This window comes from Pomacea canaliculata, linkage group LG8 (genome assembly GCF_003073045.1).
Source record: "Pomacea canaliculata isolate SZHN2017 linkage group LG8, ASM307304v1, whole genome shotgun sequence".
NCBI classification, from domain to species: domain Eukaryota; kingdom Metazoa; phylum Mollusca; class Gastropoda; order Architaenioglossa; family Ampullariidae; genus Pomacea; species Pomacea canaliculata.
Window position 1 is genome coordinate 13,856,910 of NC_037597.1, and position 72,089 is coordinate 13,928,998.

The 72,089-nt window shown below is 41.4% G+C and overlaps 1 protein-coding gene across 1 annotated transcript; it reads right to left on the reverse strand.

Moving 5' to 3' along the window:
- Positions 1 to 48,708: 48,708 nt before the first annotated feature.
- On the reverse strand, positions 48,709 to 59,141 carry LOC112570374. The gene is made up of 5 exons (XM_025248789.1): positions 58,998 to 59,141; positions 57,646 to 58,358; positions 51,364 to 51,375; positions 51,190 to 51,215; positions 48,709 to 50,322 (listed from the first exon to the last, which is right to left on the reverse strand). Exons 2-5 carry the CDS (start codon positions 58,344 to 58,346, stop codon positions 49,547 to 49,549), a joined length of 1,515 nt encoding a protein of 504 aa, XP_025104574.1. The 5' UTR covers positions 58,347 to 58,358; positions 58,998 to 59,141; the 3' UTR covers positions 48,709 to 49,546.
- Between the last annotated feature and the right edge of the window lie 12,948 nt (positions 59,142 to 72,089).

A 72,089-nucleotide genomic window follows, 5' to 3' on the forward strand; every position in this document is an offset into this window, starting at 1 on the left:
CAACACGGGGAAGGTCTTGGCGGTTCTATAACGATTTTGTCCCGAGCTCTCGGTCGTCCACACTGCACTTCACTTTAACTGTGCAAGTGTCTGATCCTGTCCTTATTAGGACTGGACACTTGGTGTCAGAATGACAGCACATTATCTCCTGTTGTTCAAAATATTGTTCCCTTTTCACTTCAAGAACAGGTGGAAAGAATAGTGTAAACAAAAAGAAATAATTATCTAATTTAATCTCACTGAACTATCATACTGTTATAAGAGACAACTTAAATTTTTAGTAATATCCTGTATTTAGCTTGCAGACTGAGTCACATCTTTAGAGTAAACATCACACGCCTTTCTTCCCTCCACCCGGCAAAGTTATAATGAGCTCCATGATACAAATCTTCATTGAAAATTTTTTGAGTTTTTTGTTTCAGGGAAGAATGCGTCTGTCTCTTCGTTTAACAGGTTTGAGGGGACCATTCTCCGCATTTTCGTCTTCTTCTTGGAGTTGTTGTTTTTGTTGTACCTGTTGTACCGATCTGCACTTTTTTATGACATCTTTGGTATTGTGTTTACTTACAAACCTGTGGCTTTTATTTATTACTCTAATATCATCTGTCCTCTCCGGCTAATGCAATCATAGTTTCTTCTTTTTTACAGGTTGTCCATGGGATAAACTTTACATCAGTGCCAAACATTCATGCGTTTGATATTAATGTTTTAATTATTTTTAAACATCTTCCGGTTGTGTTAACTGACCTTTTGTATGAGATTTAACAAATCATTTCAAAGAAAAGATTGTGAAGGGAAAAAACAATCACTTTAAGTATTTCGTCGAAGAAATGACAATACAGAAGAAACGCATAATAAATAAATAAATAAATAAATAAATAAAGGTTAATATTAAGCAAAGAAAACTGTGTTTTTCACATCGGGAACAAAGTGGTGAGGAAAATAAGCCAATCAAAACGCGCTTAATAAAGTCACGCTTGTAGGTAACATTTGAACTCGATCTTCTATTTCTTTTGGTAGGTTTAGGTTTATTTATTTACATTTACGAGCGGTTTATTTCTATGCTTTATATTGTTACTGGAGCCTGTGATGCTTTGTATGATGATTACAGTGTTCCCTATGTCATAGAAACGGGCGGCACCCACTAAAGAAAGTTCCAAATCAGATTTTTTAAAAAAAAACTTGTCAAGGAGGTATGAAACGGTAAACTGGGGTCTGAAAACAGAGTTTGGGATATATTTTTTATAATTTTAATTTTTACCACCTTCCCAGTATTTTATGAATGGTGAACACTGATCTCAGTGTATTCTCAGCTATTCAGACAACAGTGCAGAGCACCTACCCCTCTCACTGTTCTGCACCTACCCCTAGCTGAAGATGCTGTGAACCGATCAAAACGCGGTACACATTTCTTGACAAAGTCACGTGACTGCAAAGCTTGATAACTATGCATTATTGTATGGTGGAAATAATACTTAGTGCACATAAAAAGGTAGAGACTGCAGGTAGATTCTGTGTACAGCCACCAAGAACATGCAAAGGACACAGAAGTGCCAAGGGCACGTGCTGGTAACCTCATGGTCTTCATTTGTTGCTCCACTTGTCTTGCGAGGCGATGCTCGAGATGATTTGCACGCTCTGCTTGGCCTGGAAATTTTCAAGGGCACCAGCCGACATTCACAATCTCTTCAGACGGTGGAGGTGTTGCTGGTGTGCTTATCTGCAAAGGTCTTCGTCGACCAGGTTGGCGCAAAGTGGGCGGCAACACAGAACTGTGTAGTCTTGAGCCCATCAGGGAAACAATTAGAATTGAATTGGTTGAACGAAACCCGTCGATTTGTCTCGTGTTTTGCTGTCAGTTCGGGGTGGGCTATCGGGGGGAAAATCGTTGGCTTCGTTTTCTTCTTCTTCTTCGTGGTTTTTTTTATATCTCTTTTTAAAAAAAAAAAATGTTTCTTGTCTGGTAGAATCGAACAAGGTATTAACTCCATTCTGGAAGATGATGCTGTAATTTGTTGATTTAATTTAGATAAGTTCTCTCTGACAAGATTATTTCGGATGTCTTTGCGGTAAACAAGTGTAAATGCTCAGATCTTGCGGTTTATAGAGAGTGGCATGGACTAATATGACAGACAGATAGACAATACCCAGGGATCATGTCTACATGTCTGTCCCACTCCACCCTCTGGCTGCACGACACAACGTACAACGATTAGTAATATCCGCCAGTAGGCGGGTAGATGTAAAGATGGAGAAAGGTCTTCCTGAAATATTAAACAGACCTGCTTCCTTCTCCTGACTTTAAAAAAAGCTGCACTCGTCTGCCTCTGTTTCTTACTGGGTGGCAGATGTTGAAGTCTCGATCTGATTTAAAAGGTCGACGTCACTCGATAGAATGTTCTTTTTTAATTTTTTTTAAAGCGACTACCTGGGTTGAGGTAACACAGACCGATTGTTGTGGACTCGTAATATAGGAAAGTGAGGCAAGTAGGGAAAGTGGGACTAGTTTTTGTTTGCGGTTTCACACTAGCACCCGGTTTACAATATCACTGATGGCATCCAGAACTCAAACCAACAAAGAGTGTCAGCACTAAGCTCTACATTACATCGTAATTTACTAAAACAAAGTTGGTTACACCAGTCAGAATCATACTCCAAAGTCTTTGAGAAACTGGATCACAAGATTGTATCATCTTAACAGACGTTTAAAGATGTTTACATGGAATGGTGCTCTGTCTCTCTGTCTCTCAGTCTTGCTGTCTCTCTGTCTGTCTCTGTCCCTCTCTCTCTCTCACTGAATGCCTGATTTCGACATTTAAGGACGAGGAGTCTGGCGATATTCTACATATTGTACAGACAAGCTAGTTTGTCAATACTGAGCTGATACTGAGTCTTCGGAGTCTCAAGCTCTCGGCTTACCCAATCAATATGAACGTCCGGCTTAAACTAAAGAAATAAATTAAAAAGACAAACTTATACAGAATTTCTACAGTGTATCAGATGTCCTGAAGACACAATGTGGTAAGAATTCACCTGTCTGTCTCTCCTTCTGTCTGTCCTTCTGTCTGTCCTTCTGTCTGTCTGCCTGCCTGCCTGTCTGTCTGTCCGTCTCACACACTCACACTCACACTCACACATGTTTTAGAATAAGTAAGAGCGTTGGAGGGTTGGGGTACGGACAAGAGACAAGAGAGGGCGGAGCACAGAAAGACAGATCGAGCAACAAAACGAATAATTTCACCGCACAACCCACACCCACCACCATCGAGATCAACCAATTACATTAGCAATAAAATATCTGCACTCTGCAAACCCTATTTCCACGACAGCAGTGACGACCCTGAACTGGTCACCATGCTCTTACACATCGCGTGCCACGTCGGCGGTGTATCAGCCGCAGATCACTTCTGCGCATGCGTGCAGCCGGGCCCCTAGCTTTGCCAGCGCTCAGAGCTTTTTATTTATTCAGCACATCTCTCTAGGGACAGGCGTGTCCACCCAAGGATACAATGAAGTGTAGCAACAAGCTGGCGAGCTTAAGAACGAGACCAGCCTCCTATTATTGTTTGTTGATTTCCCCAGATAAGCGCGGAAAATACTTTCAAAAATCTTGTTTTCAAAAAAGATGTTTTAAAATTATATCCCACGACTAACCCACATATGGGGGACTGTCCTATCTTTGTCGTTCGTAAACCGAAAATTTTCAGAAGGGAGATGCATAGTCACAAGTCTTTTGACAGTAAAGAAGCAAACCCCGAGGGATTGTACGAGAATTTCAAGAAAGAGGTTTTTGTTTGGTTTCTTCGCTCGGCTGAAGAACTATTCTCTTTTTGGAGATTGTAAGCTCGGTTCCTTCGTGTTACCAGCGATGAAACAATGATATTCCTTCTGGAATATTCCTTGCATCCAGCCAACACTACCAACCGAGAAGCAGGCATGAAACTTTAATCTCCACAATCAATTCTTTGCCCAAGAATCCTGCTTGTGTTTTGGTCGGGGAGTTTCATTCACCAGCTCGGAAAGAAACGCTTTTAAGGTGACTTGTTCGCATAGAAACATGAATATTTGAGCACACGAACCTTTCGGCCTTTCTCGAGTGTCTACTGGTTCCGAGGACAGACAACTTAACACTAGAAGGTGCAAATTGGGGTTCTGGAGAAAACTGTGCCTGATATTTGTTGTGGAGTTTAAGGAAAGTTTCTTTTTAAAAATTCCTCATGATGATTTTATCTGTTCGGGGATCGGTTGATATGAAGAACCTTGGTTATGAGCACCTTACTTGTTTCTTTTGTCCTGCCTTTCGTGGCTTTATCTTGAAGATCTGCCAACCTCCAAGGGAGCTTTCCCTTCAAAATATTGCTATCTCCAAGTAACTATTCGGCCCACAGTTTGAATTTCATGCAGAAAGGCAAAGATATAGTCTCAGTGTGTCTAGGGTACAGCTTTTAAAAAGTGAATCCCAACCTTTCATTCCTGCATTCTTTAACCTTTATTGCACGCATCGCTTGACGATTTACCCTGGGTAGACAGAGTGAGTGGGAAATATCTATTCGCTGGCCTGAAAGAGTTTCGAACCTTCTTGTCTCAAAACGGCTTACTCAGCACTAGAACCAACCGATCGAACCTCCCCTTCTTTGTGAAAGTGTGCAGGGTACACAAGTCTTTTCATTGTCAACATCTCCTCCCTGGCAGTAGATGTTGAGGTCCTGTGATGTCTTCTTACTGTCGGGAAGATGTAGTTGACATTGCCTTTTTTGTATTATGGTCGTCTTTGTCATTTATTATACTTCAATTTATAATCTGATACGTTTTAAATCCACATCTCTATATACATACTCTTAGTATTTATATCCTTTTGGCGAAGAGTACTGTGCACCTGTAATAAATAATGGCAATAAATACCAAACATAGGGTTAGCTCGTGCAACCTGTACAGGTAACTTTTCATTGGCTATGGTGAATGTTTACAAGACTGCACCAGCTCAACCTCACAAACTCTTACTTGCTGACTCCGCAAATAAAAAAAAGTCAACAAACCTATACAACCTTGATTTTAATGTGCCTAAAGAAAGCGTTTTTTCATGGACTTCAAAGCATTTGTTTTCAAAGATTGCGCCAATAAAAGCATTTGTTTTCATAGATTGTGCAAATATAGTGCTAGAGCTAGTGTGTTTATTTATTGTCTGCAGATTGAGGATGAATAATAGATGTTAAAATGCCGCAGGAATGCATTAGTATACAACACACATGCACTACAAGAAACCAGTATCAGTACCTCGCACGAGCGAAAACATAAACAATATTTAGAAGCTCCCTTTCATTATTCCTGCATTAACGAAGGATTGTAGGTTTTTCAAGTGCAGAAAAAATATAAAATGAAAAAAGATAACCAGGCGTGTCTTCTTGGTGTTGTTATTTTACAGTCTGTATCGTCTGAAGCTTGCGCTAAGCTTTGTCATTTGTCTTTATAGGAATATCAACAATTTGAAAATGGTGGAAAAGTCTTTTATTGACAAAGCACTGATGAAAGCTTTGGACGATTAAGAATATCAGTGCTTAATCCAGTTTTTTTCTGAAAAAGAGCGACTGGTGTTTGAAAAAAAAACCAACACACGTCAGTATTAAAAGTTTAAACAAAATAAAGTAAGAGAAAGGTTCCTAAAAGATAACGAACTTCTGAAAGTAATTATGAGAAAGCAAACGAATTAGAGTCTTTTATATCCATAATATACAAGAGATAACGGTTAAAAGAGAGAATAATGCCAGCGATTTGTTCCACTACAATTTCAGCTTTTCTGTGTGTTTTTCAGGACAAACAAACTCCAGACTTCACCAAGCCCCTAGATACAGTTGCTAGTGCTTATAGTGCAAGAAAAGTTATCTTTACCAGTTGTCTCCCCGGCCATCATATCAAGTTCTCATGCCAGCGTTTTCCTCTAGCCAATCGTTAGTTCTACCTCCATGGCAACTATGTTTGTTCAGGGAAGTAAGTAATGCCAAGGGAACATTTACCGCTGCTTGAAACGAGATCCGAATAACACGCAAGTGTTTAAACCCTCGAAACAGAAAAACACAGAAAAACAGAAAGCAGCTATCAAGGGAAAAATGCTGCAGTCGATTAGTGAGGTTTATTTGTCTTTAGTATTTCCAATACTTCGTGCAGAGAGAGAGAGAAGGAGGCTAAATCAATAAAGAAGTTTTCCTGAAGAACAATATTTATATAATTTCTTTCCCTTCCTCCTTTAGTGGTTTCTTTTTCTTTCACGCTCTCCGTTGGTCTCGCCCTAATCTCACTTTCCTCTGAAAGCAGCTTTCGATGAATTATCATCGTTGACTCAAACATCATGCACATCCTCGTCATCATTTGGACTTGTGTGTCTGGAATGTGGTGCCTCATCCGTGTCGATAGTTTCGCTTCTTTTTTTTTTTGACGGGAAGAATTCACGGTCGTCACGGTTCTGTGGGCTTTACTTCCGCTTGACCTTTGCTGATCAGTGGATTTTTGTGAACTGGGGCTCATTTCTGATTCCAATGCTACTGGTCCCGTCTGTGGGATGTGTCACATGAATCTGTGTTTTCTATGGATGCGACTTCCTGCCTGTTGGCCTGGGGGTGAGGATTGTGGTTTGTGTGTATGTGGTCGTGCACCTTTGGCGAGGGTGCACAGTTTACAACCCAAGTCATTCTGTTATGTCGTCACCGTTTCATACTTCGATATTCAGTGTTCGATCTTTTTATAACTTTTAAATAATGAAGAATTTAGCTTGCGACATAGAAAATGAAGATGTCATGGAAAAGACCACAAAAAGATGTGCTCAGACAGTAGTTGTATATATGTATATTGTGTGTGTGTGAACTAATTTAGTTTTTGCACTGTTTATATTATTATTTAATGCTTATATAATATGTGCTAAGCGGGTAGTGTATTTAAATGCTAACCATTAGCTGTACGGTTATGCACAACAGAAACTCTGTCATATCAGTAGGTTCAGCGACGACGTCCACACATAAGAAACCATTCAGCAGTCCAAGATGAGAGGCCAACGAGAACATCTGATGCACTTCATTAATCCATCCCTTGACTGGAACCATGTGACAAACGGCTACGCTGATCCACCGGTACTAGTCGTCAAGGGGAACAACTGGACAGGCTAGTGGCTGACAAGGCTCGCCACTCAGGTTTATCTTGAGAGACAGCGATAAATGACCTTTGTATTTGCAAGCCGAGTCGTCTTTTCTCCACCTCAGTGTGGACCCCGACTTCAAGGTATTCTGAAACACTGAAACACTGTGTCAGGCCTTGTCACATGACCGAACCAGATCAGCTTGAGCCGCTTCGTTGTTGAAGATGTTCCTGGTGGCTCACTAGAATGGCGAACTGGTAGGTCTGCAGGCTCCTGGTTTTAGTCTGGTTGCCTTGGAGACTGCTCGCGTTTGTCATCCGCTGGTCATTGCAATTATTTAGTCCTTTGGTTTAGTCTAGAAGTTCTCTTTGTGAAAAAAAAACTGACCCTGTCGTCTCGTGTTTTCCTTTCTTGGTGAGTGTTTACAACAGCTGGTCGGTTTAGCTTTTGTTGTTGTCGCTCCTTCACACTCTATGGTTGTTGTTGTTGATCCGGGCCTCGACGGACCCGGCATAAAGTTCCTTCTGCGTTAGTCTATCAGTATTCCTTTCTTTGGTCTTATATACTTGGTGACGTCATCTCTTCCCCAAGCGGATGCGGAGATGGAATTTTTCCTCGCGAGAGTTACGGTTCCTTGAATGGCGGGTCAAGCTTTCCCGACCGCCACGCTCTACGCGTATGCACGGTCTTACGCTGTATCTCGTATCCACACGTGTGTGGCGAGCAAATGTAATTTGCTGCCAACGCGGCTGCTTCAACACTGCAACTCTCTAATTGCACGTGACGGTCGGTGACGTCACGCAATGAATATGATTACTGCGGCTTTTCCAGAGCGCGCGCGGGCATCAGCTTTCTCGACTTCCCTCGCCAGCGTCTCCGGCATCACCTCCCCTTCCATCCCCCATCCCTTTTCGCTTGTTCGTCTTTCTTTGGGTACTGGACTTAATCCGGCCCTTGGCAGACTGGAAAACGAGGGGAAGGTGGGGCGGGCGATGAAGACCACAGTGCTAAGGCGGCGAAAATCTGCCGCACGCTGTACCTATTAGGTGTTGAGAACTGCCACAAATGGTTTTCACGTTTTGCAACTGATTTGCCGCATCTTGGTTTCGTTACCTTTCGTCTGCAATGGGGTGTCGAAGTTTTCGAATTCCTCGGGGTTTGGAGGGATCGTCGGAGTAGGTGCGTTGGACGTGGGCGTTCAGGTCGCGTGTGTGAACAGACTGGCAGACAAATTAGCATATACTTATGGATATTAAGAGAGAAGATTTTTGTTGATATTTTATGCCGACTCAGCAAGGAGTCTCGGCGAGGTATTCCAGGTCGGGTGTCACAGAAAGGAAGAAAATACGTGTTGCGGGAGGGAGATTGGATCCAACAACTCACCATGCTATCATGGTGACAAGCACTTTACCATTGCGTCATTGGACTTGCGAGAGAGAGAGAAAGGGAAAGGCACGGTGCGAACACTAATTACACTTCTCAAATGCCATCGCTAAATATACTCACACATCAAGCCCGTCAGTTCTCTAACAAAACATGCCATTTACTCCAACTTTAACCCCGTAACCTTTGCCCCCAACAGCTCCCGTCCTTCATTCTGGAAGAGCTTACCCAGTGACCTGCAGTTTGTCCACACAAACTCTCTTTCCTATAACCGGCGAACGAGCCCATCGACCTGAACGAGAGAGAGAGAAACTCCAACTACATTAACGACAGCGACGAACGAATTGCACAGGAGACCGAGGACTCGCTCCGCCCAGTCGGGTAGGTCGGGTAATTCGACACCGCACCAGCCACAGCATCCTGGTGGGACGTGGGGGTCCGTTGCCCCCACTGCACGGCGCAGTGTCCCAACCAGCATGCGGCGCTGCCACAGCTTCTCCCTCCTGCCCCCACCCCACGTGACTCCCTTCTCTCTCCCTCCCGCGCTGAATGGTCCCACTGCTGGAAGGGATGGCGAGGACGGGGGGGCCGGGCTTGCTGATGCATGGGGATCCTGTCCTATTTCTCAGCGGGACAAATTTGGGAGACTGCTTCCACACAAGGAAAATCGTTGTCTGCCTGCCATTCACATCCTCCTCTGAAAACAGAGATAGTAACAACAGTATATTTTTCCCCCACCATCATTGCGATTACTGCTACACCATAAAAGGTCAAAAACATAATTAATGTAAAATTCGTGAACAGGTATTTTACCAAAAAAGGTTTTTTTCACCAGGTGGTTGAATACTTTCTGTCATTACAAATCATACTTTTACAAGAAATAAATAAATACAATGAATGATAAACCCATAACAAAGCTAAGCTTATATCTAAATTATCATTGACATTGCTTTGTTGGATTTGGAGGGGAAAGGTGTTTCTTCATAAAGTTGATTTAAATTAGCAGGACATGAAACTCAAGGGAAAATTGGCTCAATAATGGTACTGTCGCATAGCTACAACTCACTGCTATCCACAGAAAATAAATATAATAAAACAAACAAAACAAAAAATAAATAATAAAAACGACAGAAAATATGAAAAAATATATTAAGCGAAAGTCAACAATATACATAAATAGCGAAAGATGTCATCTTTGTTCTGTAAAAACAACGAACTATTGTAATCTGTCAGAAACGTATGTGCTTCGAAAGAAAAAAAATTCCTAACCTTCGACTGTGATATTTTAACAGAGATTTGTTTTAAAAAAAATCATAGGAAGAATAAAATGGAGAAAGAAATTAGCGATCGCTTTGCACGTTTGAGTAGTTGTATTTCAGGAGTCAAGTGAGCGGGGTAGGGGGTAAGGAAAGAGTGAGAAGGAGAGAGAGAGAAAAGGAGAGTGATGTGTAAAACTCTCACGGTTTCAGAGGGAGGTAATCACATGAGACAAGTGAAATGAGAAATTCTATTACTGCCACAGCCAGCGTACCGTTTGGAAAAGTCCGGTAAAGCGAAGAACTCCAAGTCCATCATCTTCAAGCTGCACTCTCCCCGCTCTGATGAGCACGCTAACTGACGAGGCACTGGAGAGAGCTGGGAGAGAGAGAGAATAGGGAGGTGGAAGAAAATGGTAAAATGGAAAGGGAGGTACCCAAGGTGAACGGTCAAAGAATTGTCAGTGTTAGGTTAATCTTTGCCAGAAACCTTGTTTGCATCCGATGTCATTAGGATCAATTTACGATGTCATTAGGATCAATTTACTCTTGGCAAGATGTGGAAGGCGGTTGTGGACCTAGAGACATAATTGTATGACTGTGAGCTGGGTTCAACTGAACGTTAGGGACAGAGAAACCCAATAAATCATCTACGATCAGTGTCGTCCTTCAGAAAATGGCGACTGCAAATCCTCGAGAAGAAGCAGAAGATCGACAACAAAGATCAAACCATGTTGAATGTGTATACAAAAAAATACCATAAAAATACAGTACCCATTATTCTGTCAAATAAAACAGTAATATCAAGCCGCAAAATTATCATATTAAAGTGTTTGGTATACAAGCACCAGAGCAATACAAAATGCAGTTGAGACAGATAATCGTCAAAGATGAGGTAATTTCCAATGAGAAAGAATTTTTTTGAAATCTTCTTTGTGTGTTGTTTATTATATTTATAGATTTTCAACGTCCACTTTTCTCTCCACTTTCGTTTGCCATCACTGCCAGACTGATGTTACACTCCCATTATTTGCTGTCAACGTGTAATCTCTGATTATTTGCATGTTGCCATATCGTTCCACCCTATCGATTTGTATCGCCATAATGGGAGGTTTTGCAGACAAGGATCCGAGTGATAGGCATTGTTTAGGTGTCATGCGCGACCCAGATACTGCATACAATTTCTCCAGAAACTCTTCTTTCGAGGGACTTACGCGTGATGTGCTGGTCAATATGTTTGCACTGTCTGACCACAGTCATTATTTTTGTAAGAGATGAGGATGGGACAGAAGGTGACAGCTCGCGACAGAGGAACGTGCAGAAAAGAAAACGGAGATGCGTGCACGCGCTCTCTCTCACACACACACTCTCTCTCACTCTCTCTCTCTCACACACGCACAGTTCATAAGAAAATATGATGCTAGAGATCTGGCTTATTTTCCGATCCTCGTCCTGCTATAGAAAACTTGGAGCTTGGGTTCCTAATGCCTAGCGACAACTTAATTCCGACACGAGATGGCACCGAACCCGTCAAGCCCAGCTTGGAAGTGAGTCGTCCCGCTGTCAAATAAGGTGTTTACCTACAATTATATAACCCTCCCGTCGAGATAACCACTGGCGAGGCAGACCCTCCGAACGTGTCGAGCCGGCCACTACAGCTCTATACGTGGCGACCGCTTCCTGGCCGAGACAAACAATAGGTTGGAGTCGAGAGTCGGTGATGGTCCATGGTACGGGGACACCCGGGACACCCGGGACACCCAGATGAGTGTGTCATGCCTGTCCTGACCGCTGAGCGTACGTGTGGGCGGATCTGATCCTGGTAGGGTAGGAGGTGGTGTCAAGTCAGGTTTTTTTTTTCTTTTTCTGGCATCCATGGTGAGCTTGGGAAGGGATCCTGACGCTCCGAGTCAGAGGCGACAATGGGCGCGCTGTTGAGGACCGGTGATAGGCTAAAAAGAGCTCAGCGCTAACCTTTGGCCTTCGTCGATGTATGACACCGAAATTGCTTGACACCGCTGACGGGGCATCTATGGCAGCAGCAGCACGCAGGTAGAGAGGCTCATTCACGCATTGTTGCCTGCTTCAAGTGACACCAAGAAAAGTACCAAGACTTAAATCATTAGCTTTTCGGGCTCGAAGGTTTTACTGCACTTTACAAAGCGAGACTCCCTTTTAAAAGAAGTCATCGCCGTGTGCATCATGTAATTGCTGCTGTACCAGATAACCCGTCTCTTGGGAACCTGATGAACTCGGTGTCAAAGCTCGTCAAAGGGCAGATAATCGCTCCTGGGTGACGAAGCATATGCTAACACCGCAAAGCATCACCTTCAACGCACAAAACCCCTGTAATGACCGTTTTAGCTGATTGATAAACTGGTACTTCTACAGATAAACCTGCGGTCTGGATGTAGGTCGGAGTTCACACAAGCCCACAATTCATCACTGGACACTGGACTTTCACAGAAACAACTTGAAGGTTTTTTTTATCCGAAGCACCATGGCAAATATGTAACCGTTTCGCGTTTATAAATATATATAAATGTCACGTAAATATTTGCTAATCATTGTCTCACATTCGGCACTTGGATGAGTGACATTCAAGGTTTCAAAATATTCAAGCAGTGCTCTGAGACTCGTTGGCCAGCCGTTAATTAATTTGTAATTAATTCATGCTTTTTTTCCCTCCAGATCCACTCTTAACTCTTATCAACGACTTTTTTTTTCAAAACATCCAATCCTAGTCGTGCGTTTTCACCTCAATATGTCATTCAAACCCTGAAGAAGACTACAAGTGTTCATCCCGTTCCTGTCCCAGGTCACCAATTAGCACGTGAAAACAGGATCACAAGAAAGGCTTTTTTTTTAAAATTTTACCCCTAATGGCACTGTCACTTTAGCTAGAACAGACATATTCCCCCCGTTGCCTGAAGAGTAGTAAATTTCCAGCAGCTTCAAGTTTAATTTTTCCTCTCAACCTTATGTGTTGCTGGATGCGACATCGGTTCCAGAGCTCTTTGACACACGGACAAGTGCAGAGTTAAACGACGGAAAATGAACTTCAATTCTTCCAAGGCGGAAGTAGAGCCGAGGCCATGGGATATGTAGGGTGACTGCCCTCCTCAGTAGGAAAACCTTTCTCGTGTACATTTCGACCCAAGAGTGATCTCCCGTGGAGAATGGCGCCACGAGTGCCGTCATCGCAGAAGTTTGCGGCGTTACGCGTTTTCTCGCGCCATTGTCCGCTTTTAGGGCTACAATGGCCAGTGATTCTTGCCATGATCGGGGCGAAGTATTAAGTACTTTTAACAGCCGCCCGTTCCGAGCTTCTGAAGAGCTGGACTGAATTCCTCTCGGCAGAAAATCTCGCGCATCCGCACGTCTCTTTATCGAGCAGAGACAGCGAGACAGGGAGAGAAAGATGGACAGATCACATGGGCAGACACGCAAGCAGAACAACAGACTGAAAGACATGGCACATGACAGATTGAGATGATGGAAGAAATTAATTTGTTTTTAAATTCAGAAAGAGAAAGACAAATAGAATAAAGGAAGGAAGGGTTCAGGGACAGAACATGGAAGGAATAATACATGGAAGAAAGGAATAAAGATGGAAGAAAGTTAGTGAGAAACTGTATATGCAGGTAAGAAAGTGGTTTTATGACACCTGTGGGAGTGATTAAAGTATTTTTCTGCTCTCCCACACGATCTCTCTATTCCACCTCAACCACTTCAAAACAAGACAAACAAGAAATGAAGAAGCTTTGTTAAATTATTTTTTCACAATAGTCATTTTTTCACTCCTTCTACTGGTGATTATGCTTCACAGATTCTGTGATAGAGCATTTGATAGCAAGTGTTTGTTTTGATCATCATGACGATACTACAAACTTTTTTTTGTGGTAGGTAGGTATTTTTGTCTTCGGATAACATCTCGTAAACAAATACTCGATAATATTGAAAAATAATTGTGACTTGCAAAAACTCCCATCATACAGAAAGAAATATATTTCGGTATTTTATACGCATGCTCAAACACATATTTCACCCCAAGGGTGGCTAACAAATTTAAAAGAAAATACGACAGGAAGAGCTTGTAATTCTCAAAAACAAAAACATCCCAAAAATAAAAACTTCAGTAGACCCTGGAACCCACAGCCTGCAGTGTCCCTCCGCACGTTCAAGCGGTGTGATTCTGTATTCATTCGTGTGAAATCATCGTGCGTACACTGGGTGATGGGCTTGGATCTCACAGTTGGGGGGTAGAGGGGTTGGAGGAGAAAAAAACAAAACTTATCATGGGAGGCAGGGAAGTAACTTCGTTAAGCACCCCAGTGCCCCTATCAGTTGACGTTCGCCAATGTAACATGGAAACCTTCGCTGGGGGACGTCACGGGAAAAATGTAGAACTCCCCTGGTTCAGCTTATCTCCGCGAAGGCAATTTGAGACAGACTTTGGAAACATTTCTGGCGATGAGATTTCTTCCTTCCTCTGCCTTTCCTTTCGCCAGGACCTCTGAAATTATGACTGCTTCACGCTGGGTGCGGAGGGCGGAGTAGTCCCTTAAGGAAACCACCGCAGAACATGCGGATTCTGTGAGGTACTGATAACAGAAAGGTCGAGACCCAATAGTTTCAGGCGTTCTCAGGTAATCGGGGTACGGGAACAAACACGGCAAGAAACAGTAGATAATAGGTTTAGAGAGAAGGGCCAGAGGGAATCTAATCATGTCAGAAAATGTATTAGAGGAAAAGCGTATAATCCAGTTGCAGTATTTTTTTCAAAAGAAATAAAAGCTATGTTGCTTTGCCCGCACAATACGAATGAAACACAGAAATACCAAGAGAAATAACATCGAAATTTTGCAGAATGAGGACAAAAGTCTGAAGAGGAAGATTAAGTAAGTATTTCAGAAATTCCCTGTACATCCAGACAGAAAAACATTGTTAATACTTGCAACTTTAACAAAAGGTTTGCTTAATATTTACTAGTTTTTTGACAACTTCAGCTACATCTAAGAAGATAAGCAAAGATAGAAATCGATGGATGCAACGCAAACAAATGGAGATGTTTTTAAAAGTAATTTTTCCTGTCAGGTTTTAAATAGAAGGGAAATATGCGATAATTGGAGTCGTCGAAATGTGAAACTATTTTACCTATGACAAATGCGGTTTTCGCAATGTGAACTTGTTGGACACATTACACATATCGATGCTAATTATGTTGTGAGAGCTTAATTAGGAACAAGGCATCAAGCCATCGCACTCCTTGTCCAGAGCACGGTGTGGTTATTCAACCGGCTAGCGACCGGTACGTAAGCACTACATACACCAGTCCTCCGTCACTTCCTCCCTGTCGCCATCACACTGCTGGCATTACTCTCTGGGCTTGCAAAGCATCATTGATTATGCCTCCACACACACACACGTACGCGCACACACGAATTGTTGATTATGCCTCCTCGTACACGCACGCACACGCACAAACACACATACACGAATTGTTGATTATGCCTCCTCATACACACACACACGTACACACACGTACACACACACACACACGAACTGTCAATAGACATCGACCCGAGCCCACTACACCTTCCTAATGGAGTCGCTATGTAAATCGCACGCGCTCCTCGCCACTTTCATTGGCTGATGGCACTGGATGCAGCGCGTGGAACGGAGGCGTCGGCCAAGTCTGAAAGCATGCGCAGGACGGCCATGGGGGAAAAGACAACTGTACATGGTTTGACATCGATTTGTTGAAATGGAAGATCTCCAAGGTGGGAGTGCAGAGAGTATTTTTGTGTACACTGCGGGTGCCTCTAGTGCGGCTCACACGGGGAGGGACTGTAGTCGACACTGAGAGAATCTCTGGTTGAGGTCGTTACATGTTCCTCTGTCCTCCAAATTTTTTCATACAAGAAATTGCGCAACAACACTGGAAGCACTAACTCTACTACTACTGCTACTTCTCCTACAACAACAACAACAACAACATACTTGCTCTATTTTTTTTTTACTAATGGTTATTTCCAGGAAAAAAAGACCCTCAGTTATTAATTCGTAGGCTTTGACTGATATTTCTTAATTATGATATGATGATTTCCGAGAAGTCTTCAAGAAATTTAATTATTTTATGAAAGACAAAACGATTGTGGACAAACGTATCCAGCCTCGATACCTAATGCATCCACGCTTACACAGACCTTTGACCCTCACCTAGATTGATCATCCTAACATCTGGTTAAACAAAGTATTCAGAATTAGATTCTCTCTAACACTGGGTTAAACGAGTATTGAGAATTAGACACAGATTTTCTTTGTGTCTTCATCACATCCATGTAAAATAATTATATATTTCAATTGCTGCTGTGTTTCAGACTGAATCTTCCGATGTTATCCCCATACAGAGATAAGACAGGTAAGAGACGGTTGCTTAAAAATTGCCAGAGATTCCTAAAAGAAGACCATTTCACCATTTCACTCTAATCTGAAAGTGTTTTATTTCAGAACACTTTTCTTTTATTAAATCAGCACATCATTTACATGCATAAACTTAAAGTAATCTCGAGTAAATCTACAGTTTAAAATATTTCTTAATGTTGTCCAATAAGGACAATGAGGACACGTGATTCAGGTGTGAATAGATACATGTTTTCACAATTACATTGCTATGTATCCTTTTTAGAGTATAGTTCTACATTCATTCAGGCATGTAAGTGTGTTTCGTGTAGGTAGCAGTGTGTCATGTCGGGTGAATCTTTTAAGAATGAAATATAGTACTATTTCTTAATTATATTTAAGCAGTCATATTTAGGCAATCAATATCAACAACAACAGAAAAAAACAAACTAATCCTTTTCTTGGTAATTGATTTCAGCATTTGACAGGACAAGATGACATTGTCTCATGATTTATGTACTAGAAGTCTAGACTAAAGCAGCAGCAGCAGCAACACCACCACCACCACCACCACCACCACCACCACCACCACACCACCACCACCACCACCACCACCACCACCACCACCACCACCACAACAACAACAACAACAACATAATAATAATAATAATAATAATAATAATAATAATAATAATAATAATAATAATAATATAATAATAATAATAATAATAATAATAATAATAATAATAAACATGATACCATCAGCAGCAGCAGCCCTCTTACTCAACATTATGTGATAGGTTCACCATAATTATGACAGTGACTAATGAAGAAAACTAGTTAGTAATCATCATCTCATTTTAAATGCTGATGATATAACAAACATTCTTTCAAAGTTGTTTTTTTATTTTTTTTTTTATAAAAAGATAGCTAGTGACCTTTATGCTCGACTGCTGGCTTTACGATACAAGAACGCTTTCGACAGGACTTGTGGAAGGCAAGAAGCTGCACTGAGTCATCAGACAGGTTAACAACAACACACACACACTCACACAAAAATCGTTACCTGGCGAGTCAGAGAGCGCCGCACGCGCGAGTAGGTCGCGACGTGGACACGAGAGACAGAGACAGGCTACAGGTGGCGCCGTGAGTCCAGGCTCCCGGGTCGCAGGTGTCATCCAGCCAGCTAGGAGCCACCGGAATACCTGTGCACCCGGTCTCAGAAGGTGAGATGATCGAACCGGACTGATAGACTTTATGTGTAAGAGCATTGGCAGCAGTGATTGACCCGAGATGTCTGGCTGTCCAACATACGGGGGCTTACATTCGATCCGTGGTTACTTGTGTGTGTGTTTATGTTTATAATAAAGAAAAGAAGAAGATGGCTAGGGCATGTGTGCAGAAGCGGTAGCTGGGCTCCCAATGCATACAAGTTATACCGGGTATACAGAACATGTAGCCACTCAACATCCGCGCTCTTCTAGAAATCCTCTGTGTATGGACCTCTGTGCTGGATCTCACCTCATTTCATCCCAAAACAAGCCTCCTTCACTTACACCCATCTGTCAGAAAAGCTGTCTGTTCTTGCAATTAGAGACCGCTTCTTTCGTCTTGAACACTTTCAGTTTTGCGTTTTTCACAACCATACAACCATACCCTTATAAAGAGAGCCTGCTTGTGCGTGTGTGTGTTCTTAGTGGGTTGTTGTAGTTGGTGTTTCAACTAATAAACGAAAACAATAAAGACTACAAATGGAGAAAAGAATTCTAAATATTTCTTTATTACTTTATAAGTAAATTAATGAAACAAATAGAACAGAAAAAGAAAAGGGGGAAATCCTTTGTGATCAAGAACTGATTATAGAGCATTTTACAGAGAATTATATAGGAGTAGGGAATCTGAATTATTAGACTTTCAACCAAACCATCAGGGAATGACAACTTAACAACGCCAACGGTACGAGCGAAACGATTGAGAAGGTTTAATAATAGAAAAAGAAACGGGAGCTCTTAGAAACATGAAACATGATAAAAGCCCAGGAAATGATTGTTTCCCAGTAGAATTCTACAAATCCTTTTGACAAGACTTGGAGCATTTCTAATGAGATCATTGAATGAACGTTTTGAAACAGTTAGTTTATCTTCCACACAGATACAAGGAACCATAACAATAATACCAAAAGGACACAAACATAAACATTTGTTTAAAAAAAAAAACTGGCGTCCTATTTCTTTACTAAACGTATCATATAACATTCCTTCGGCATGTATAGCTCAAAGAATAAAGCGGGTCATGCCATCTATCATTCATGAGGATCGGAGGGTTTTGCAAGGTCTACGGCAGATAATATCAGATCAGTATGAGATATACTATGCAATACTCAAAAACAAAAGAAACCAGAACTGTTACTTTTCGTGGACTTTGAGAAAGCGTTTGACTCTATTGTACTCTCATTCATTCAAAAAGCACTTAGACTGTTTAATTAATTTTAGACAGGATCTTCTACAGTGTGTTTTAGAAAGCTACAAAATCTTTTCTCATTATGAATGGACGTGTCTCCAGACGATTTTATATGGAACAAGGTTGTAGACAGGTAGATTACCTGTCGCCTTACATCTTTCTCAGTTGTTCAGATATTATTGCTATATAATTCAGAAATAATACCAACATGTAGAAATGTTGTACACTGAACCTTTTGTAAGTCGATCTTCCGTGTCGAAATTTTCCCTAATTCGAATTTTAAACATCAGTTGGTAGGTTTCCCATCATCCACAGATTTTAAATTTTCACCAATTTAGAGGATACTTTCTGGAAAAATGTTATTGAAATAAATGTATTTTAAAAGATGCATTCACTGTTTTTACTGACTTTTGCAATAGATTCCCCACCTAGTCAATGAATTTTTGCATGAAGTAGTATTCTTTTTTAAGACGTTTTTGTCTAAATAATGAAATATTACAAAAGTTTTGGATCTACTTGACAATAATGGAATACCGATAAAATTGGAAGTGTTCTAGCAAATGCATGGTGATATATAAATTTTGTAAATTGCTATAGTCGAATCGTGTTAATTAGTAACTATAAAAAAGATTTGTTACATGGAAAGAATCAGAAATATATTTAAATGCTATGCAACACTGTTATCCCTAATTAAACATAAAAAGGAACAAACGGGATAGACAGTAAACTGAAAATATTATATTCACAGACGTCTATTGTTAACAACTTCTGGAACGATCTCTTTACAAAGTTACAAGAAAAAAGTTCTCAGTGTAGAAACATTGAAGTATATTTATATTTGGAATCCAAAATGAATTTATACTAAATAAGATATTCAGGCTTATTTTAATCATGGCTAAATATTATATTTACAGAAGAAAATGTTTCAGTTAAATATGAACTTATCTGTACTGGAAGTAAAAATAAAAGAGATACTGCACAGAAAAATACAACTCTATTGCAAATTGTAAACCGGGCTTTTTCTCGCAGGAGTAGCTTCCAGATAAAAGACTTCTCTTTACATATTGAAAAAAAAGGAACAGAAAAAATGAGGGAAAAGAAAAGAAATTTGGAAAAGAGGAAATAAAATGAGATAGGAAAGAGAGAGGTGGAAAAGAGTTCTTTTCTTTTAATAATTGTAGTGTATTATTGGGAATATGTATTATTGAAAATGCCAGCATATAATGTGTATTCTCTGTAATCTTTTCATGAAATGGCTATACATTGATGTCTATATAAGAATGCCACATAAGATGCGTGCATATTTGTGTGTGTGAGCGAGAGAAACAGAGTGCAGGAGAGAAAGAAAAAGTAAGAGCAAGTGTGTTATTGTTATTGTTAAATTGTACATCTATATTTAAGCGATTGTGCTATAATGTTCACACAAAATAATAAAATGTTGCAAAAGGATCTTCAAAGGATGGATGTGAGAGGAAGAAAGAAAGAGATGAAGAAGATGTAAGACAGGAAGAAAAAAAAAAGATTTAAAAAGCGAAGGAACGGGCATTTTGCAAGGGGAGTCAACGTCCTTATGCAACCTTTAGACGGTCTAGACATGCAAAGTACTCATTACTTCGAGGAAACCGTTTTACCTGTTATCTGTCAACGGAGATCAACATCCTTTCACTCCCCTCCCCCACTCTAGCTGAACAGTTATGACTGGTCATAAGCGTCAATGAGACGAATAATAATAATAAACATAATAATAATAATAAACGTGTGATTTATCGGCGCATAATCTCTCTCACGAAGGAGCATGTTCTCAGCGCTGGAGACAAGAGACATGGACAGAATACGAAGGACGGAAGGAGAAACAAATATGCAGACAAGTACTAAAAGACATAAGAGACACAAAGAGGAATCAGAGAAATAACAGAAAGGATGGAGACTGTCATAAATCTGCAGAGGTAAGTTGTACCTGTCACACGCCACCTGTCCATTAGCTGTGACGTCACAGGAAGTGCCGGTGATCTGGATAGAAGACATGGCTAAGTAGGTGGATATTTTGCTAATATTTAGCAAACTCGCTCCGTGTGGCCCAGAGTGTAACGGTCTGCAGGCACAGCGATGACAGGTCGTCGACGTCACCCCAGGTGGCCCCCAACCCGCCCTGAGGTCCCGCCCGCGCCACAAATGTCAGCAGACATGAAAGGGAATAGACTCGTTTCAGGACTCCTTAGCACATATTATACACTAAAGTCCTGGTATTACTGCTCTGACCTTTCACGAACATTAGCGCCCTCTGTCGGATACTTATAAACATCTCTTATAATAATGACATTTCTTTAGCCACCTCCTCTCCTCTCTCCCTCCATCTCCCGAGAGACCTTAGATGAAAAGACCGATAGCGCAGAGCGAGTATGTATATAAGACTTCACGCACGTGCTTGATGCTTGAACTGTGACCTCGACAGACGGGTCGGTGAAGTGGGTGTGAGAGAAATTGGTGATTCCGCCTGAGGCAGAATCAGCTTCTGACTGTTCTAGTCGCGATTTCCTGACAGAGCTTGATGAAAACTTCAAAGTCTGGACTTCATACTTAAAGCTGAAGAGCTTACAGCAGGAGATAGACAGACGGGTAGGAAGCTTGCGCTACCAACCAAAGTAGCACCCTTCCTTCGTTTCTTTTTTTTTTCTTTTTTTTTTTTTTTTTGTTCTTTCTTTCTCTATGTACGTACATGCAAACACATATGCATTAAGGCAGAACGAATATTACAATATTTTACCACAAATAAAAGGAAAAATATAGGACACCCCTTACTCTCTCTCTCTCTCACACACAAACAAATAACTACACTTACAAATCTTACACCAAATAGCTCTGGCTATTCACAATAGGAATTTGGACAAGTCCTCCTCTCCATGCTCCCCACCTTTACCGAGGTAGACCCCAACAAGCCGAGCACGATCTCCCGACCCTCCAGCTATAGATACGACCCAGCCTGACGACTCTATTTATCCAAACCCATTTGTAATCCGCTTTACCTCTCGCCTCCGCCTCCTCGTGGACAGGCCTTTATCTGGACGGTGTTCATGACTCTAGTAACTGTCGCACGCTGCGGGCACTGGCCTCCCGGCTGCACCCAACAAGGGTGAGGTCTACAGTGGGGTAGACACCTACCCGTATCGCCTGACCGTATTATGGCGTTCACGCGCTGTGCTGATCACGTATTATACACTTCACGCCCCGCCGTTGACAGTTGACGTAGGATGACAATGGGCGAGCTGGAGGCTCAGACGTTACAAGCGGCACGCCGGCTCTCCACCTGTGTGGAGATAGGGGACATAACCGTGAGATACGGGACATGACCAGGGTTGTCTAGAAACCGGAAGCGTGTAGAGGCAACGGTGATGGAGGGCGACTTTATAATCAGTCGTTTCTATTGTAAATGTAGCGGACATGAAGGGATGGACCATCACTTACTGGAGGCCCAAGTGATGAAACTTGTCAGTAGTTAACTCTATCGGGTGGTTCCACCCGACGACCAGTACTAACAGACCAGCCTAACCACGTATATGTATGAATTTATTGTAAAAATGCGTCTTAATATGGCAAAGTTAATAATACGTCCACGCAAAATTTTACTAGCACAAACTCTGAATCACGATCAGATTCACTACAGAAGTCATACTACACAGTAATTTAACAGTTCAAAATTACAATTGCTTCAACAGTAACATTACTGAATTTCTTTTGACTAAAGCAGAGAGAAGAAAATTAAAGCAAGTGTTGAATTATACAGGAATTGGGATGATGCTAACTGTTAAAGAGTTAGAAATTATTTTAGTCTAGGTTATAATGGGAAGTGTTTAGGACAATGATCAGAATGATCATACCGATTAATTATCAACAAATAAGGGAAACATATGTTGAATTTCTATGTTGCTCAAATACGTTAGGATAACAACTGGACAAAGAAAAGGACGATCCGGAGAGAACGACGGAGGAGAAAAAAAAAATGTAGAGGAGCGGACTATTAGAGAAGAGTAAGAATGAATTAACACGACGCCCTTTCAGATGTTGTTTCTCACTTGTTGTCACGAGTGCACCGAACCTGACTCGAACAAAAGAAGCCCGAGATACGTCACGACCGCCGTTGGTTCACGAACCTCTCCAAGACTAGAGGCAAGTCCCACACCTTTAAATCGTCTCGGTGTCAAGTGTTGCTAGGATAGCTGGGATAATCCACACCGCTCCGCGCACCCTTCCTCTCTTCTTTAACGCATGTATCACACGGACACCATCGTGTGGCATGCTAACCTGAAAAGTCATCCCTTAGATACTCAGACACTCTCCACACATTAACCACCTTATTAACAGCGAGCTTTGTTGGAACCCACACATGGCGTAATAAATGATGTTTACTGATGCGCTGGTCCCCCGCCACAGCCGGGAGGGTAGATAGGGGAGGAATTTTCACCAGGTGATATTGTCGGTTGATTATTATCCCACCCGTTGGTTTCACTCCTATAAGATATCACTCAATCACCAGAGACATTTGAACCCTCCTCCTGGGGGATACCGAACAATAAAAGAAACCCTCAACAGCAAGGACGACAATCATGATGAAGAATAAGATACGTGGTTGAAAAAGTGAAGACAACAAAAGCTTTGTGGGACATATTCAACATCCTTCTCTACAGTTATTTTTTTCAAATATAATGTTGCCTGTGTTATTAATCTCTTTGTTTATTTATTTTTGCTTCAACCCATGCACGTGCGCCAACACAAACTCTCCCTCACAAACGCATTCAAAACGGATGCTCCAGTTCCCTCCCAAACCCATCCCCTGCTCTCCATGAGAGCCCCATGATAAAACGTTAGTGAAAAACGTAATTTCCCATAATTTGTTGACCAGACAGGAAATACCCCAGACAATACCCGGGGATAGTGAACTCCGGACAACAAGAAGTAAAGACGAGAGAAAAAGAAAGCCATTATAGCCGGAATCATCAACAAAATAGGATGCATTACGTAAAACAAAACAAAACAAAACAAAAAAAATCCTCTCTCTGTATTTCGTCTGAAGAATGGATTAATTTTCCTACAACACGATCAATGTGAATTTTATGCCCAGCGTTTTCATATCCGTTTTTGAGTTTCATGCGACGTTTCCATTATTCCATTCGATCCTCAGCGACTTGCCCTATTCATCACCGATGATGATTAGAGGTGAAGAAAATACTGACGGGTTGATTATTTAAAAACAAGGAGTGATCACCAACAGGCATTGCTGAAACCCATCTGATTATGCGTTTTGATACGAAGAGAGAATCTGATGTGACATGAAAATGGACGAAGCCGTCTTGTAATTTAGCATTGATCCCCCGCGCGCGACATCTGCAACATCTGCTGCGCTTTCTACCCGAGGAAGGGAGGAGGCGGGGGTGAAGCGAATTCTCGGATTTTTTTTTTTTTTTTTTTTTGTCTTTAACGGAAGATTTCACGAACTTCACGACTATATACAAGCATAGAGTAATAAATAGAAGATGGGAGGAGGGGATTATATGGGTGTGTACTGATGCGTGAACGCACATGGGATCACTCGCACGGCTATTTGTGTGTGCGTGAGAGAGAGGAGAGAGTGTTCATGTATTTGAGTATCACCTTGGATAACTGAAGAAAAAAAAAAGTACATAAACACCTTAAAATCTGGAACGGAAATCGAAACCGTCACTGTCAGTGAAGTCAGTCATCAAACGAGGAGAGAAACAAAGAAGTTATGACAAGGGCAGGTCACTGCACCGGGTAATTTCGTTCAACATATTAAAGGAACACCTCGGAATATCACAATACAAAGCTAGAAATTGTCACATTAAAGAAATCAATCGCAATTTTCTAAATGCGGCAATAACATTTAAAAAATTGAACGTGTCTTCGAAGGAAATGATAATAAGTGAGCAATTTCGTTTTAAAAAAAGAGAATATTATGTCGTCTTTAAGACCATTGACTTCCAAGTGTGCTCCATCAATAATCGATAACAAAATCTTACGTGCTTACTGAGACAGAGTTAAGTGCTGCGAATTAAAGAAAATGTACTGAAAAGTTTGCTTTGTTGGATTTGATTATTTTTGCTTTTGATGTCGAAGATGACGATAGGCCAAGATGACGCCGAGTCTTCTCTTGTGATAACTGTCAGTAGATTGTGGTTGTCTTTGTTTGAGCCTTGAGATTTTATGAGGTGCATAAACTTTGATGATATCTTCTAATGCCATATGTGTTTGTTTGTTTGTTTGTTTGTTTGTTTGTTTGTTTGTTTGTTTGTTTTTGCCCACTATAGCCTGTTTTTGACCGTTCTATGCGTCAAGTCGTTTCGACCTTTTGACCCATTAACGGTCTCTGCATGTCTCGGTCATCTTGTCCAAGGTGTTTCGTGGATTACTTGTCTACTGACTGTCTACATGTCTCTACAATTATAACTTTTCAGCTTGGTTAGTTGCGTTGGCAGGAGAGTGCTTCTCCCTAAAGGTGATGGTGGGAGGTGACCATTGCTGTTGTTCATTAAACGCAGTGTGTAGTTTTTGTTCTCTTACTGTGATGCTGTAGAGAATTCATTTCCTTTACATCTCCCTTCCTCCCCCTTCTGTTATTCTTTCCCTCCCCCAACGCCCTCCTCCTTCTCCTTCTCCTCCCCCTCCTGCTCATCATCAACAGCAAAACACACACTCACTCTCCTTCCTTCGTTCATTCTCAGTACTTTCGAGGGTAGTATTTGGGGTGGGGCTCGTTCCAAGCACATTGTGAGTATTACGACATGTCTACGTCAGCACTAACGGTCCTTTCTTCTCTACATTTCAAGACAAGGAATCGGTAAACAAAAACTGATTTATAAAAGAAACAAACAAAATCTGGTTGATGCTACATACCGATTCCCAAGTCACCACAAATGCCTTTTTTTTAAAGTTCAAAATAGTGAAACAATCATATTTCCGACCAACGTGAAAAATACAAAGCTCATCAGAAAACATCATAATTACAGCCCACACATAGTCCTTTTCTGGAGGCTCTCGTTTCCCGAGACTGTGTGCGAGAACGCAGCAGCAAACAGGTTAAAATCATGGCTGCGGACAAGACGTTTTTGAGTCAGAACCAGTTTTTCATGCACGACCGAAGACTCCGACTTTTTGATTTGTTGCCGGAGCCCAGTTACAGGCGAAACACCCGCGCAAAAGCACACCCATTTTCTTTCGCTCACGCGATCCCAATTAATTAAAAGTGAGAAACACGGCAGGAGTGAGGAGTATCGAATGTGCTTTCGTTTAAGAACAAGATAACCACATGGGGTCTTTAAGACAGCGGTGTCTAAAGGACGCGGGTTAGGAAAAGATTATTGACGCATCAGAAACAAATTATTTTTTCACGTCCAATCTCTCGGGTACCTGGCGTGTTTACTCAATGTCAGACCGTCTCTATTATCCCGGCAGCCCTTTTGGAGTTTATTTGCGCAGCGGAGAGCGCGTGGCGACTGTTTTATTTCGCAGACATGTTCCGGAGTAACTTTTTCAACAACCCACGGCTTACGTTTCTTCGTTTCCGTTCGCAGCCATCTTGGCAAAGGAAAAAGTTACTACGGACGGTAGGACGTGGGAGGATGGCTTCCTGGCCTACGTCTTCGCCTGTTGCCCTCCGCTTTTCCTGAGACAGGTCTCCTATATCTTCATGGCAGGTGTGCGGCAAAGGGTGCCACTTAAGACAAACCTGAGATCGTCTGCTGCTAAATCCTCGCAAACTGGGGGAAGATTTGGGCGAGGAGGCAGCGGCGAACTGCTGAGGAGGGCTGGGAAGCAAGGAGCTCTCAGGATGCTAACGGCATGCATGTCGGGAAGCCAGCATCCACTTGATCTCTGCGAGAGATGGCTGATTGTTTGGGGGTGAGGCGAGGAAAAAACAATAAATGTTTCTGCTGAAGAATTTGACGAAATTGTTCTCAAAAGTCAGGGTTGTTCGTATGTTATGGCGGATCGAAATTGCGAGAAGAAGGGGACTAAGAGGTGCAGTTGAATAAAAGGATAATTGTCAAAGAATGAGTTCCATGGTGGGTGCAAACGGAATTTCATGAAAGGAGGGGTGTATTGAGGCAAACATATGGACGAACATATTGAGACTCCACACCGTATTTGAAACATACCCATTTGTAGACTACTGGAATGTTTAATTGAAAAATCTAATTCAAAAAGCATTTCAACCTTAACAACATTCATAAGTGCATCAATTGTACGAGAAATATTGAACTCTAAAGATGGTGATCTTTTCATTACAAAAACAAACACTGTTAATGATTCCCCTGCTTGTTGATATTATGTTCTTAAGATGTCTTTCTTAAAACTTCAAAAAAAGTCAGCTTCATTTATTTTTCAAAATTGCCAAAACCAAGGTTTGAAAGCTCAGCTTTACTTCTCCGGATGCTGTTTCTTGCCTCGATAATATAATCCCCTTAGGTTTCTTGAGGATTTCAGGCTTAAGTCGTTATGATTACCATACCTATGTATGTTGATGATTTACATAATTAGCGTCTAAAAATAGTGGTCATATTTTTTTAAATACATTTGGTGAAAAAAGTTTGTTTTCCGTTTAAAAAATGTTTTTACCGGATTGTCGGAAATGCCAATCAGTTTGTCCATTCCTCAATGTGTGTGTGTGTGTGTGAGAGAAAGAAAGATGAGTGGGAGACAGAAGAGAACGTGACAGTGAGTGCAGTTCACTGAAGTACTTGATGTATTAAACCGCCGTGTAGTTTTACTAATTGATCGCAAACTATCCAGCTATTTCAAAGACAGGAGGATGGGAATGAAAAAAAAATGTTAGCTGACATAGCCATGTCTGTCTGTAACTTTTTCTGCTCGTCTCTATATTTTTCTTTATGTTTCTGTCAACTAAGATAGCATTGCGCTGTCATCATCATGTGATGAGCACCTGAACTTTGAATTGCTGTGTATTTGCAATATTCCTTTACGATATCGATCTCTTACACGGAATCTCAAAAAAAAAAAAAAAAAAAAAAAAAAAAATCCCATGACATTAGACATTTGTGTTATTTCACGGAAAACATACATTCGTGATTTTCTCGATGTCCTCAGAGCACGGCAAGACCTTCCAGGTGATGGCATATCGACTAAATATCTTTGGAGAATCGTATTTCGCACCTTTTTTACTCTTTTAAATGGAAAGAAAACAGTTTGACAATGATTCTGTACGGATCTCAAGTGTGCAGTTCCGTCCCCTGCGCTAGACGAAAGAGCTTTTCAATGTGCACGTTGGTCTTGTGAGTTGCTGTGAAAGAGAAACAGGTTTCTGTTCATCTGAGGTAGAGGCTGGCCAGCAGCTTTGTGTATAACTCCTTCTTTTCGTTTGTTATCATTCAAGCAGAAAAACTTACCAAAACAGACTACTGCTCTAAAAACGAGCATACACGCATGCAAACAACCATGTGACCATCAGTATTTACAGATTGTTTACGCTATCCACAAGGTAAAAAAGTAAAAGTAAAATTTTCGGAAATAGAAGACAACAGTGTCAATATAAATTACAAGTTTCAAAACTTAGTATTAAGAGAAGAAGTAGAAGGAGAAGAAACATTTGTTAACAGAAAAGCTCAATACATTTTTTTGGAACTGCAACCAGCAGTCTCAGCCTCCGCGGGCTAGAGCACCTGGCGGTAAAAGGTCCATTGTGTGGCAGTGGTCGGGTCAGCCTCAACCCACTTAGGATCCACTTTTGGTTTCCTTAGCACGGGGGGCTTTGTACCTCATTTGTAAGCGCAGGATCAAATAGTTTGTTTTGAGAAAGGAAAGCTAAATATTTATGTCGCGATACTCATCGGGGAAAGAAAATCACAGGGCGACGATACAGCTCATGGCCCAGGTTCCCATCCAATTGTGGAGGAAATGTCGAGGGCCTCGTACCCGGGGTTTAGAACTCGCGCGCGTTAAACGCCCGAGACTATCCTCACAAACATGTTTACTTTTATTTTTCCTGTCTTGCTCGCAGCTTCAGGCGACATCTAACTATTTTCTTTCCAAATGTTACACGACAGTAGGTGACATAGAGCACCTATAGACCTATTTATAACTTTTACTCTCGATCCCTGCGGCTCCTCCTCCCTCACGTGTGCCTCCCCGTCTCTTGAAAAAAAGATGCTATAATGTTATATTATAATTCTTAATTTCCCTCCTCCTGCCGATGAAGGACACAAAACCGACCGATTCTGTACAATACAAATGCAGGTGCTAGTCTGCTGTGCCGCGGAGCACGAAGACAGTTTAAATAAACTACAGTGTCCGCTATAGAGCCTAGACGCATGAAGGGTATAACTGGAAATTACGAGCTAAAAATGTGGCTTCATTTTATAAACTTAATTGGAAAAAAGTCTCAAACCATAACAAAATTTTAAAAATATATATGAAACGACTAGAACTAAACAGATTTGTCCATAGGTGTCGAATGGATAAACAAATAAATTTTTTATGATAGAGTCCGCCCTCCCGTCGGTTTCAGAGAAATGTTGATCCCTGCTACAGGGGTTATAGTAGTCGACCACCGGACCCTTCATCCAGGGCAACCTGCTTCATCCTGCAGACAAGCGCCTCGCAGAACTCATTGAAGCCACTTCAGCAACCGCTCGCAGTCTCGCCACCAGACGTCGACAACATGGCAGCAGGGTCACCGGAGGTCAGCTGGAAGACTATCGCTTACACATGGAAGTTTTTTTTTCTCTTAACATTACAATAGAGTTGAAGGAGGGTCAGCAATATCCTTTCAATCTCTCCCTTTCTCTTTTCTCCAGTATAACGACGATTCTTTACCGAATAAAACTTGTAAGCATCTAAAAATTATTTTGACTCTATCATAATATTTTTTGGGGGGAATATTCCAAAATATTATTATTGCTATCTCTAATATATTTTCTTTAAAAAAAATTATGTTGACATCTTTGAGCATTTTTCTATTGCGTTAAAGTAGTGAAATATATTTATATACCTTCAGGGCGAGGACAGCTTGTAACAAAGAATTCTGTGCATTTCCGATTTCGCTTGTTGATAAAGAATTGTCATTGTCACTCTCGCACTCTCCCTCTCCCTTTGTTGGACACGCCTGTAAGCAGACATGTCACGTGCTGTAGTACGTCACGCTTCAAATTCCGTTACCAGTTGACATCGCTGATGAAGTATATTGTGCTTAGTCTGCTTCAGAAACTCATTATGTTCGCCTCCCAGCTGATACATTGATCAGTACTTGAAATTCTTTGTGGCTGTACCCAGCTTGAAGCTGTTATTGTGCGAGGGACAGGCGTGTTCCAAATGAATGATTATTATCATTATTAGCGTGCAGTCAGTCTCATGCCCGGGCCATCTGGTAAAGTATTGCGATAAGTTTTGACATTTTGTTCTGAAGATGTAATTAGAAACGCATATAATAGAGACATTTTTAAGATCTCTTAGCGAGATAATGCAATAAACTTTTATCCTGATTTAAGGACGCCTTTTCTTCTCATGTCTTTTGAATCGGTCGCAGTTCGCATGCACTCTGGATCGCTCGTACTTCGCATGCGCAGTTCTTTGTTTTGCATTAAAAAATGAAATTTCACAAGCGACAGAATATAGTGCTGGATATTCTTCTATGAAATATCTTGAAAATTAAAGATCATGGATTAAAGTACATAAAAAGTACAGCAGGAAGGTACAAACAAAATAGAAAGGGGAAGGTGGGATTGTCATGTGGATTGAAAGAACGCCGAGTGGCCAGAGAGGAACATTCATCCCAGTGTTGTTGTCTCACAGTCCACAAATTCAGATGTGTAGCTCCAATCTGTATTCCCTGAAAGCGATGTCATCATCAGGTGACGGGAATGAAACAGCGGACTGTGTACTCCACGCTGAAGAAGAATGTTGTTTACCTACAGTATAAACCATCATTTGCAGCCCTTATCAAAACACATCCAAGGAAGCAGGAAGACACGTCCACAGCAAAGGTAGTCTGCCAAAAAAAGTGCAGGAGTGGCACTGGAAGGACGAATGAACATCACCCCACACAAACAACAAAAGTCTACTGATCAACAAAAGTTAAAAAAGAACCGAAGCCACCGAGTAGCAGGGGACACCACCTGAAGCACATCAGCAATCACAACAAATCCAATACAAACAAAGATGACCAAAGAGAGCAGCGCCCTCTAGCCGGCAAGGGGCATAAGCGAATCAACTATAATTAGACTATTTTAAATACTCTATACACAAACGCAGCCACATAATATTTGCATGTAAATTTTTATGTAATAAATCTCTGGGGTAATTTACAAAATGTTATGTTTATAACTTTATTGTGTCAACAAAATTGTCTGAACAAAAAGTAGATGTCTACATCAGGACGTGTGACTTAACCTAGCTATCCTTTTGTCATGGAGACAGTCCAGTCTTTGCTGAGCAGAGAAAGGGAGTGATGTGGAGACGTTTGATAGCTTTTAAACTAGCTTTCTTAAAAATTGAAATTAAATTATATGGCTTTTGATTCTACCAGGGACAAACCAAGCCATCCTTTTTCTTTTTTCTATTTCTTTTTTCATTGTGACGTCAGAGTCAACAGCAACAAGCTTGTGGTAAACAAGTGACTGCTGCAGCAGAGAACAACAACCCCTGGCCACGTCTGCCACAGCTATTCAAGGGAGCAAACCTCTGTTTCAGTCGTTGCCAATCTTTAACTCCCCAAAAAAGGTCTGCTGGCAGCTGCTAACAGGTTAATGCAGGAGCTGGACTACCCGGTAAGGATGTTTCTGTAACAGAATTTAGTAAACTACAGGAAGGGGAATAATAAAAGGATGGGAAATTGTGAAATAAGTCAAGACAGGGGAGTGAAGACTAAGACGGTTACAAAATATAGAACCTACCCCACATCCCCACCCATTGTGTTTACGTCCCACGGACACGCACACACACAGCTGCCTACTGATTATATGAATAAAAAAAATATTTCTTCTTTCTTTCTGTATTTTTTTTTCTCCCTTTCTTCTTTCTTCGTTTCTTTCTTTAAGGGAAAGGGTTAGATGTTACAAAGCATTTTCTGTTTATCATACCACTCTGGAAAATAAAGAATTATCATTTTCTCTCTCGTGTGTGTGGCCGAGTGAGTGTGAGAGAGAGAGAGAGAGTTAGAAAAGAAAGGAAGAGAAAGCGACCGTTAGAATATTTGCACTTCAGATTCAAAAAAAGCAAAGGAACTCTCGTCAACGCCGCCCAGAAATCAAAACATTTCAACGCACGAGTGCGCTTGCACAAACACATTACGCTGATATTGTTTTATGCCTCAAAGGATTTCTTAAATAATTTTAACGAGCTCAGGGTCGGTATGAACTCAACCATTTGTGTTCAACAGAACAGGATTGTTTTATAGAGCAGTTCGAGTGTTCCATAGTTAGGTCTTGGTCAAAGGGGTGTGAAATAATGGGTCGGTGTATAGGGCCACCCCAGATAACCCCTGTGAAGAGCGCCCGTGTGCTCATATATAAATATGTTTGTACACGAGTGAGCACAGGGCAAGAATATGATTTTAAGAATAAAATAAAATGCTTCAAAATTTTACAGAACCGAATCATTCAAGTCCTTACTGACTTCGTCTCCAAAGACCTAAGTACCATTCGTCATCAAAGGGTAAAATATATATTAACAAAATATTTGCTCCCCAGGCTAATAAGGAACCTTTCATAACAGCGCACAAATAAGCTATAAGTAATAAAAAAAAAAATTAGACGAATTTAAGTAGGAGAATCGAAAGTCATAAAAAGGGGGGAAAAGCTGAACAAACTTACAGACAAACGAAGAATAAAGGAACAAATAAATAAAGGAAAAGATTGAATAAATACATGTGTACGATGAATATATTTGTCTAAAGAACATCTCATGAAATTAATGAGTTTTTAAATGGTATGACACTTCTTCCTAACGACTAACTGTAGGCGTGAAAAAAATGTGTCTGTGTGTGTGTGTGTGCGAGCGCGCGTCTCTTACTAAAAGCTTGAATAAGCGCGTATATATATATATCGAGAGCAAAAATGGTGTACTCGTGACAAAACGAGAATTTAATTATGCAAGTCCAGAATTCATAGTTCTCTTATCATTTTTGTACAGGAAAAATTTACAGAAGACTGAAAAAACAATTCCTGTACCAAACACTCAGTTTTTGTGTTTTGTGAGTGTCCAGATGATCGAGACAAACAAGAGGGCAAATACATTCGTCCTTTTGGTTTTCCTCTGTCCCTCTCGCTCCCCCAACCCCCATTTCCCCTCACAGCGCAGGAACATGAAAATGTTTTGAGTTGTCTGACCCCGAGGTTCTAGCTGCGATCAGTCCTTTCTGCCATATTGATCCTAACTTCGGAGGGGCCACAGAAGAGGGTCCCCGCACTCTCCTAACGGACGTCCTGCCATAATGGTTGCGTTTAGCAGAAGGACGAGTCGTGCGGGGCGAGAGAAAGCGTGAAGTGGCGAGATATGACGTGAACATTGACACAGATTTTTTTGTCGCACCGCCGCGACACCCATTTGTCTCCCCTCCACAACCCCATCTCGGCCTCTCCACGGCCCCTCCTAACGACACAAGAGTGCCCTGGCAGCGCCCTCTACTGGCTAAGTAGGGGTGAACTGGGTTCTGCAACGAGGACCGTGAAGACTAGGCAAAAGGACCTATCTGTCTTTCATTTCTCAAATTTCTTGCTGGCTGGAAGTAAAACTATGTTGAGGTTCTCTGCTGTTCTTCTCGTGTGAACACCCACAGTCCTCCAGCATCAGGAGAGAATAATAATAATAATAAAAAAAATGCTATAACATCTTTGAAATATCGGAGAAATTTTCCTTCTGCAATGAGCATCGTGGTATTCTTCCTAAAAGTAAAAGCTTCCATCGGCAAGCCTGGAGTGGGGTGCCCCTAACTCCCTTTGCTTTGGATGTGAGGGACACACAGGGGAATAGCGCATTTGATCTCAGTTCCCAGTGTCATCAAAGCTGTTGTCCCCTGCTTCTTAATGATGAAAAACTTGCCTATAGACGCCTGGCCGCTTGATTTTTGGCGGCAAAGAATGCCAGCATTCATACTTTTGTTATGTAATTGGTACTTCTTCCCTGCTTAATCGCCCTCTAATTGAATCCCACAGCTCGCTCAGGGCTACAGTTGTCTTCCAATTGTTTGTTTCCGTAGTTAGGAGCATCTTTCAGCGGGCACTCCACCTCAGATCAGGTGCAAATATCTTCATTATTTCTAAAAGGCGCAGTGATTTGGGGAAAGTGGTGGAACCGTGAATTAACCCTCCATCCTCTAAAAGACGCCTGTTACACACCAGTCGCCCAAGGTTTTCGTTTGTAGTGTGCCCGTCGCCTGCCCCTATGTTTCCTTGAATACCAGTTGATTGATCCAAAGAATGGAAAGTCACTCCCAAATGGCTCTTTGACCCCTCTCGGCAGCACATCCTAGACGTCTAGAGCCTTTTTGAGATGGAAAATCCATATAATATCTGCGATTATTGCCCAATCAAAATCTCATAACGCTCAAAAATCATTTTTCTCTCTAATTGACTGCACGTCCCCTACTCGAGAGGCTTGATCTTGCCTGTCTCTTGGAAAACGGAAGTCAGAACTTCTACTTATGCTTTTGAATCACGTTTCTTCTCTCTTCGTCAGACGGAGTGCCTCTCCATCTCTGGCACGAGAGGCCACGAGGACAATGACTGGCTTCTTGAGAACAAGACGGTATGGTAGACCTGCCCGTGAGGCAAATGAACTGCAGTCAAAGCTCATTCAAGAATAAGGATGGGCGTTGTGGAGAAAATACGAGGTGAAAATTGTTATATCTTGGTTAATTATACATCTAGCTTTTATTTTAGTTAAATAACTTCGGATAAACATCGTTAGATAGCACACTAGCAAAGGTCAATGAACAGTATTATTTCTTTTTTTTATTTCGTGTAAAATCGCAAAAAACAGATTTTAAAAACACTGGTGGGAGTAAGAGGCCACTGATAAGATTAAAGTCACCATTGGTCATCAAATAAGACTAAAGATAAAACCGATCAAAGTAATTAAAATATATGTAAAATTTTCTCCTGAAGATCGGGTATGACGATGAATATGGGTTTTTGTTGATTATTTTGTTATTCATTGCTGTCGTGGATGTCTACCCTGAGATAAAAATTCAGGTGAGGCGAAACAAGGATTGATAGTGACACATGTTCAATCAAACACCTTTATGTGTATACATGTAATGTGTTGACATAAATGAACATCATTACATAGATATGCGCAACTGTAACAAGGGAAAAATTAGTTCAAAATACTTCGTTTTCAAACACCTAAAAATCAGTGCAAAGATCAAAGACCAAACCTCGGAAAGTCCAAACAAAATACGATAGAAAATTTATAAACATCTAAATAAACAAAAGCAACATTTTATATTCAAAAACAAAATTTCAATATTTAGGTTGTGTTCGTTTGTGGTTGTTTGGGTGCAATGATTAGACTTGTGAGTGAACGAGAGAATTAGCGAGTGAGTGGACGAATGGGTGAACAAACGAATTAGCCGGAACTAAAGAAAGCTGGCTGTAGTGGGATTTAGGTTGAATTCAAAGCATGAAGCAAAGATTCATTTCGGTATGAAGTACACTTCCGTGGGACACGGTTCTCTAAACAACGGTCTTACGAGGATGGAGAAGACAGGAAATGGCAGAAGACGAAACAAGAGCTTAAACTAAACAGAAAAGTTTTTCTCCTCCGATGCCCACAAAAACCAGCGATTTGTCCTCCAGTCCAGGAACAGGTGAATCTGAAGTTAAGTCCGCACTTCTCGTTCACCTGCATTCATCTGGCATGAATGAAGAGCAAAGAATGCTTTCAAATCTCTCATCCGGCTAACGAACGAATCCGCGAGGACGGCTGGAACAAGAGTTCATAACCTTTTGTTTTGGCCTGGAAGGACCGCACTGTAGAAACTCCAACGGTCGGAAGCATGACTCCCGATGACCTCATCTTCAAACGAGTTTCCAACCATCATTAAAAAGTAGCATTTCAGAGAAGGTTGCGAACTGAAACCGAGTTCATTGTGCCAATTATTTGCTCGCATCAAACAGGGAAGAATAATTCCTAGAGATGCGTCTCACGAATGAGACAGGAAAAAAAAAAAGTTTTTAAATGCCATGCGGCTGGACGCGTGACCATTGTCGTGGGCTGAAAGATGTCTGAGGGCGAAAACATCCTGGAGGCAAGAGAAAACTGTTTTCACTCCGGACAGCCACCCGAGACATCGCAGTGAGATGGACACTGAGCCACAAGATCTGCATGTTCTACAGCATTGTGGACAAAGACACCAACAATAATCACAAATGAGCAGCACAAGTACAAAGAAAATGCCAGCCAGTACCGCAAAGGATGGGAGGATTAAAGGATGAAGAGGAAGCCAATGTTACTTCTTTACATCTAGATGCGTATCAAAAACCGTTGTATGTTGTTAAAAGTCAGCTCACGTTTAAAATATAGCAGTTATTGAACCCGACTTTTAAAGACAGGTACAACTATAAGAAAGTAACATACAATGTTTAGTTCTTTAAAATTTTTAAATATTAAACAAGACAGTTTTGAATTATTCATAAATTAAAAAGGAAGAAAAAGGAGAAAAGACGGAAACTTTGGGAGAGGAAGGAAGGAGAAGATAGAGACTAAACAGCGGGCTAAGTTTAAAGAAGATGGTCCTGATATAGCGCAGTCAACAAACAAAAGGTTTGATTACTATTTAGGGCTAGGTCTACCAAAATTTTGGAATTTTCTGTTTTCTTTATCCTATTCTTCCTATCAAAAGAACTTGAGAAAAAAAATTTTAAATTTGAGAAAAAAACAAACAACAAAAACAAAACAAAACAAACAAACAAAAACGCGAAGAATGATGTGTGAAGAAAGTACCGGAAGGCGAGAGCTCTGTTCAGTCTAAACAACTTAAAGTCCGAGACATTCTTGGCTTCAGCGAGTGAAAACTGTTTGTCATTTGAGAATTTGCCATTTCAATATGCAAGATGTGAAAACCTTCTTAAAGAGCTTCAAAACGCCAAGAAGGAGGAAAGAAAATTAGTTGCAGGAATGGAGAAGAGAATTATGTTGGTTTGGTTTTTTTCTTAATAATTTTCCATGGAAAGCGCGTGCTGAGATCAAGTCATCGTTCATCCACACACACGAGATGCACACGTCACACACGCAGCAACCACATGTGCGCACGTGCTAATTGTGAGAATTTTGACGAGGAACAATTAGCAGGCAGTCAGAGTAAAAATCATTAGCAGCTAGAGACTTCATTTTTCAACGACTTTCAGTGTAATGAAGCATGCGGAAAAAGTTCTTTTTCTTCGTCTTCTTCCCCTAATTTTCATTTCCATCCATTTTCTTTCTCCTCCTTTAGTCTTTCCTACTGTTGTTGATGACGATGATGATGATAAAAATAATAACGATATTGACATCTACTTATTTTTATTTTAAAAGGCTACAGTCGGAAAGGTTTTTAACACCTTCCTTACCTCAGGTGATTTAAACGAAGATTAGTTATCACCTGGGAATAAATACAAAAAGAAAATTCCAGCCTTTCCACCATTTAAACTTTGTATTTTTGAACTCTCTCGCATGTTCCTTCATGTTAGGCATATTCTTGATGGAAAACAAATGTCCACAACCCAAAAGGTCAGGCATACATCTGTCTTCATCAAACAGTCAGACGTGCTGTAAACTTTAATTTAATTCTTTAAAATTGTAAATTTTAAAAGAAACCAAAGCACAGGCTTTTGTTACATGAGCTCCCGAGATGTAGTCCGAGACACTCGCAGTTTCTATATCATTGTCGCGCAATAATTCAAGGAGTTAAGGCTAATGCAAATATTACCATTCTTTGCATTATTCAGCCCTTGTCACAGGCGGATGAAGAGCCAGTAATATACCTCTTTAGCCACATTTTCCCGTTTCTGAGTTTTCTGTGAGCAATCAGCACGCGAGTTGAATCAAGAAGTCAACGGCCGTCATTCAAGGAGTAATCTGATTCCAGCGTTTTGCGCCCTCTCTCGGAGGAAGACGATGGCCGAACCGTGCAAGAAGAAGCCACCAGAGAGCCCGCTGGCTCATTTTCATCCAATCAAAACTGGCGGAGACGATAATCTTCGAGATGAATATTGTCACACCAATTTCTCGGGACACGTTGCTGCGAAGACACCATTTCGCGGATATGTGAATGGAATCATTGTTACAACGGTCGACAGGGGTTAAATTAGGGATCTCGCAGGCTAACGTCGTCAAGGGTTGCAGGGACCAGCAGCAATTTGAAGGTATTCAGAGCTGAAAAATTGTTTATCTGTCCATCTGGAGTGTTCGTCTTTGACACGATGGTGGTGATGTCCATCCTCGGTCGTGCGCTCTTGTTGTGATTGTGGTTGTGATTGTGTTGTGATTGTCTGTATCTTTGAACAGCGAAATGTCTTTACGTTTATTTCCATCCATCTAGAAGGACAAGAATTCTTACACAAGAGCCAAATACATCATTTTTGATTCCTTGAAATTATTCTAATAAATCTTTATCATGGTAAGGAAAGTTAGTTGACGAAGGAGTCAGCTTTTTGCATGCAATGACAGGTTGCTTTTTGAAAGAAATAATTGCAAAATATTCATTTTCTGTTAGCAGATACAAATAAGGTTTCCTGTGGAAATCACTCCCTGGCAAAAAGTAATCCATAAAATTTGTCAATGGCAAGAATAGAGCAACTCTCAAAATGTCTAATCATTATCGGTATTATTTTTGTTGCTGTGTCGCCGCGATGGGCCAAACATTATTTTAAACAATACTAATCTTTTCTTTAATTTTAGAGTAATCAAAATTGTCGTTCGTGGTTCGGTTCTAGCAGAGGGATTTTTTTTCTGTCCAGTCTTTGGCTGTCGTTCGGGTTTTCTCTCTCTCTCCACTCACACACACACAGACAAACGCGCGCACACGCAGCCTAACAGTGTTCCACAGTGATTGCCTCTATCATCATATTCCATCCTTTCATGCGTGAAACATAACAAAGAAGAGCTAAGCCACCAGGGAAGATCACTAGCTGTCGACAGCACACTTTCACCTACATCATCATCCTTGATGAAACCGATATATACAGTCCCTGATGGCGGATATGTTCGACTAAGATCGACATTTGAAGTGTGACCGAGTCATGCCGAGCGTGGAGGAGATCAGCACGCTATCTCTTTCTCATCCGACAGTCCATCCCGGGTAGGCGGGAGCGCACCGCGGAGACGACAACCGGGTGATACCATCGACTTTACACTAACTGTTGCTGTACCCGACCTGGTACAGGAAGTCAGCACTACCAGGGTGTTCAAGGCGCGCCCGGGGCACACCATCTACCCGTCATTAGCGGGATCGGGTGTGCAAGGGGTATGAGAAATGCACGGAGGAAGTTCAGAATGACAAACTGTGACCTGGCGACACTTGGGCAGTAGACAGTTATTGTCGATGTCAGCCATAAAGGCGGTGTCTTTTTTATTGTCCTTATGTTCAAAAGATTCTCTAATGTGAGCCGTGTGTGTCTGTATTAAAGAGAGTTATTTCTGATGGCGAACACAAAGTAGTTTCTCTGTCTCTCCTGCCTGTGTGTTTGTATTTGTGTGTATTTTGTGGTGATGGTCGTGGTGGTGGTGTGTGTGTGAGTTTACCTCACTTTCCAGTGGATGAGTTTTCATAGACAAAATCAACGAACAGTTGACTTTCTGTCCTCCATAGTACCGCACTCAAAGGGATTATTTGGGGACTTGGATGTTTTTATTTTCCTAGTCATGTCAAATATACAGATGAGAGAACTTGTAGACAATTTCAGACATAAGTCAGGGTAAGTTTGAGACCCGGTAATGATTTATTCTGCGCCATCGCTCCTTAAAAAAGAAAAAAAAACTTTTAATAATTCTGTTCCTGGTGCTGCTCTATCCATCCATCCATCACCTATCAAATATTTATTTCAGTACAAGAAAGGTAAACATAAATAAACAAACCCTGCAGACGATAGAATTTGAAAAGATTCAAGATGTATGGATGACAATTATGACAGGTATAATAATGTTTTGTCCCTCTTTCTGTCTTCGTCTCTCCCTCTCTTTTCTTTGATTGTTTTTTCCCATTCTCTGTTCATTCTTCCTTCCTTCGTTTCTTCTTCACAAAGCTTAAGTAAACAAAGAACCAAATTATGAAAGGCCACAAAGGCAGTGACAGGTGAGCACTTAAAAATAACAGACTTAAAAACAGTCACGAAGGAGTCAGAGGAAGGACACACAATCCAGAATCCTCGAGTACAAGAAAAGGCGCATGAGAAAACCTGGGTCAGCTGAAAGATTTGTACCGAGCGATGCCCGAGTCATCTGTCTCCACCACCAATTATACCGAACACTGAAAACTTTTCGTTGGAGTTAAAAGAAAGTTCTGAAATGAAATCGTGAAAGTAAAAAGTATTGATAAACCAGGCCCCGCCCTGCCGATGGAGTGGCCACGCCCATCTCTTTCCGCGCAATTTCTAGCAAACAAATTAAACCAGACAAAATCTGTTTTTGCCAAGAGTCTTTTCGATCATTAGAGGGTAAATCGTTCAACCATGTCTTCACTTTTGACATCCACGGGGTTATTTTCCAGCTATTGCAGCAAAGGAAATCAATTCTGGAATCGGGCAGTTCTGCCAATCATGCAGCAAAGTTGGACGTGTTATCGCTCGACCCGGAGGAGATGGAACCAGAGATGAGAGCATTCAGATGTCAAGACTGAACAGTGAACAGTGTCGAGCGAGGACAATTTGCCTTTTCTGTCAAGAAGAATATTAAATGAGGAAAAGAAAAGGCGGCCATCAAACGTTATAATTATCTGGTTAGTTTTGTTCTTTGATGCATGTTTGCTTTCCTAATGTTTGCCTTTAATCATATTTTTATCCCCAATTACTTTGTTTCTGTTGTTTCATTTTTACTTTTTTCATATCTTTTCCTGGCAGTCATTGTGGCGTCTTACCACCACCACCATTTTCCTCCTGTTTGCAACATTGTTCTCTCCTCGTAGTTTTGTTATTTGTCAATTTTTCACATCGATGGCGTCATTATTGTTTACAACATTGCCCTCAAGTAGTTTACAATAAGCTGACAAAAATTTTAACAACCATAGTTGGTTTTTTTTATCTTGAAAGTCGCGTACCGCCACCTGAAACACCACCCGCCTTGTTGTCCTCGTCTTCCTGTTATCGTCGTTATTGTGACGTCTGCAAGGGTCGAATATGTAACAAAACTGGTAAATGCACGTCTTTCGGATCCTTCAATTTTTTGTTTTAAACAATCAGTTGGCTGCACAGTGGGATGTGCAGGGGTTGGTGGGGTGGATGTGTGTGCCCAGAGTTGGAAACGACAGATTTCTTTTGTTTGTTGGTGGAATTCACAAAGAGACACAGACGTCTTCGACGGGAGGACATCAGAAGAAAAAAAAAGCGATCGAATAATCATATATGAGAAATCTTACAATCAAATGATCATCATTAAAATTTTGAATCAATATCAAAGGCGTATTACTGTCGCCATGGTTACCAGTTCCAACTCGTGGGCTCTTGCAGAGTTATCATGTTAAGTGAGTAATAATGTCGATGGTCGAAAGCGGGGAGGATGGTAGTGGAGGATAGAGTAGAGATGGCACTTGACTCGACCTTTTTCAACAAAAAAAATGACCGACCAAACTTTTTAAAAATTTCACTGTTTCAAATTGTACGTTTTGATGAGAAGATGACAGACTGAAGTCGATGGTTAAGTTTACTAATGAGACAGTGCCCCGCAGCAGAACACTTTACATGTCACCGTATGGATGTTTACGGTGATTCCGAGGAAGTGGAGGAGGAGGGGGAAGGTTGTAGTCAATACCTGTCCACGAATTTTACAGTCCTAAGGAGTCCGCTAGACACTCGAAACTTGTGTAACAGCTTCTCCTATCTTGACAAATGTTTTTAGGCATTTTTGGTGTATGCAAGGGCGTTACAGTTTGGTACAACTGTTTGCTTTTCTCTGTTGATGAAAAAAAAAATGTTGTATCCATGTCTTTGTCATGAGAAAGTATTTGTCACACCCATGTCTTTGTCATGCAAATATTTTTGTCACGAGGATGCCCTTGACATTCAAGTCTTTGACAAGATCCTGTGTTTGTCTTTGTCTCTGTCATAGTTGTGTCTTTGTCAAATGTCTTTGTTGTGAAAATGTCCTAGTCATGCACATCTTTGTCATAAGTATGTGATTGCCATACAGATGTCTATAACACAGGGGTGGGCAATTAATTTTCCCAAGGGGCGGCATGAGAAATTGGGATGGTTTTAGATGGCCGGATTAATATAGTTAACTCAGTTTTACCAAATACTGTATACATAGTATACTGGCGGGCGGGCCAGCGGGCGGACCGGTCAGAGACAGGAGGCGGGCCGGCATTTGCCCAGGTCTGCTTTAACATGTATTCGTCAATCTTTGTACTTCAACGATTACGGATAAATTTCTTACTATGTTTGTTCCGTTCTTATTATGTTTGTGTGTTTTTATTTTTCTATCAGTATGCACTTTAATGGTGGGAAAACAGAGCTACACAAATTCAAATTATTATTATTACTGCTACTTTTATTTCTACGCTGATACTGAGGTATATGCATGTGTATCAAATTACGTATTGTGGGTATTAATCCTGGTCTCGAGGACTAAATTTTGTCATCTTGTCTTTATATGACTGAGACTTGATGGCTGTGACTTTGTTATCCAGAAAGTTGGATTAACTGGATTATCTCCAGTCTGGCGTTCTCTTGTTACTGTTTCTAGCATCCTCGAATAAAAATGAATACTTGACTGTATTACCCAGGTACAGTTAGCTTGTCGAAAAGTGAAATGAAAAGTGAAAACATAAAATTATAAAAGAAGTCCCCAAAAGCTGAGCTGTGAAAGATTATACTTATACAAAGTCCACCTGTTAGGAAACACGATTCGTATCCTCTTACTTCCAACCTAAACCGAAATTAAAAGTGGTTGCTACACCTTGCTAGTTTTAAGCAAGGATTCCAGGCGTTGCAAGGAAAGACAATCGATCGTCGACAATGACTATTTTTTTTCTTCAGTTGAGGACTGGTTGAGGTGTAGGATGGAGGGGGTAATGTCGGCAGCAGAGTATTGAACTGGGAGAGTTAAAGTTGGGAAGAGCGCAGACAAGCATGGGAAAGTGCCAGCCGCCCGTGTGCGACTGGTCATTACAACATGGCCCCCAAAGCCTCCATGTCATGTACGAAAGCAGTCACAAAGCTGGCCGAGCAGGTTCGAGGGACAAAGAGAAGACGTGGTCACGTTTTTCGCCAGACACACCTCCCATCAGGTCACGACGGGTACCAGACGGGTGGAGTTTACACCCAGCAGATCGACAAAGCATCGCGTGGGATGCTTGTCTGCCATGACTACGCTATAGTTGTGTTGACGGGGGGAGAGTTTGTGGAGTAGTTTTCAGTGTCATTGTTATTTATTGCTCTTTCTTGCTTTCTCACGCTGTTCTTTCTTTAAATTAGTCATTCGTTCATCTGTAAATACTTCAAGAAAAAATTGTATAATTTAAATGTGTTTGTGCTATCCCTCTTCAAATCTTTTAACTACATGTACTGTGACGTCACATGTTGAGTAATATCATCGGTATTTTTCTTGACATCAGTATTTTCATGACGTCACATGTTGAAGAATACCATCGGCATTTTTTATGACACCAGTATTTTTTTCATGACGTCATATGTCGAAGAATACCATCAGCATTTTCCTGACATCACTATTACTCGTGACGTCATTCATTCTGTCACAGTGTTTCTAGTTCTTAATGCCTTCTGACGTCACAGTGTGGGTATACGACGACATTTCATTAGAAAGAATCGTTAAACACGTGACTCATGACTGCCAAGGCATCACGTAGAACTTGGACAGTCACAGATGTGTAGACACATTCTACGTCGTCACAATCGTCGCCCGGCGTCTCTCCAGCTTTTGATGGCCGTAAATGATGCGTGAAAACATCGGTGTCCATTATTAGCCTTTAGCCTGTTCCGCCCGCCATAATTAATACCTCCCTTATCACCGGTCGCATCGAGCAGGGAAATCTGCACGCGACGGAGTTCCGTCATCTTAACACGAGGAAGCTGCAAAGCAGCAGATTAAGAGTATTGCACGTTCGACAATCCTTCTCATCACGCGACCTCCGACCACATGTTAAAAAAAAAAAAAAAAAAAAAAAAAATGGCGGCGACCTCCTCTCAACTTCAGAAGCCGCCAATCGCCATCTTGACAAAAGGTATCCTTACGTGTATCACAGACTCTTTTCTCATCAACACACGTGCTTTTTAAAATTACCAATGTCTCGGATACTTGTTTTAATTAGACAGGCTTTCTCATTTTAATAGTCAAACGAAAGGGAAGCAAGTCAGACAAAGTTTCAAGAATTATAAAGATATGCTGTGTCGTGTTGTGTGTGGGTTGGTGCGCGCGCATATATGCTTAAAAAGACAAAGAAAAATGAGAGAACAGTTTAATAGAAAATAAAAGAGGTTGGCTTGTTTCCTCCATTGTGAAGAACATTTGATGAGAAGAGTAAATGGAGAATAGTATCTAGATTAGTATCTGTGGGTTACTGCGCCTGTATTGTAGAAGTTTCTATACAGCAGAAATACCTTGGGAATTTAACCTAAGTCTTAGATGAAACTGTCTTGTGACTACATTAAATCAGTGTTCAGTGTCCTCGATGGCTTTAAAGTCAATACGAACAAGTTCGTTTTCCGTCGCACTAGGCACCAGAGCTCGGCAGGATGAACATGAAAGGTTTTCTTCTAATGAAGGGAGAAGGAATGGCTATTTACTATTTCTATGTCTTTTGCCATGAAGTCATCCTGGTCGCTATCAGAGAATCTAGTCACTTATTGTTATTACATTGTTATCCCTCTGACTGCAAGTATTTTAAATTCTGCGTACGGATAGAAGCAAAGACAAAGAAGATCTTTTCTTTATCCAAAGTCTGTCATACAACCGCTCAGTTAATCCACCCGTCACACAAGTCCAGAAAAATCTGCAGACATTCAATTTCATAAAATATACTCGTTCTTCCTTACCAGACAAAGAAACGTTCTACTACGATGGATCAGGTAAATCGTCGTAAGAGATTGAAATTACCATTCCATTTCTTCGCTGATCAATGATTGCTATAATCTCCCTTGCGATCCTATTGGAACCCGACACTGTCAGATTATCTCCCACCCTAAGAGAATTTGTCTGCCCTGTCCACCGTCTGTTACAATCATACTAAGTTATTATTGCTGGGACCTTTTCAACCAGACATGGAAGACGACTTGGTGCTGACGGTTGGTACTACACTTCCAGTGTGGAGGTCGTGACGAGAACAGACGGCTCTGGTCAGATCGAAGGAGCCGCATCTTCAAAAGCCACATGGCGTGCGCCTAAAACCCGAGTTCAAACTGCATCCCTTTGTTCATTCGCTTGTCCCTCTGGCTGTCTTTATGGACCTCACAAAGGACATGGGCGGGTGAGTGCTGTTCACGGTATTAATCTTCGAAGTCTCGCTTGCGTACCTCGGGTCTCGGCTTCGTAGGTTTAGCGGAGTACGGTGTAACTGGCTAGTCGGGAAAGCTAAAGAAGGACTTAAGGAGCAAGACGCAAGCTGCTCAATTCTTTACATTTTCAGGCCACTGTCTTCCAGAATTTTCTCCCGACCGACAACATATTTACCGGTGCGATGGTGCTGTAGTAAAGAGCATGTCATACAGAAAACCGTTGGTATAAGGTTCAGATCTCGCCTGTCTGAAATAAAATTATTTGCTGTGTTGGCGTAATCTTGTATTTTCATAATAATTTTCATTCTTAGTTACGGTTACGGAGTCAGGGATCAAGTAGGCATTGGTGTAACTCCTAGTTCAAAGGCAAGTCATCAAGAAATGTTTATCGGGCCAATGAAAAGAAAAACAAAGGAATAATTTTTCTAACCTGTTTGTTCTCTTTTGATTCTAATGCCGATAAGCACATATAAATAGAAAATAACAAACAAATTTGAGAAAAAGATATCACATGTGACGGAGGCTAATATTAAGGTCGAATGTGTTTTTTTGAAAGCTCCGGATTCAAAATAAAATAGAACGCTTCCAGTGATTGTTGTTTAAAATTAAATACCGCAATACGTGCTTTAGTCATAGATGAATGATTCACGGAAGAAAACGAAAAAAGATAATTTGGCCAGGTTGTTTTGCAGGGATGCCTCGTGTGGAGTGTAATATTGCTTGAGGGTATTTCCGAGGTCGTGTACCCGTAGTAAAGGGTGCGAAGGAAAATGTGAGAGTGAGAAAGAGAGGAAGGGAGGGGAAGTGAGTGGGATGGGGTGTAGATAATGCAAGTTGGGGTGACAGAGACGCAGGGAGTGAAACTGCGGATAAATTACCCCCTTGCTGTATGGCGGAAGCAGCAAAGTATGGAGCAAATAATTTCAAAGCAGGAGCTGTAAGAAAAGCTAATGCTAACAGTTTGCCAGGTATCAGTGACCGGACCGGTTCAGGGTTTAATTTGCAAGACGTGAATGGCAGAAAAGTTTGGCAGGCAAAAGTTTACTTTACTAGGGTGGTCTTTCACCTTGCTGACCCTCACGTCTTTCTGAGCGAGCAAGCACCCGTATATATTTCTCCTTAAAAGTACCTTTCTCCTTCTTAGCGGCCTCCTGTTATTGTCGGTAGTAAATGGTTTCATATTAGTATGAGATCGACAGCTTAATGCGTTTACTCTCTTTAAATGGAAAGGATTGCCACACACACACACATTCACACACATAAATGCATACACAAACGCCGCACACGTGTGGACATAAACTTCTGTAGAAAGTGAGACCCCAGCAGGTAGACTCCGCGTTTTATGACATAGAAGGTGAAATAAAATATACTTGTACATTATTTTCTTTCAAGCAATATGAACCTATACGCCATTTGATGTACTGAGATAAGCTAACTTAATGGTTCTTGTATATTTTCCTCCCACCAAAAAACCTTCTTTTTACCTTTTCCGATCTAAGCTATTTGACTTGAAAAATAAACTATTTAAAAAAAGGAAGAGCCATATCCTGTCTCTATCTTTATCAAAATCTTTCTCTTCTACACCTATTTAAGAAAAAAACTAAAGAATGTCTTTGCATGCACTTCATACTGTGTTATCTGATCTGTCCATCTATGTGCCCTGCAGACAACATTAAAAAACAGTTGATGTTTTGTCACAATATTGCGAGATGTAAAGGTCACGTGTTGCCTCTGGTCCTGTGCATCGCTTCACCAGGACTTAAGCCTGAATTTTTTTTTTTACTTTTCACTTAAGGACAAGTGGAGGAAATTGCGAGCGAGACAACGGGAGTGACCGAACGAGCTAAAGAAAGGAAGGAGAGAGAAATACAGAAAAAGATTGAGATTGATTCTTTATTGCTTTATAAGTAAAGCCCCAGAAAAAGTGTTAGTATATATCAAAAGAAGTACACAACATCTAAAAACTGCTGTACATACAATCCAGTAATAATCAATGTCAAGACCAGTTATTCCCAACTTCTATACGCACATGTACCAAGAAACTCTACGCAAGAGAAATAGTGAGTAAAGGAAAGTAAACTTTGGAATATATAAGCGCATGCATATGTAAAGAACACCCCGGAACAGGTGTTTGTGAAAGAAAAGCAGCTTCCCAGAGTATCCACACCTCTGGCTAACAAATCCACCCCAACCCCACTTTGCAGAAACATACAGCTATGGAATACAACCACTTCAGATATTCGTGTGAACATTCCTGCACAGAAAAATTTCTCTTCAATTCCTCCATGATAGCTATATCCCTTCACCCCAGTAACTTTACAAATGGAAAGGCGTATACTGAATGTTCGACAACTGACCGAATCACAACCTCTCTCTCACAGGAGTCTTTGTTCCTAACGGTTGTTCAGTTAATTGCTTTAAACTTTCAGATTGCAGAAGAATAAATTACGCATTAAACATATTATGTGTCTATAGACAAAGTGCTCCTTTATTTAATCTAACACTATTAACGTGGTAATGCTCAGCTGACGCTTCGTAGCCCAAGGGAGGTAATTCATAAAATGTTGCTTATCGTATCCCTACTTAGTGATGTCCCCTTAACGAGTAACTTGTTTCAGACATGACCTAGAACAGGGGTACACAGAAGCACTTCCGATAATGGGGCCTAAATAACTAAACAAACAATAGCTGACTGAACTGGATGTTAGGGGGAAGGGAAGAGACGCAGCAGCTGACAAGTCTCGTGACCGCGGTCTGTCACGTGACGCTAATCAAGCCCAGTGTGGTATGACCAGTCCATTATTTTAGCATTGTCAGTTGTTTCTTTTTTTCTTTTCGCCCTGAAGGACGGTCTTATGTTCTGTCAAAACAGACCACCTTGTCCCACTTGACTGTTGCCAGATGATATACATGGCTCGTTTGGCAGTCACATTACATGTGGCGGGAAGGAGTAAAGAAACAAGAGCAGGGCCGCCAGGTAGCACATGGATTAAACACTCTTGTCCTCACTACAGCAAAAGGCACTCTCAGATCTCATCTCAGATCATTCTACATGTGACACCTATTCGAAGAGTAAATGAGCGAGTGCATAAGTGAGGGCATGAGTATATAAGTGTGAGTACAAGTGAGTGTCTGCATATGAGAGCAAAGTTAATAGAGAGGGAAGGTAAGAGAAAAAAAAGCGAAGGAGATATAAAAACAGAGGAATCGATAGAACGAGGAAAGAAATAAAAGCAACAAACGGCAAAGGAAAAAATATTACAGTTGACAATGCTAATCTAATAAAGATAAACCAATATCACATGTGATATGCACTTAATTTTTTACTACACCAAAACACAAACTTGCATGCTCGCACACACACACACACAGAGTGGGCAGGATCTCCTCCCATCATTCTAGTAACAAGTCAGTATTATCAGTAATGATCTTTTAATTGCTTTAGTGTTAAAAAAGTGAAGAATAGTGCCGTTGTAAATTAGCAGTCATCGTTAGTTTTCATTTATTAGCCCGAGCAAACTGGGGTTTCATAATCGAATGAAGTCAAAAGATAAAATTTACAAAAACCATGTGCATTAAAGCAGAATGGAAGGCCGAAGGTTGCCAACAAAGCAAGACCTATCAATAAGCAATACACAGACAGGGGTTATAGTTCCCGAGGATGTAAACATATAATAGATTAATTACTAAACGCTCATCTTGATCATACGCCCATTAGAATGAACATGCTTCATAACACACACATCATAAATACGTGTGCTAAATAGTTTCTATTGAAACAAAACAGTAGTATGTCCAATACTTGGTTGCAAAAAGTTCTTCCTAATGTAGAGATGAAAGCTGAGCCATACTCACATACGGTTTTGCACAAACTGTCTGAAATGCGAATTTACTTCACAAAAAAGTCAGTTAACCGAGTGTTCAGCAGTGTTTAAAAAAAAAATATCGCAGGCGGATCAAGAAAATGGTGAGACTAAAGATTTCGACTAAATGAGATTTATAAACACACATCAACAAATTCTACATGTGACAGCTTTGTGTGATTTCATTACTAAGGCAGGTGCACATATATATCTCACAACCACATTTTATGCACTTCTGTATACACCGGGAGTCAGAATGACATGCGTACATCCCACCGGAAGCATTTATCACAAGACCTCGCGTGGCGGTTTGAAGCTTGTACAATTTCAGCCAGGTCTGAGCAACAAAATATTTAAGAATGTTATTTTTATTTAACATATATGTTGAAGTTAGCTGGCTGAAGAGACGGCCTCGTCTTCAGTTGATGTAAGCTTGGTCGTGAGCGATACGGTGCTGACAGCAATGCCCAGTTGGGCGGCGTAATACGTCACCATAATGATGAACTCTGAAAAAGGGAGACTACACTTCCACTTCTGCACGGCGATCAGGAAGTCGGAGAGCAAGAAGCAGGCTGCCCCCATGGCCCCGTACTTTGATGCAAGTGTCTTCTCCGACGTGTAGCGCTGGAAGGACAGGGAGCCCATCCAGAAGAGAAGAGCTGTGTACAACATTACCAGGACCGCCATCAGCCATGAGTCGATGCCAGAAGATACGAACAGAAACGAACACGTGCCCATGAGCACGAAGAGATCAGTGTGCGTGTCCTTGCCCTTGTCGTCCGTGATCTTGACTTTCAGAGCCACGATGTAGCAGACGTGTGCCAGCGCGAAGAAGAGCATGCCGGGAATGAAGAGGCTGTCCCTCCACACGAGAGTGACATCGCCACAGCTCGACAATAGCAACCCAAGGGCAATCAGGAACTCGAACGCATTAAGACTATGTTGCCCAGGGGGTTTCTTCTTTAGACAGGTCGTGAATGCTATCAAATACCAGACAGGGGAAGCCTTGACGATTGCAGCAGTGATTGTTTGCGGCGGGTAGCCATGACAAATGTCAAAGCCCAGCATGTAGGCAAGGACGAGAGCGAAGTAAGGAACGAGGCGGATGGCGAGGGCCATAGCAGCTGAATTTGACCTTGTTGAGCACCGAGCTTCCGATCTCAACCCTGAAACACACGACAAATTTTGCTTGATACTTGTAGACCTTCAGTACAACACACCACAGCGGTCTTCAGTGCTACAAGGTGCTACGAGGATTAACGCAGATGACGTTAAATACAAATATTCTTCGAACGCATAAGCATCAGTGGAGCCTGCCCGTTCCAGCTAGTTACCATTTGCAAATGTACAGAAACAAGTGGTTGCACTCTCTCTCTCTCACACACCCACACAAACATAACGACGCAAACATACACAAAATCTAAGAGTTACTAACATCCTCAGATGCGACTCAACGAGGGAGGCAACTTAAGTATGTGTCCCTGAGTGGCGTATCACTTTTATTGTTTGATGCACGTGCTGCTCTAATGCCTCCATTCCTGCTTGACTGTCACGGTCAGAGTATAAAGGGTTGGGGGTCGTGTGAGTACACTCAAATTCAAACCCCCATCCCTGCACCTGAGATCATGGACATGGAGACGTGTGATGTTAAATAAAAAGTTACAGCAGATATATTTTGTCTAGAATTTGATGCCTGAGGTTACTTGCATCAACGACCTGCTAGCAAAACTATCATACTCTTTAAGGAATATTAAACTTGAAAACCCTCACCCTCAAAATTTATATGCCTACTGGAAAAACGTAAAGTAGGTTTCATGTAAATGTAATCATCAGAACAGCTCGATCTGTGAGATTCAGAACCATGTTCTTCATGAATTGACAGCTGCAGAATCGGACCAGCAATCCATTACAACATTTCACCTGTATAAATTAAATCTAGATCAGTGGTAACACACACACACTCACGTTTTCGTCTGGGAGTGCAAACGTTAACGATGCTACCGAATTAGACAGCGGCAGACTTTTGCACCTGCCTGGATTCCTTGGGATGTGCAGTGTCCTGGAATATTAAAAACACTAATTTCATCTTCCTTGTCGTTAAACCTCTCTCCACCTGGACTCATGCCGTTTCACAGACTTGAGGCGGCGAAAGACTAGTCTAAAAACTACTCTGAACCCAAATATGAAAACGCTACAAGCCGGCCTACCTCTGCGATCCGCTACTCTGGTTGATTGCCAAATGAGATTATCTCCCTTGTAACTGTAAAGGTAGTGTGTGTATTACGTGAATATGTGTATTACGTAATTTGTCCTGCATCGTCACACCTCGACGTCACTGTTTTATGAGTTTCGTCATTTGTGAGGAATGGAGTGATGAGACTCTGTTCTGAATTATGTTTTCTGTACCCGACCGGGAAAATGGTTGATCAGCTGCTGACAGTATTGACTGTCTCTGTATTTATTTCACTTTATACACCAGGTCACCTTGTTCTGTCTTTATTTTCACATGTCATATTCTCACGTGTGTTGTCATAATCTCACATGTATTATCATATTCTCACATATGGATTGTCCTATATTATCATATTATTATCATATCACGGGTATTATCATATTTGTTGTTTCAATGTTACCTTGAATACACGAATAATTACGGTTAGTGATATGCATGGTTCTGTGTGAACCCTATGACAGTAAGTCACTAGGCCATGTGATACAAATACGGTGCTGGGTGCATTTGCACTTCTATCCTAATCTGGGTAACCTATTTATAGGCCTGGTAGTGAGTACTGTTAGACTAGTCGACACGGCGACATCAGCAATCAAAACTGTATGAGGCTGAGAAGGGCGACGAGTAGCAAGACAAAACAATTTTAGAAAAAAAAGCTTTGCTTACCCGAGTTTCAGTCAGAACTAGCAATGACGTGTTCAACAGAAGTCATACATATGAAGGAGAAGACAACACTGCCGGAGGTGCGAACGCAGCTACAAATCAACGATCTGTCAAGGGCAATAAATACAAGTTGAATTAAGCAGCAAAGAATAATAATTATAAATGAATAATCATTGAATAAGGCAACAAAGAATAATAATTATAAATAAATAATCAGGTGAATCACCACGAATTTAACTCCGAGGGAGCAGAGTACACACATGTCATACGTTGAGGTCACATTGCCACGGCATGCTGGCTGGCTCTGACCGCTGCACACAGCCAGACATGACACAAACACACGCAACCGTCTGGCAGTGGTCGACACACGTGTAAGCAGTCCCAAGATTTAGATGAGTCGCCACCCATGGGTCAACACGACTGACCTCAATCGGCGTCATGTGTCTCGCATGTCGAAACGTTGGGTACACGTGCTCTCAAGCCTACCCTCGCGCTCTGCATAATGATCGCGCAGCACATCAAGTCTCAGACGGAAGACAGGAATACTCACCGTGGAACGAAGAATTCAAAGAAGACGAATGGATGGCATTTAAACAGAGCGTGCAGCCATGTTCACAGAGGAGACAACGGACAGGACTGTGAGTGAACAGCGTGAGAACCTGACAAGGTATTCACTCAGCGTGAGTGGCACGCGCAAAGGTCGTCTGCCAGGAATGTGACCGGAAGTGGTATCGATCTCACTGACACACGTGCACAGCTCTGACACACTTACAGAGTTCCGTGCAGCACGTTTTATCACTGTTCTTAATCCCTAGATTCAGCCTTTACTAAAATTTCAAGCGTGCAATATGATTCCAGTGAGTATTTTTTACGCAAGACCAGGTGTGCTCCAGTTAAAAGTTGGGGTAGGCTCGGGTATTGGGTGGATAAGGAGGGGAGTCAACTCAGATGGGGCTTCCGCATTCTAGTTGAGTTTGCATGTGATTCACGAGCGATTACCGGGTGTGCGTGACAGTTTTAAAGTAAAAAAGAAGACTCCCACAGCTGAGACTTTGTGGGCTCAGTGAGCGTTTAGTCTAGTGTACACAATGCATGTGTATGCCAGTTACTTGACCTTCCTTTTCTTCATCAAGGTGCCTATTTCTTGTGAGTGACCAGGGGTAATTTTCTAATTAGAGGCTTGAAAGTCCTAGAACCTGCAAATTTTCCCCCAGTTCGTGTATAAGAGAGATTATGTGTTAGGAAAAGGACAAAAAGAATACAATCTTCTCCATTATTTTACTGAAATATATTTAAATTACTTTCTTAGAAGGATAAGTAATTAAGTGGACAGTGATTCGTAGATCGCGAAAAACATTATTCACGAGTTTTCTATCAGAAGCTTCATCTCTTATTTCCCTTATATTTTAGAAGAAAACATAATTATATCTAGTATCTACGCAATGAACGCCAAACACTCTGGAATGGTGTCAACGTAAGGAGGGTTATTGGATAAAGGGAAGCAACTGCACTTTTTGGAGCAAAGACCATCACTTCGAACCCGCTTACCTCCCATGTGAACGAAGCGTATCGTTACGTTTGGACTAAATTGTCGTTTAGAAAGAAGAGATCAAGTTAGTTTCGCACCAGCTTAGTTGAAATGGACGAAGCACTGCCAGCCTCTTTATACAGAACACACTTATTTTGACACTAGGTTTAGCAAACCCCCCACCGAAATTGCTAGTATATCTTGGGAATTAATGCAGTAAGCTTTATAAAAAAAAAAGATAAAAAAAAAGTCATCCCCCCCCCCCCCCGTTTTCATTATACTTACAACTGCAGAAAAAAGAGTATTTTGCTTCAATAAATAAACGTTTGTCATAACCGGAAAGCACACTGAAATCTTACATTTGTGGTGCCTTTTAAGAAGTTTCATTATTAAGTACCCAGACGCTTAATTTCGGTCAAAAGGTGACAGCCAGTTAATCTCTTTGACACATGCACTTTTGTCATATCAATGAGCTAAGAAGTAGTTTTTGAAGTACTCCTGTAGTACTCATACCCTCTAGGGGATGTACTCTTACGGGCACCCTGTCAGGATATCACGTATTCTTATCTCACTTTCTAATATTGACAACGATGATACAAAATCGTTCCCGTGATCTACTGATTATGACCTAAATTTTTATTTCTAATTTCTTCAATTTCTTATCTGTATTACAATTAATTATACAACTGCTTTTTTTTTAACAAACGATCAAAGGGAAGGAACGACAAAATCTTTTTTTATCTGAGAGTTGCTCCAGCGTCGACCATAAGTGTGCATTCAGAAGCATGTCTGAGTCCATGATTTAGATGCAAGGAATTTAGAGTGAAATTCATTCCAACTTCAATAAAATGAGTGTACTAGATAAATAATATTCCAACCACAGAATCAAGTAGACCTGACTGCTAGTGATCGAATGTCGACAGTTGGTGTGCATCACAAAGAATAATTAATTTTTTTATTTCTGATTTTCTTTGAATTCAGTGGTTTGAGGTTGCTTCATATATCTGCCAGTCATTCAGAATACTGCAAGTTAACTCCTTAATGCAGCAAACGATGCGCATTATTTTTAGACGTGCAAACAGGAACGATTCTTTTATCCCTAGGCCCAACCTGGGGGAGGATCGCGAAATTACCTCTTACTCGGCCATTGAAACGACAGTTTGGGCAAGCTGCGTTTTCGCCCTCTACAGCAATTATCTTCCTATAGCTCTAAGCCACCGTGAACCACAGATGAAACTGCTGACTGAAGAAAAGCTATCGACTGTTGTATGCTATTTTGATACCTACTTAACGATCATAAGTGTCTAGACACCTGATTACGAGTTGTCTGAAGGTCTAGTTAGATAAAGTAATGAAAGGTTGACTGTTGAGATATAAACAGTGACACTAAAACCCTCGACAAATGATCGTCATGGTTCACAGCAGAAGTGAGTTTGTGAGGCAGATGGGGAGAAAAGGTTTCCAAATTCAGAAGTTCAGACAAGCAGGCTTACATTATTTTAGCTCTGATATCTAGGATATCTATAAAGGATAGTGTACTACAACGCTCGGGTCCTTCAAAGTAACCTGCATCTGATAATACGCTCGGAGAATGCGTGACCAACCCGATACCGTAACTGGATGATAGGAAGATAACCGCTCCAATATTGGCGGTGCGTTATATTCAGCAGTTCTTTCCCTTGACCATTTTTTTTCCCACATGGTCGCTTAAGAAGTAAAAAATAAAGTGATGAATACACGGTAAAATAGAATGTGAAAATAAATTATTTACTAAAGGTTTATTTATTTTTCTTGGGGAATAAAATATTGGTACATACTTAAAGAAAATGTCAAATAAGATGATCTTTGGCTTACAAATATTATATTATAATAAAGGTTGTGCTGCTATATTGCGACATTGGCACAACGAGGTCCAAGCAATCGTGGACTCAACACTCTCACATTTCTCTCTCTTTCACTGTTTCACACACACACACACATACATACGTGTAGGCAAAATGACTGAACCCCACTCTAATGGAACCATCGTTTGTATTCAAGAATACTAAAGGCATTGTGTGGTGTAAGCTCATTATTTTTCTAAAATAATTGATAGAAACTGATCCACGAATTTTGGATTTCTGATTCTTTAAGCATATTACGCTGTAACTGGCAATGAAGGGCTGTTCACACAGATCTCATGTCGGTGGCCATGACAGTAAGATGAAATCAGAGGTCATAATGATCAGCTGGTACAGTGTTGTCTTCTCCTATTGACGACAGAAATGGACAATCTCCACGAGGGTTTCGGCACAAATCCAGAGTCGTCTGAACTTCGAGCTGATAAACTGAAACAGAATGTAATGCGTTTACAAACATCGTAAAAAATAAACTGACAATGTTAATGCAAATGAACCTCAAGACAGTCTTAATCCGACAATCCACAAACCACAATTTTGAATTGGACAGTCACGGGTTGGGTTATTCATTTGTGCTGATCTTCTCGTCTGTTTTTGCCTGTATGGTAAGGGGCAATTCCTTTCATCGTGACCATACTCATTACACACAGCACGTGACATCTAAATACCTGAAGGAAATTTTAATCATTTTAAAATAGGTTTGATTAATGCTCTAAAACAGTGATGCCCAACCTTTTTCGGCCTGCGGGCCATATCCATTTCGGACAGCCGTGTCGCGGGCCACTTCACCGCAAAAATACAAAAAGGAAAAAAAAAATAGAGCAGATACCATTTTTTTTTATTAGAAACAAGTTGTACTGACCATTAATTATGTAGTAATTAGTGGGATATTTGAAGTTGTTTTTCCGAAACCAACTTCTGAATCTCAGGCCTCATCATAGAGACATCAAGTCGGAGCACTGAATCGAAATGTTCGTCCATCGAAAAAAAAAAAGATTGAGAGACGCCCCTACGTGGGGATAAATACTTTTTCTTCCCTTTTTTTTTTTTTCGTTTTTTTTTTTTTTTTAGGTCTTCTTTTATTACTAACATGCCGATTTCCTGCACTGTGGGCAGAAGTTTCGCGGGCCGGATGGCACCGCGTCGCGGGCCGGATATGGCCCGCGGGCCGTAGGTTGTGCATCCCTGCTCTAAAAGGTCAATTCTAGGGAATGGTCCGATTAAAAACGTCCTCAAAAGATATGCTTTTAAAGATATTCTTTTTATGCAAAGAAGAACCGTGTTATCAAGCGCCATACACATGGAAAGAAAGTCTTGGTGTCGCGAAGTCACCTTGGACGGTAGTCGACGCCGCGGTGGTCAGAGGAAGAACTGGTTTACGAACGTCTGAGACTGGACTGGTCGACCTGTACAGGACCTGCTGACTGTCGTCCACAATAGGCAAGAGTAGGGGCCTGTCACCTGCCGCGTCTATACTTGTAATGCCCCCTAAAAAACAAGAGAAAACAGGTGCCGGTCAAGGAACAACTGACTGAACCACAACCGTTCAAGGTTTGTACACATTCTATTTATTAAATATTGTGGTTTTGACATACAAGGTCTGTCTCTATACTATTTTTCTCCAGGAGTCAATTTTTTTAGGGGTAGGGTTCTCCTATTTACTTACAATTTGCTTTTGACATTTTGTGCAGGTTAGCCAGATCCAGACGACGACGATGACGATGACGACGACGATGATGACGATGAGTAGTTACTAAGCTATAACTTTTTTCCCCTTGCCTTTTCAGTTTCTTGTTTTAGTAAGCTTGTTTAGTTCAAAATCTTATAACGTAATATTAACCTATGATATAGACCTGAAATTTGGTTGAGGTTTTTTTTTATACACATATAAACATTTAAATGAGGGCACTTTAAAAAATAGTTAGTAGTTTAGTAGTTACTAAGCTTTCAGTTTTTCTTTCCTCGTTTTCTCAGTTTCTTGTTTTGGTTATAGACTGTTTACTTCAAAAGGACAAAACTTTTTATCAGCAAGAGATATAGACCTGCAATTTGGTTGAGTTTTTTTTCATACAAATTTAAACAAATTTGAGAACCACTGCAGTAGTGGGTAGGTGGCGTGTGTGGAAAGGGAGAGAGCTCCATTGTTTCAATGCACATGATTACTGCTTACCTGTAGAAGATCTCCTCTGTGGCGCTGCAAGCGAGGCCCAGCTGGGCGGTGTAATACGTCATTATGCACAATCCATCCGGCAAGGGCAGGCAGCACTGCCACTTCTCCACACCCAGCATGAAGTCGGAGAGGAGGAAACACGAACCCCCGACCATCCCACACAGGTTGGCCGGCGTCTGAATGTGCTCGTAGCGCCGGATGGACAGGTAGCCCATCCACAAGAGCACAAAGGTGTAGAGCGCAACCAAGATGGTCATGGCCCATGTGTCGATGCCGGATAAAATGTACGTCAGGCAGAATATGACTATCGGAATTGAAATCTCGGCCAGGAGGATGTTACCGTGGGGGTTGGTGCCTCTGAGGTTGAAGGAGACGATGTAGCAAGTGTGGGCCAAACCGAAGAAGAGTATGCCTGGAATAAATAACATGTCTTTCCACACCAGGCACACGTCCCCGAGGCTGGATATCAGCAGTCCCATAGCGATCCACAACCGGAAGTCGTCGAAATTGTTGCCAATCTGAGGAGGCGTCTGCTGGAGCATGTCGATGACGAAGAAGACCAGGTACCAGATGGGGCAGGTCTTGAAAAAAGCCTGCAGGCCACGATTGTAACCGAGAGTACGGCCGGCATTGCACCACACAACGTACACGGACGCCAGCAGGAAGAACGGCAGGAGACGGATGATGAAGTGTGGCATCATGAAACTGCCAGTCTGAAACACGGGTGTGTGGGGTGGGTGAGCAGAGTCGCAGGTGGTGGGCAAATCTCACGTGTTTTGCGTGCATACTTGGTGTTCTCGCGAACACGTGAAAGTAATCGTATGGAAGTGGCACAGACTGGTGATAACAACCACAGACGTATAGTGTAGGAAGTAGCATGAGTCAATCACACACACACACGAGTGCCTACGTACGTATGCGTCCAATCACAGATTGTCAGACAGAAAGTGAATGTTTTATATAGTAAGTAAATAAAAAATAAATGTTAAATTCTCCACAGGCAACAGGCACGCGGGCAGAAGAGCGCAGATGGTGGGACCAAGTGGCTGGATGTACACAGTGAATAAATGTGGCTGGAGAAAGGGTTCAGATTCTGGACCAGTACAGGTTTTTCAAGTACTTTATACAGAAACGGGTAATTCGAAACGGGGCGATAGTGTTGAGGGTCATTAGAGTCAAGGTTCGGCTTTAGGACAGCATGCTTCAATAACGAGGGTACAGCTCTAGTCGACACTGAACTACTGTGCAGCATTGGAAAGTTGTATCGTTTTAGAAGTTTTAATGATCAATATTTTCCTGGTGCTGTAACGGGAAGTAAGTAACAAATAATATTAAAGAAAAAATAAAGATACCCGTGAGAGCTGCTGTCATGTCCACATCTGTCCACCAGTGCAAAGGAAATCACTGCTTGTCACACAAATAAACAGCAGTTCAGAGGACACGGACACGCCGTCATCATCCTGTGATGTCATTTTGCACATACGTAACACAATATTGACGTCAGATATTCGTAAGGCGTCATTACACAGTCGTGCGCGATCTTTTTGCGTGATTACATTGTGTAAATTGATATGTAAGTCATCCAAAATTGCTATAATGAAGAAAATATTCGTAGAAATAAAAAAGTAACTAATAATAAAAATAATAATAATAAAATAATAATAATACAATAGCACATTACATACATAAAATAATTTCCCAGTATTAATTTATACCCGACAACGGTAGGAAATTGGGGGCAAGACCAAGAGTCAGGCCTGACTCGGAAAGGGAGACCACCACATCGACACTCGTGATATTAATCTTACCAAGGCTTGCTTCCCCTGCACTGAAACGCTCATTTGTGAAGCTGCTTGCCCTCGAAACATGAAAACAGAGAATGGAGACCGGAAAACGCACTTAGAGAAAAAGCACGAAATTGTAGTCGGAAACCTAAATACTTAGTTTTACTTAAATTAAGGAATCTCTAAAAAAAATATTCGGAATGTGTGTCGCATGGTTTATTTCCCCTGGTATATTGTATACTAACCCTGTCATTAATTTTCCAAATGTTAATGACCTAAGTCCTAAGGAATTACTTCTCAGTAAAATATCACAAATGCTGCGCAACCAACCAATCCAGCCTTTTTACTTATGGATAAACCATGATTGTAAACATAACAAATTTTGCGAGGGCCTTTACTTTTTGCTTTATGTGTTGTATCTTAATATTTTTTAATCACATATCCTGCCTTCGTCTTGTATCGAGTATAATATTTTAATCATAGAATAATAGAAAAAGTCGTCATGCTAATTACCGGGACATGCAAAAAGGTTATTTTCTTCTATATTTATCTTATTTACTTTAATTCTACTGGTCCCTGTTTTATCCATAACCTACTGTAAAGCGATTCCTATTGGATGCCTAGATATTAATTACTTCTGTCCTATTAGGCAATATAATGGCCACATCTTAAGTATTTAACAGCGTTTATGCTTTTAAAAAGGATTATTGATTAACAATGAATAATCATTTAAAGTGATTTACGACCTAAAGTGCAAATTGTTATAATGAAAACTTATATAATCACATCATTTCCAGCAGCATATACGACTTGCGAAAGTTTACACTAAATGTTTCCAAGTACGAGCCCTTGACACACTTTTCTGAAATTCTGACCATAAGGGTCATGACATGGAAATGCTTTTAATTTCTTCATAAAGGGACGACTGTTTAAAGGTAATGAGTAAGTTTTATTTGGCATATAAATATGTATAATGGACTTTATGACCACAGTTTTCTAAATGACATTTGTTTTTGCGTTTTCATAGCTTTATGATAAATTTCTGACAGGAAGGCTTTTGGTTCTATAATCCTATTGCACCTGTCCATTTCTAGGAGGATCCCCAGAGCCTCAGCAATAATAATTAATAATAATAATAATAATAATAATAATAATGATGATGATGATGATGATGATGATGATGCAAAGTATCTGTAATATTATTAAAACTGCAGAAAATATTATTAAAACTGCAGAGATGTAATTTTTTTGTCCACATTTACTTGACATTCATTTTTCTTATAAAAATATTTTCCAGAGGTCAGGCTGCGAAATAGATACAACAGTAATAACAATTTTAAACTGATTTTAAACTTAATAATGATTACTGATTAATACATCATAGCACAACTTGGTCGATTCTTATTATTTTGGCTCCGTGCAGCTCAGATATTTAGTTTGTAAGAAATAAAAGTTTTGTTTTTATAAACGAAGTCAATAACCTTGCTTCTACTACGGCGCTCACCACAGCTGCCTCCTACTGTTATTTGTTGTCATCGCATGTACTCACGCCACGATAAGAATAGATCGTAACGATGAATGTTACGATAAAAGAGATTCTTTCGACTGCAGAAATTATTTTTCCCCAAAATCTAATAATCCATAGGATACACTCAAGCTTTGCATCTCTTTGTAATTTCAGAATATTCTCTGAACGTGAGTGAGTGGCTTTCTTCAAGCCACTACAATGAGAGAAGCAAGGTATACTTGTAGTGGGTAGACTAAGATTTCTAAGCTCCCCCAAGCTGTTAGTGCATACAACTTACTATCAAAAATGTCGCAAGCCGGAGGCTTGGCTGGGCTACAGACTGGTAAGTTTTCTCTCTCTCTCAAGTCCACTGAACAATGACGGGTATCTGATATATTAACGAAGGTAAAAGACGACGAAAGGAGAGGATATTGTCGTTCTCCTTTTGATACGTTGTTCTCTGGGCACGGTAAACACATATTATTTCTCTGCTTTATAATCCGATTTTAACTTTAACTAGCATTCTTTTGTAAGGACTTCAATCATTTATCAAAGGCAGCTATAATTGTGGGCGTAACAATGTTTTCTGGTTGACTATGACACAGGATATACACAGGTTTAATTATCTCAGATATGTAACTGAATTAAAGCAGTAATACCATTTCTGAGTACTTGCCGTTCATTTTCTGGTATATTATTAGCAGGTTACGGTAAATTACTATTCGTGCCCAGGAAACGAAGAGGACAATTACGAAGATTAATGACCCCATCACTCACTTGAGTACAATACAACACAACTTTATTAGTCCACAAGGGCAATTACCGGTAGTAATCATACAGGTAGCAATATTCTGGAATACCGACACCAACCTTTTAATGATCATTCAGCCGAAAGCTGTCCGCCAATACAGTTAGTTCCTTCTCATATTGCAACTCCCACAACTGCCAGGTCAGAGGTCATTCCTTCTTAGTCCTTGTCCAGACAGAAAAGGGTTAGGAGGTCACACAAAAGTAAACTAAGATGTGAGAGATTTAAAAAATAAAGCCAAGTGACAGTGACGGCAGTTTTTAAGTCGAAAAATTCCCAAATATATTTTGACAAATAAATGCAAGCAGCACTAAGGTGCGTTCTTTGTATGTTTTATGAACAAAAATTATTTTACCATGGGTCTTGAGAAAAAAAAAATTTAGCTCTATGTTGTCTTTGCCGTGAGTCCATCATAACGATATTTCGGAGGTTTTATAATTGTATTTTTTCCTTTTTAAAACTTGGAACTCGGCTTCTCTTTCTCCCCACGTTGTCCTAATAGATGGCACGACTACACAAGGTGGTGTATAATGTATTATTATGTCCTCAGTGGAATTTTTTGCATGTTTTCATCTTTGCCGAACGGAAGAAACTAATGCACTAGAAGAAGAAGCATCAGTGCCAGAAATATTTGTTATAGTTTGAGAAAACCAGGGCGGGGCAATAAAACTCTCCCACTGGAAATGATAACTCGAGCAAAATATGCACTCAGCGACCCTGTCGCCATTTATTTAAATGCTTTTTCCTCCACACTTTCTCGACCCTCACGCCGACGAAAGGGACCTTGTGTATCGATTGAGTACTTTGTCATGTCACCAGTAATCCCTCGAGATGAATTTTGTCAAGTCCCGCTGAGATTTGTGGAGCTTTTTTTTTTTTTTTGCGAGAGTTTGCTTCAATGTTTTGCTGGTACACGTTGAGTTCTTCTAAGTCAGAGTAGATGCAAAGAACATGGCAATGGCGTTTTATGTTCAGATTATTTTGCAGCACCATCGATTGACTGAAAGTATCTCAAGGAGAGTTAAAGAGCGGAAGAAAAGAAGAGTGGGGATCTGTTTTTCTTACATTAATCCTGCGATGAGAAAATGAGTAAAAGGCGTTCATAGAGTACATCACGCAGCTTTAGGGAGTGGGAAGAAGGGGATGATGGGTGTGACTAGACTAGTGTGCTTCTTTTTCTTCCTATTCTGTCTCTCCTTTGTTTTGTCTCTTTCAGGTTCATCATTCTCCTCTTTTCACCCAATCCATTTTCTTTTTCATTTCAACCTACTTCTCTCTCACCCAACCTCCTCTCTTTCCCTCAATCTCAACCAAAAGCATAGCAAAAGTCTATCTCAAATGTTCAGCGTTTTCTTTTGTTGTTGTTATTTTGTTATTATTATTCAGATAGTCCACTGACTAGCCTTATTTCAGTTCAGTATCTATTATCCCGGGCGATCTGAAAATCGGCTCCGTAAATTATTACATCCCTTGATAAGAAATCCAAAAATAACTTGGCATCGATGATGAAAAGTTTGGCTTGTTCGCAAACGGTAGATTTTTCGTGTCCCAGCCAGCTCCTACCCACAGCGAGGCCCAGAATTAATTCTCGCACATTTCGAGGCGGCGAACTCTATCCACACCCTGGACACCCGGGCTTGGACCATGTTCCCGGCTTTTTATGGCTTCACACGACCGGGTGTCAGTAGGATGGGGTCATTTTCACCTTCCTCGCCCCGCCGGCAATAAAAGACGGGCAATTAAACTGAAAATGCTATATATTATCCAAGTGGGTCTTTATTTTTAGCGAAACACAATCCGCTGGAAACTCATAAAGAGATAATAATGGTCCTTTTCCCTGGTTCTAGGAGTGAACGCTCGTAGAACAGAGCAAAAAGAGAAACCAATTAAACCTTTGCAGACAGATGGCTGAGGCAAGGCCCACTTTGTGGGCCTGAAAGTGGGCACGATGACGATTCGGGCGCAAGCGATGCTTTTGTCTTGAAGTGGCCAGTAACCGAGACTGAACATATTGAGCTTATTTAAAAACTGGTTTTGTTGATAAGAAACAAGCTGCTTTTTCTGCCACAGACTGATGTATGTTCAAGGGATGGCGTAAGTTTTTGTTTTGAAAGCTGCCCTGCTTCCACTACTTACCCGCCTTCCCCTAAACCCACCCACACACACAAAAACGCACAAAGAAGCACACGAACACGCGAACAAACAACCATGTGTTCATTCAGTCTTGTTCTCGCACCTTCTTTCCCGTTCCTGCCTACTCGATCATCATCCCTTATTTTTAGGGTTCTTCCCCCCTCATAGCCCATCAGCGAAAGCTGACGACACTTGACGAGGGCGGAACAACGACCGAGAGGACTTTGTCGATAGCTTTCCAATCGTCGTCCGCGGCAAATGGCGGGCGGTGCGCTGACAGAGACAACATCGCTGGCGCCAGACCTCATCGATGAACCAAACACGCCGGCAATAAGTGCGGCGTCGCACAGGTATTCTCCTCCGACACTGCAACTCCACCACCGCCATCTTTGTCTTCAGCAGCGGACGGTTGCTCGCCGTAACGTCGTCTTTACGTTGTTCAGCGGATCTGTCAATGGTCTGTTCGTTGAAGTTTTCGTTGTACGTGGAATAGGGGATGGTAGGGTTGTCCAAGGGTCCGTAGGTACGTGGAATGAGTACAGTTCAGTATGATAGTGGAGTCATGGGATTGCAACTAGTAAAGCGGGATTTTGATGATGAAATCGGAGCTGGTACCCAGAGTTGGCATCAGTGACTGTCAGCCATGTTTGTGCCTCTTTCTCAGTCTTTCTCTCTCTCACACGGGTATGATACCTTGTTCCTCTGTTATCTATGGCAACAGCATGGTGTATGGATGCTGTTCGCAAGCAATTCTTTGTTCACAGAATAGGCTCACTGTTTAAATAAAATGAAAAGTACGTTTTTCAAAAGCTCGGCTTTTGACATATAAAGATGACCATTTGTAAAAGACAAAGACATTTCTTTCTTAGCCTCCCCGCATCTTCTGTGTATGAAGATGGCAACTGGCGGCACGGAGATTGTGTTATTGACCCACCGGTGTGGGTTGTGTTTGCATGTCGGAGAAAACAAAATTTGCACTGCGATTGACAAGCTTCTAGCGCTTTCTTATCGCTTATGAATTGATGATAATGAGACTGGTCTTGAAGGCACAGTCTCGGGGGAGTTCTCAGCGTCAACAGACAATATTCTCGAGCTTATACACGACTGTTTGTCGTGTTAACAGCCCCTCGTGCGGGGTGCGTAACAACGAAAGGTCAGATCCATTATGAGTGAATAAAAACATAAACATACGATGCCATCTACAGACTGGTCCGAGGATCCCCAGGTCCATCGCCTGTTCTGGCTATCAGCAGCCAGACGTGTACATAGCTGTCTGAGATGACCAACAGCAAGAATGTCTAGTCAATACCCAAAGGTTGTGAAACAAAGATCTCTAGAAGAAGAATTTCCAAGATCGTGTTCTAATTGGTCTTTGAGATAGAGATCTTCGCTCCATCTTTGTCTTTCTTTGACATATGCTGTGGTTCATCACGTGTATGATTTTTTTTCTCTTATCGTGTCGATTTGTCGAAGTTTTTTTGTTATCAATGACAGTCCTGATCAGACCCCAGTTGTCTTTACTGTCCTTAGAGCTGTCTGCACAGTACAAAGTTTATAAATATTTACACAGGCGGTACGGTGGCACAGTGGTACAGTGTATGTAAGATACAAGAGCCTTGGTTTCCCATTTTGCTTCCAGGGCAAGCCATTTCTCTCTAGCAGTAGCGGGTGCCTACAAGGTTCTGTGCATCATTCCACTGAAGTGAGCCAAATTTGACGATGGTGATGACAATGACTATAACTGTTATAGAGGAATTTATAGAGAGGAAAAAAAAAATACCAGCCATGCGAACAGGTGTCATACCCACAGAAGGTCCCGACACGAGATTTGAACCCAGGGCCTCTTACTGAACAAGTATCTTAACCACTATAGGTTGACATCATCGTACACAGTGTGTATGTGTTTGTAATCCGCGTGTCGAGATGTGTACACGAGAGTAAAGAAGAAGATGTGTGAGAGAGGGAGAGACGGGAAGGGAGGTATCGAGGGTGGTTAGTATGTCATCATCTCGAAAGTGCGATCACCTTGGTTTTGGTGCTACTTAAATAACAGTCTCTAGAACTGTGCTCTGATACAAATATCTTTACAATATTCGTTTGTGGTTTTTTTGGTGTTGTTTTTTGTTGTTGTTGTTGTTGTTTGTTTGTTTTTATTTTGTTGGTTTTTGTTGTTGTTGTTTTGTTTTGTTTTTTCTCACAGGGGTAACGCAGTTTGCCGAAAATATCTACATATATACCCGGCTCGCTTGTCTAGGTACACATGTACATGAAGTCATCTCAGAAATATCTCGCCTATGTCCATTACCTACCTGGCCTGTACCCGAAACCTTTTCCAAACCCTTCATCCATATTTTCAAGTAGTGGACGTGGGTGGGTGGAAGAGAGGAGATGGTGTGGGGCAAAGACATGCGCGATACCATCAAAGGAAACAGTTTGGCGTTCTTAGGATACCGCAGAGCCGACAAGCACGCCATAGAAACTGTGTTCCTGTGTCTGAAAGCCGCCAAACACGAAGCTCTTCCGTTAGAGCACTCGGCGCACGCGTACGCACGTACGACACGAAACAGATCAACAAATGTTGGCGAGGCCAGGAAACTTGCGCCTCTCCCTTGCAAACAGTCCCACTGGGGAAAGGGAAACCAGTGCCCTCGTCAATACTGCTTCCTTTCTCCTTCACAGCTTCATGTCTTTGTGTTTATATTTTAGACAGCAAGATCATGTCGTGGAGGGTTGGTCTGGTCTGTGGAGAGTTCCGTGATGGTCACGATGAATGGACGTGGTGAAGGAGACTTGGGGGATGCGAACACGGCATGCTGGATCCCTCCGCCGGGAACTGTTTAGCAGAATATCTGACACATGTTGTGTCGAGTGTCGAAGATGGTTTTCTTGAAGAAGTTTGGGTCTGACGTGGTGGATGCTTTTGTCGTTGCTGTGGTAGATGACGGGGATTCAGATGGATGCTGAAGTATACGATGATACAGTAGAAAGAATGTTAATGAAACGAAGGAGGGAGGTATGAGACTTGCAGAGTATTTGCATAACACACACACACACACACGCACACACACACGTGCATTTCAGATATGGATTGCTGACGTCACAACGGATCTAACAGTCAACAATTGTTGAAAACACGTGTCGGGTGTCCTAGTACAATGGTATGACATATTGTTTAACCGGTTTGTTCGATTCATTACCCCTGTCACACGAGACCTTAACATTTCTCTGGATCTCGCGATTGAGGACAATGGGTTTTGTGACACAACAATATAATCGTGTGCATTATTTGACTTTTTAAAAAATGGAGTAAAATGTATAACATCCGTCTTGTTTCTACAGGACATTGTCATCCAACCAGTCAATAACCCACTAAAAAATTAATTGCAACCACAATCCCAATTTAAACAATTAGCAATGGAGTGACGCAGACTTTGCTTTGAAAAGTGTACCATATCCTCGCTTTTCAACGTGCTAACATTTTTTTTTTTTGTTGGTGGTGGTTGTGGTGTGAGTGGGGTGGGATGCGTAGGTGTTGTTGTTGTTTCTCGTAGTTTGGTCGTCGAGGGTTTAAATGACGTGTTCGTCAATAGGATGTTGGTAAGCTGATGTATGTCCATGCCATGCGGTCACAAGAAGCCGCCGCCTGCTCCGTCACACATGAGTTGTTGGAGCAACAAAGCGGACACTCGATCGTGAGTACCTGCCTATCCGCTTGCCTTGTCTACTGTAGCCTTCAGTCGACAGGGACCCGGATGTTGCCGCACGTCCTTGAGTTCAGGTGACAACGAACGTGTGCGCGAGAGCGTACGTGACGGGATGGGCGATGGAGGAACATTAATAAGCCGGAGGGAGAAAGGTAACTGCAAGGGGTAGTCCTCTATCCGGGTACTTTCGTAGCGCCTTTCAATCATTTTTTTCCGGAAGAAGAACTTCCACTGAAATGAAATTTGTGTATTTGTGTTTTTTTATTTTTGTTGGTTTTTGTTGTTGTTGTTTTTTGCTTTTTTTTGTTTTTGTTTTTCTGTTGTTTTTTTTGTTTTGTTTTTTGGTTTCTTTTTGTTTTGTTTAGTTTTTTTGTTTACAGCATGACTGTTCTTGATATTTTGAAAATGTCTTTTGCTGAGTACGAAAGTTATCAACCCCACTGTAATAATCCTAAATAAAACTACACCAACACCTTCCTGTATTTCTAACCTTTGTAAGACTATCATCAACCCTCCCCTCAATGCTTTACTGACGAGGAATGGATGAAGACTTACCTGACAGGAAGCTGATTATGATAGAGATCTTCCCTTCCACTCATTTTGTTTTTAATTTTACCTTCTCTCCTTCCCTCGTACTGTGCATGCTTTGTATCCCCGCCTTTATTGAGACATCCCGTTATCCATTCATTATTTCCAAACCTTTTGTTTGTCAATTTACTAAGCATAGAGCTTCTATTTGAAGGACAGGTGATTATCAAATCAATTAATTAATTTAATCCGAGAAAAGCTAGCGTTGGGTGCACAGTGACAAGTGCACAATAGTCAGGACAAGTCATTCACCTCGCTCACTAACGCTTTGTGTGACTATCGCTACAGTAATCTGGAAAAGAATCGCGGGACCGTTGCCATAAGCCGAGGATGATCCAGCACCTTTCACAGTCAGGGATTAGGCTCCCCTTACACCTTGTTGTAGTCCTGACAGAAACGTTGAAATCACCCGGGTAGGCACCCCGAATAGACAACGTCACAGCCTGCACCTGATACAAGATCCAGTGGCCGGGACCAAACATGCCGGCTGTTTCATTCATTTTTTTTTTCATCTACGACCTTCAAACTGTCATTGGAGACACGGTGTGTGGCTCGGGTACACGGTCATGACGAATGGGGTGAACTCGATCAGGTCGACTTTTGCATCTGCTGCTTCTGCCTCTTCTCCTATTCGCTACCCGTCTCTATTTCTCCCCCTCTCTCTCTTGTGAATAATTGTTTCAGAAAGTGCACATCCGGGACCATGAAATAACCCGCTCTGACAAAAGCAAATGGTGTTATATCCTCGCTTGTGTTGAATAGTCCGCAGGTCTGGTCGGAACAGAAAGATGAGTGGATGGGAGTGGAATATGAAAGACGGAGGAACAACCTTAACAAGCGGAAACTCCATTTTTGTCGGCGCTGAGAAGGTCAGGCGTACAATAAAGACTTTCTTTAATTCATACTTTGGCGAGGAGACAAATGACTGATCTCGGCAACTTGTCCTTGTAAAAGGGGAGGGTAGAGAAGACGGCTTGCAAGTTTTGTTCTCACACCTGCAATAATAAACAGAACAGGATACGATACTCAGCGAAGGAAGAACTGATGGGAGTCGAGATAAGAGCGAAGGTCGATCCTCCACCCGTCTAACCTCACCCGGCCTAATATGTCACTGTCCGCGCACTCAACAGTCATTCCAGGGTGTAACAGCACACCCACCCGAACAGCCACCCCACAGGATGTAGCTGATTGCAGCGGGTGGCAGATGTTAGTTTTGATACTGTGGATTGTAATTTAAAGATCTGTGATCCTCAGTCTTCGGTTGCTGTTCACTTAAAAGAGTAGGACGAACCACCAAGGCTGGCCAAGACGAAAAATACTCTCTGTAAAGTTTTGGTAGTTTCGGTAGTTTATATAAATTCTCTCTCCCTCCTCTGTCTCTTCTCTTTGTGTGTGTGTGTGTGTGCGCGCGCGCGTGTTGCATGAAGCTTATTTTAGCAACAAAAACTAAATTTTTATATCTACACACCATTGACCCAACAGGTACGATTGCTGTTTCTATATCTAATTTGTCTGTTACTCTATACTTGAGAACATAAACACATTACAATACAAAGGGATGGGCAACATCCAGCCACAAATCGTTTGATCCGGCAGACTTAAAGTTCAGTAACTTTTTTTCATAGCAACATAAATTTATATTAATTGAATCATAATCATATCGTAAATTTTTATGGACAAGAAAGAAACATCATTACGGGACAGACAGGACACATACGAGTGCACTACGGGACAGACACGTATACTTCACGTATGCATGAGAGAAGGGGGGAAAAAAAAGAAAAATAATATAAAACCATTGATTGCCGCTGAAAGCGTCGGGAACATGCAACTCCACAAATCTTCTGCTCCACCAAAACCTGTGTTGGATGGTTTCAACGTGTTGGCAAAACGACCGCATTCTCGAGATACCGATAAGGACATCGCAACATTACTTCCCTGGCGATCTGCTGCTGTCGGAGCCCTTCCGGCTGTGACTGGAACAACCGTCGGCCAGTTGCCTGCCACTTCCGGTGAAGCGCGCGCATAATTCAGTCGGCCGAGGCCGTGGAGGTATGCATGGCTTTGATCCACGACAATCACCGATCTTTCTAACGATTTCACAAAGATTATGTCGGACAGCACGCGATTGCTCGCCTGGTCTCGCGTGCGAGACTGTCCGAGAGGAAGAGCCAGGCAGGATGAATGATCCAAAGTTTCGAATGGGCGCAGAAAATTGCTTTTTTCGGCATTTTGAAAGGTCTCACGTGATTTTCTCAAGTACATCTCCGATAGGAGAACGAATTTGTCGGAGACTAACGGTGACCCCTCTCTTTTACCTCTTCTATCTCGTCCTTGTCCGCATCCCTTTTTTTTTCTTTTATCCTTACAGCAAATTCACTTAAAAGGCAAAACCTTTAAAAATCTTATTTATTTCTTCTATTGAAGTTTTATGGGGAAAAAATTCAGTTCGAAAATAATGATACAGAGAACCAGAAAAAAAAAGAAAAGGAGCAGAGTTGGAGAGAGTGGAAGACAATGGATTGATGAAGCTAAGAAAGTGCTGATCATCGAAAGTCAAGTCTTTACTCTTTCGCGGTCCATGTGATTGTAATTATTTCCATAACCACATCAAAATAAACATAGATACACTAATTAAATTAGTAAATGAGATTGTATAAACAAACATTACCACAATTAAATACCCAAACGACCAGTAAGACATACCCACCCGTTTACAAGGACACAGACCATACTCCTCTCAAAGTTTTAGTGAAGTATGGAAAGATTAAAGAATTATCTAGTGTGAGAGTGCAAGGCCGCAGGGTCAGTGCTTGCCCCGGGGGTTGACTGGAAAACTCCATCTGCCAGCAAAGAGCAACGGGCCCCGGATCTGTGAGGGCAGATCAAAGGCAACAGGCTGACATTGGGTTCTGCTTTCGACATGCCATAGCCTTGACATGATGAACCACTCACAGATCAGCAGTCGTGTGGTAACTAAGCGATGAAACTATTGTCTTTCCCGAAACGAATTTATGAAGATTGTCTTTATGTGTTAGCTTTATTATTAACATTTTTATTAATGGGTATGTACTATTCCAGTGTCATATTTGAAATATAATAGCTTATGGACATTTTTGTTGTTGTTGGTTCATTCAGGTATTTGTTTATAACCCTCTGCTATGGATACCTGTAACATCACGGACTGACGCAACCAAACAGAGTAGAGACCAGCAACTAGTCACATTGTGTGCAGTATCAAAGTCTGGGAACACACCGTCTGCCTCCCTCGGTCCACACACCAACGTGTACTCAGTGGGTAGAAAATGTTAATTCCGCCATCTGTTTCTACAGTCGTCGTTGATGAAAGTGTGAAGGATCCGGAACCCGCATGAAGGTCTTCTTTTGTTGACTGTTGAGCCAGGCATGCAAGTCAGATATGAATGCTTTATGTCTGTACTGACAGCCGCCTCCATCAGGATGTCGGGGGGAGAGGGCAGGGGGCAGGGGGCAGGGGGCAGGGGGCGTACAGGTGACACAGCTGCTCTCTGACGTTAGATATACTCACGCGACGAAATTGAGTCCAGGTAGAAATGTTTGCTCGATGTTGCAGTTTGTCCTCAGGCAGATGTTACTGGTGTTTAAAAAGACCTTCTGGGAGAGTTGTATTTAGAGACTGGTCATATTGGAACACTTGTTCTTTTGTTCTTTTTCCCACCCCCATTATTTTTATTTTATTTATTTATTTTTTTATGTGCTAACATTGCTAAGTAACTTTATCTGTCCCTCGCTTAAATCATTTATTTGGAACTAGCTTCATAGCCTTGCTGACTCTCTGTCGACTTGCAGACGACCCTTTCTTTCTAATGAATGAGGCATTTGAATGCACGGAAGGTACTGGGAGGCATTGAAGAAGAGACAGAGAGATAGTGAAAGTGAGA

Coding starts and splice junctions, on each gene's coding strand:
- LOC112570374 (XM_025248789.1), bottom strand. CDS start 58,346: ATGATGCCACACTTCATCATCCGTCTCCTGCCGTTCTTCCTGCTGGCG. Junction 50,323..51,189: donor GCACATCCCAAGGAATCCAG/GCAGGTGCAAAA, acceptor CGTGTGTTTCAG/GGTTGAGATCGGAAGCTCGG.